This window comes from Mauremys mutica, chromosome 20, assembly GCF_020497125.1.
Source record: "Mauremys mutica isolate MM-2020 ecotype Southern chromosome 20, ASM2049712v1, whole genome shotgun sequence".
NCBI classification, from domain to species: domain Eukaryota; kingdom Metazoa; phylum Chordata; order Testudines; family Geoemydidae; genus Mauremys; species Mauremys mutica.
Window position 1 is genome coordinate 17,014,049 of NC_059091.1, and position 71,239 is coordinate 17,085,287.

At 50.6% G+C, this 71,239-nt stretch overlaps 1 protein-coding gene and 1 long non-coding RNA gene across 2 annotated transcripts in view; both read left to right on the forward strand.

Moving 5' to 3' along the window:
• Window positions 1-13,609: 13,609 nt before the first annotated feature.
• Window positions 13,610-35,548, forward strand: LOC123353386 (C-type lectin domain family 2 member E-like). Its single transcript, XM_044994411.1, has 7 exons — window positions 13,610-13,748; window positions 17,769-17,948; window positions 22,350-22,463; window positions 25,070-25,195; window positions 27,388-27,533; window positions 28,462-28,568; window positions 34,506-35,548. The coding sequence occupies exons 1-7, from the start codon at window positions 13,709-13,711 to the stop codon at window positions 34,642-34,644; spliced, it is 852 nt and encodes a 283-aa protein (XP_044850346.1). The 5' UTR covers window positions 13,610-13,708; the 3' UTR covers window positions 34,645-35,548.
• A 28,438-nt stretch (window positions 35,549-63,986) lies between these two features.
• The window catches only part of LOC123354058, an 8,578-nt gene continuing 1,325 nt past the window's right edge, over window positions 63,987-71,239 (forward strand). The window contains exons 1-2 of the long non-coding RNA XR_006574606.1: window positions 63,987-64,395; window positions 70,166-70,605. This is a non-coding gene — a long non-coding RNA (uncharacterized LOC123354058). The remainder of the gene's footprint in view (window positions 64,396-70,165; window positions 70,606-71,239) is intronic.

Sequence of the window (71,239 nt, forward strand, 5' to 3'; positions counted from 1 at the left end):
CAAATCATTTCCCTGCCCCATGCCTCAGTTTCCCCATCTGTAAAAGGAGGCTACTCACCTACATTATGATGAGAATGACTGAATGGTTGTAAAGCACTTTGGACTATGAGAGAAAGGTTTTATTCTATAAATGTAAAGAATCACCATCTGAATGGGTCTGTTCTTCTAGTCATAGAGGGCTTTGCTGAAATTTGGGACATTACAACTGAAAACCTATGGCTGTGTCTATACTTCCACTTTCAGCGCTAAAACTTTAGTCATTCAGGGGCGTTAAAAACACCCCCCTGAGCAACAAAAGTGTTAGTGCTGAAAAGCGCCAATATAGACAGTGCTTTATCACCGGGGGCTGTGCTGTAACGTGGGCAGTTAGACATACCCTATGATTCAGGCTATGTTTTAATCATGGGTATTTTTAGTAAAAGTCATGGATGGGTCACATGAAGTAAACAAAAATTCATGACCCGTAACCTGTCCATGACTTTTACTATATACCTCTGACTAAAACTTGGGCGGGGGGGCCGCAGGTGTTCTTGGGGGGCAGTTGGGGGTGCTGCAGGTGCTGGGGGGGGGTGGCCTGGGTGCTGCAGGGGGTGCTGCAGGGGGTGCGCAGGGGGTGCGCAGGCAGCAGTGCATGGCCTGGGATCCCTACTGGTGCTGGGGTGGAGAGGGTTGCCGAGGCTGGCAGGGGCTCCCTACCCAGCTTTGTGTGTCCCTGCTGCAGCTCCTAGGTGGCAGAGGGGCAAGGGTGCTCTGTGCACTGCTTCAGCCACAAGCACCGGCTGTGCAGCTCTCAGTGACTGGGAACCACAGCCAATGGGAGCTGTGGGGGCAGGGCCTGAGGGCACGTGGTATGGAGTCCCCTGGCCCCTCCACCACCTAGAAGCTGCAGAGCCATGCCAGTCGGAGCTTGGGAGCCACCCACCCCAAGGTAAGTCCCTCCCCACCCACTCCAACCTCCTGTCCCTAGCCCAGAGCCTCCTCCCATACCCCAAACTGCTGCTGCTGGCCCAGGGTCTGCTTGGCTCAGGCAACCCCTTCGCCAGCACCAGGCACTGCAGAAGTCACAGAGGTCAGGGAAAGTCATTGACAGACTCACAGCCTAATCTCCAGACAGTGTCAGGAAGGAACAATTCCTCATGGAGCCATAAGAGTCAGCTGGCACTGGTGCTGGGTGATTCATGGGCTCTGGGACGTTCTGCTGACAGCAAGAATCATCTCACCCTTTTGATATCTTAGAAAGAGGAAGGTGATTCCAAGTATCTCACCCTTATTTAGTTCCATCCCACAGTTACTCCCCCACCCCCACCCTACTACAGCACCATGGTTGACCTAGGCCAGCTGATACTTTCAGAACAGCCCCCTCCCATTCCATCCCCTCCACTGGTGCCCATAGGGCCTTTCTCAGCAAAAGCCAAACATAAGGGATGTGATTAGGATGTGTCCCAGTAATGGGGTCCTCTCCCCTCACTGACTGACCCATGAGGGGGCAAAGAGACGGGGAAAAGGAGCAAAGAAAAACCACAGATGTGAAAGAGGGAAGAAGAAGAAGAAGAAGAAGATTAAAACAAAGCCTTAACCATCCCATCCCAATCACGGGGATACCTCCACTGATAGATAGAAGGGCATGTCGGGGAAGAGATAGGGGGACCATTTTGGAAGAAGGGAGACTCCTCACTATGACTTTGCTGAGCACACCAGCAGCTTGACCCTTCTCCCGCTCAGAGTCTGAAAGAGACAGAACCCTGCTTGCTCCTGGATACCAGAGAATTTTCTCACACTGCCTCCAGCTGCTGCCTTGCTGGGGATGGCGTATAAGGTGCACAGAGCTCTGAAATGCCTCTGGGGGTGCTAGCAGCATCAGCAACTGACCTTGCTCTGCCTTTCCCTTTCTAGAGCCAGCGGTGGTCACTCAATTAAGGTGAAATGCAAAGAATGGGGCAGACAATCCCCAAAAAGCTGGTGGATATTCCAATATTTAGATTCACCAAACCAGCTTCTTTATTACCTTACTGGTTACTCAGGAGTCCAAACAACACAGTTCCCTTAAAGTGATCCAGCCTCAGGGCCTCATCTACGTCCCCATGTCAAATATGAAAGCTTATGCTCAAATAAATTTGTTAGTCTCCAAGGTGCCACAAGTACTCCTGTTCTTTTTTGGGGATACAGACGAACACGACTGCTACTCTGAAACCTGTAAATCTTATTTCATCATATAAAAGAAAAAGTTCTACCAATCCCAAAGGATCGGACACATCACCTCCCAGGTTATTGAATATTCCATATCTTACCCAAATACACGCTTACAGCCAATTCTTATTAACTAAACTAAAATTTATTGCAAAACAAAAGAGAGAGTATGGTTAAAAGATCAGTATACGTACATACATGAGTTCAATCCATTGAGGTGCAGATTCATAGCAGAGATGGGGAGCTTTGTAGTTGAAAAGAGTTCTTTCAGAAATAGTTCATAGGTCATAGTCCAATGTCCAATTCTCATATTCAGGACGTACCAGCATAACTGGGACCTCAGTCTTGCAACTCAAACTTCCCCTGATGAAGCCTAAGCAGATCTGAGATGACAGAATCAAGACCCAAGAATCTTTCATACAATTTCATGTCTTTTGACAAGTTGGAGTTCCTCAGGGAACAAATGGTAATTAGGATGACTTTGAAGGAAGTCCATCACCCATACTTAGCTATACAAATTAACATAAGGCCATTTGCTTGTTCCTCCACCATTGACAGTACATTTCAAAGAGAGATGAATACCGAGATAACCCATGTTTACAATTCATTTAAATGCTAGGATCTTCTTTTGATCTCTGAACTATCAGAATACAACATAGAGGGACTGATGATTACATCCTTGACCCTTCTCACAGGTATGTAAATACACAAAAACACAAACATTATCTCCCCACATGTCTTTTGAGGATTATTTATTTTGCAGGATGTTTAACCCTTTCTAGCCACGTGTCACACCCCCAAAGTGAGACTGGTGTGGAAGGGCGAAATTAGAGCTCCTGGATACACCTTAAAGACCTTCCAACATTGATATGAGCTGTGCTTACATTAAATTATTTGTAAGGCCAAATTATTGATGCCTGCTTTGGCCCCAGCCAAAATCTTAGTCCATACTTTGTGTGATATAGCATGGCCAGAGGGCAGCAGGAGAGTGATAGATGGGAGATATGTAAGCCCCAGGATGAGAGCCTTATTCCCTGTAGAGGGAAGAGAGGCTGCTACAGCTTAATTAGAGCACCTGAAACCAATTAAGCCAATTAGAGCACCTGAAGCCAGTCACCTGATAACCCGCCCGCCCTTCAATCAGACAGTTGGAGGAGTTGAAGCAGAGGGGTTTGGTGTTGGAGCAGAGAGCAGTTTGGAGGAGTTGAAGCAGAGGGGTTTGGTGTTGGAGCAGAGAGCAGTTTGGAGGAGTTGAAGCAGAGGGGTTTGGTGTTGAAGAGAGATCAGTTTGGAAGAAAGCAGTTTGGAGAAGTGCTGTGGCAGGCCAGAAGACCAAGACCCTAGGTAAAGGGAAACCCGGCTTATGCAGAGCAGAGGGACTCTACAGACACAAGGGGTTGGGAGAATCTTGGCCCAAGCGGAGAGAAGGCAGGAAGCCCCACAAGCTGAAGGGCTGGAGCAGGGGCGGCTCCAGGCCCCAGCACGCCAAGCGTGTGCTTGGGGCGGCATGCTGCGGGGGGCGCTCTGCCGGTCGCTGGGAGGGTGGCAGGCAGCTCCGGTTGTCCACCAAAGCCGCGGGACCAGCGGACCCTCCGCAGGCACGCCTGCGGGAGGTCCACCAGAGCCACCTGCCATCCTCCCGGCGACCGGCAGAGTGTCCTCTGCGGCGTGCCGCCCTGCTTGGGGCGGCAAAATGTCTAGAGCCGCCCCTGGGCTGGAGAGGAAGTAGCCCAGGGGAAGGAATCACTAGTTCAAGTGAAAAAACAGGAGTACTTACAGACTAACACGGCTGCTACTCTGAAATAGTTCAAGTGGTTTACCACTATCCCTAGGGCCCTTGGGCTGGGACCCTGAGTCCCTCACTCTCCCCTCCCCTTTTCTGGGACACTAGTGGGACAGTTGATACCCCAGTTCAGAGGTGAGAAATGGCACCTTGAACCCCCACAAGAGGAGAAAGCGCGGGACCCATCATAATAGTGCCAGCAATTTGCCACATTTTGAAACACATTAGTGATTCCAGGGTTTGGTCTATGTGTTGACTTAACATAGCCATTAATGTTCTTCAGAGAGCACTAACTCTGGCATGCAGCCAGGAAGGCTGTGAGGTTTTGCACGTCATTTTGCCCTTTTGCACAGCAGTTCAAGCTTGTAGTATTCTTACTGCTGTGTACAGTTTCAAGATTAGATACAGGTGCTAACTGTGAAATATTAGCATCACGAGGCCTTTTAACATAGTGTGTGTTGTCATGTAATGAAACAGTATAACCATCTAGGCTTTTGCAACATAATGAGTTCTTATGTATCACCCCCAACATGTTCAAAAAAACATGCACACTGTATATTTTTACAGTTCTTGGTATCAGGACCACAATCACAAAAGTTAACATTAGCATTAATATTAACATAAAATTCATTGCAGGTGTACATTCACAATCATTTTTGTTATGCCACGCCTTTGGCTCAATACCATTGTGGTTTTGGCATTTTAGGGTTAACCTGTGGCTTTCATTAGCATGATAATTTTCCCCTCTTTCTCCCTGTTCCGAAGGGTCAAAATCTGAGCTCCTAGGACTATAACAATGTTTAAAAGGGACTGGATAAATTCATGGTGGCTAAGTCCATAAATGGCTATTAGCTAGGATGGGTAAGGAATGGTGTCCCTAGCCTCTGTTCGTCAGAGGATGGGGATGGATGGCAGGAGAGAGATCACTTGATCATTGCCTGTTAGGTTCACTCCCTCTGGGGCACCTGGCATTGGCCACTGTCAGTAGACAGATACTGGGCTAGATGGACCTTTGGTCTGACCCGGTACGGCCATTGTTATGTTCTTATGTTATGTTCTTATGCTTAACAGAATCCATTGGCCGGCTGGGAGTGTCCTTTTTGCTAACCGCCAGTCAGTCAGGTAATTTGCATCTACACAGACACTCGACTGTTTACCAGTTTATCAATTCCAAGGCTGGACTCTGTCTTAAAGAGATTTCATCCATTTTCATGTTAGACTCAAGGTTCTTTTGTCCTTCCATTACCAACCTCTGCGTCCACATGGAATCAGATGTCAAGTCCACTAAGGCTATGGCTATACTTGCACTTCAAAGCGCTACCGCGGCAGCGCTGCTGCGGCAGCGCTTTGAAGCGCTAAGTGTAGTCAAAGTGCCAGCACTGGGAGAGAGCTCTCCCAGCGCTGTCCGTACTCCACCTCCCTGTGGGGAATAACGTACAGCACTGGGAGCCGCGCTCCCAGCACTGGGGCTTTGACCACATTGGCGCTTTGCAGCGCCGCAATTTGCAGTGCTGGAGAGGGTGTGTTTTCACACCCTGCTGCAGTGCTGCAAATTTGCAAGTGTAGCCATGGCCTAAGAGACTACAAGTCCTATCCAAAATATCTAGAGATGAGAGTTTGCCTGCTGTCCCCTGCATCCTTGTGGGTTCAGTTATAAGTCTGTTCTGCTCTGAAAAAACAGTAACCTGATTTTTCCTCAGTACCCGAGTCACAGACTGCTTACTTAAAAAATCAGCATGGAGACTTTCATGTTCCAACAGCATTGTCTCCCCAACAAGCTGGTTAAGTTTATAGGGCCCTTTAAACTCTCTAACAATTTTTATTCCACCTAAAATCTTCTCAAAGCTATCCACACTGGGTGTTTTCAAAGCAAATTCAGTGGATTCATTTTCATTTGAAAGACTTCGGCCATTAGGCACCAGCACACTTTCATCAGAAGAGGGATGTTGTTGTTTACTATCAACACTGGCCCATTAAGAATCAATGGGAATAATTCCTTTTCACAGACTTTAAAGACTTCACCAAGAAATTCCTTTCCTTCTGCAATATCATGCATTGCAACAGATTCTTTCTGAGCTTTATTTATCTCCAGAACTGACTTTGGCACAACAGACAAATCACCAAACTCCTTCTATGCGTCACATACATCCAGAATCACCTCTGGCCCATCAGGAGGATTTTCACACAACCCTCTTTCAGGTAAACTATACTAGACTTCATAATCAAAAGATTAGAAGCATTCTCTTCCTTGTTATAACGTTCCACACTGTCAGTGGGTAACATAGTCAAATCATCTTCATGCTTTCCTTGTGCCCTGGCTATGATATCACCCTGATCAGACAAGGTTGTCATATCTTTACCCAGCAACACACTGGCAACAGGCAAAATAGAAGCACTAGAATCGCTTGGTCGCTGGGAGCTATTTATGACTGGATGCAACATAGTTGCAATGTCATCATCCCTAGCAGACACAAATGTATGACCACTTCCTTCCTGGGCTTTAGTTGTATCCAGAATCAACTTTGGGTCAACTGATACATTTTCAACCATCATAGGCTGACAGGCTCCTTCTGTCTGCTTTACAAACAAAAGAGCTGGAGAAACATTACCCTTTAACAGAAAAACAGCTTGGGATATCCTTTCCTTTGTCCCAGCACACATGGTTATTCACAGACAACTGCCGGAGACAGGGGTAGCTCCCTTCATGGGCAAGTCATTACCCCTAACAGACACGAGAATATTTCCTTCACTGTCACAATTCTCCACATTGGTAACAGGTAAGGCACATGGATACTCATGTTCCATTAACCTGGCCTTCCCAAACTGCTGATTAGACAAAGCCATCCACTCAGAAGGCTGCCTATGCTCATCTCAACGTACTTTGACTTCCCCTCCCTTAACAGATAAACTGCTGTTTTCCACAAATAGTGTCTTGTTACACTGAGCTGCTTTAAGCACATCACTTTTATCTGGGTCAGACTTACTTTCCCAAGCTTTACTAGCTAACAATTTATCATTCACCAAGAATGTCCCCCTTCCTCCCTCCCTCAGTTAGGGCTTTAACCTGATCACCAACTTTAATCTGTTTTAGAGAAACATTTCCCTGAGCCCTATCTAATGTCAGATTCACTTTCGAGATACCAGACAGACACACAGAAATTTCCTCCACATATGCACTGCTTCTTTGCACAGATAAACAGCCATCTTCCTCAGACAAACATTTGGAGAAACCCTCCATAGGCAAATCCTTGCCCCTAGTAGACACAGGTTCAGGACTATTTCTTTCCTGTGACTGATTTATGTCATCAACTTGATTTAACAAAGTTTTAATATCATCCTTAATCAAAAGATCCTTAGGCAATAACTTTCTTACACCAGCTATAACTTCATGTTTCCATTCAAGATGGATCCTTGCTAAAGGAACACTTACAGTAAACTCATGGAGGATTACAATATTCACACTCTTGTCTGGTAAATAATCTGCCTCTTTGACAAGTAATTTGCCCTAAACAGCTTTTACCATTGACTTTTACATTCTCTGCACAAGTTATGGGGTTACCTTCACCCGAGCTCACAGTAAAAGTATTTACATAAAAGGTGGCAGTAGTGTGGTAAATTTGGTTACACACAGACAACTGCTTAGAGTCAAACAACATAGCAACATTGTTACAAACTGGATAGATTCTATCCCCATCTCTGTTGTTGAGAGGCGCTGGCTTTCCAGGATGATACAGTTCCTGTTGTTCCTTTATTCTTTTGAGCTGAAGCTTAAGTCTGTCCACTTTTGCCTTAGCTTCCAGTTCCTGCAGTCAAATATTTGCCATTCTTTGTTCATGTTCAAAACACAAGCTTTCTCTTTCAGCAGCTTCTCCTTCCATAGCAGCTACTTTTTGTTCATGTTCAAACTGCTGCTGGTTTCTCACCCCAGGATTTTTGCTTTCTTATCACTGGCAATTAATGGATTTTTCAGTTCCTGCTCTGGGGCTTTTTTCTTAAAAGACAACTCCCTCTGTGAGCACAATTCTTCCAGGCTTTTTCTGTCAGGATCTTGATCATGGGTCACTCACTGTAACTGATTTTTAGTCCTTAAACTCTCCAATATCAACATTTAATTTTGACAAGCACGTGGTTCTGATCCAAAAACCCAATTAACCTGTGGTAATGTGTATCCAAGCAGGCCTACATCACTGTGACCGGGGCCTAGTGGGGAGCCAGCTGTGGTCACTCAACTAGGGTGAACTGCAAAGAATGGGGCAGACAATCCCCTCAAATATGGTGGATATTCAAATACTTAGATTCACCAAACCAGCACAAAACAGCTTCTTTATTATCTTACTGGTTACTCAGGAGTCCAAACAACACAGTTCCCTTAAAGTGATCCAGCCTCAGGCCCCATCCACATACCCACATCAAATATGATGAAAAATTCTGCAGATCTTATTTAATCATATAAAAGAAAAGATTCTACCAATCCCAAAGGATCGGACACATCACCTCCCAGGTTATTCAATATTCCAGATCTTACCCAAATACACACTTACAGCAAATTCTTATTAACTAAACTAAAATGGAGTGGGTGTGGTTTACATGTACAAGGTGGGGTTCAGTCCCTGCACCCTCCTTAGCTCTTCCCCTGCATCCCCCTTACTCCCAAGGAGCTGGGTTTATGGGTAAGTGGCCCCATGGAATACCTGTTTGTCCCAGGGCTGGTTTCTTTCCAGAAGCACCCAGAGGGAGAATGCTGCATGCTGGGGAATCACTCTCTTCTGTGTGCTGGGATCGATTCATCCCCCTCTGAGCACTCAGCCTTCTGCACATGAACATAGTTATCCATGTGATGGGAGATTCAGGTTGGCCAGACCCGAGAGGCCAGATAAATCCAAGATGAGTTTGTAGGAATGTGACAGACTCAAGGGCCAGGTCCTGTATTTGGTTGGACTTTGACTGAGTAAAGAGTTGCCATGCTATGGGAGATCAGAGGCCTTAATCATGAGGTGTTTATGATAACCACAAACCAACAGGCTCTAATCTAAAAATTACAGAAATTGTAAGTAATAGCAAGGAAATGCGTTAGATTATCTTTTGTTTTAGCTTGTGAATTTTTCCTATGCTAAGAGGGAGGTTTATTCCTGTTTTTGTAACTTTAAAGTTGAGCCTAGAGGGGAATTCTCCGTGTTCTAAATCTTTTTATTTACTCTGTAAAGTTATCTTCCATCCTGATTTTGCAGGTGTGATTCTTTTACTTTTTTTAAATAAAATTCTTCTTTTAAGAACCTGATTGATTTTCAGTGTCTTAAAAAACAGGGATTTGGTCTGTGCTCACTTTGTTAACGTATCGGTTGGTATATTATTCTCAAGCCCCGCCCCAGGAAAGAGAGTGAAGGGGTTTGGGGGGATATTTTTCGGGAGATAGGGCTCCAAGTGGCTCCTCCCTGAATGTTTGTTTAAATCACTTGGTGGTGGCAGCAATACCGTCCAAGGACAAGGAAAGGAATTTGTGCCTTGGGGAAGTTTTTAATCTAAGCTGGTGGAATATAAGCTTAGAGGGTCTTCCATGTGGGTCCCCACATCGGTACCCCAGAATTCAGAGTGGGGAGGGAACCCTGACTTCTCCCCTCCCCCTGCTCCAACCATTGCCCTGTAACTGAAAGCAGAGGAAATGTGCTCACTACACATATGCTTCCCCTTCTGACAAGTGTTCCACTCTGGTTTGAAGCCTGCTAGGTGCAGAGAGGAACTTGTGGCACTGGAGCAGGGCCACCCTGGAAATGGGATGAGTCAACTCAGGCTGGAATGACAGAATGGAAAACCACCTCAGCCCCTGGGATAGCAGCCAGCTGCACACAGAGGGGTGGCTTCAGCACAGACCTCAGATGTCTTCTGGCCAGTAAGATGCTGCCTGGAATGTGGCCAGAATCTGGCACCCACTCCTAGCCCTTGAGTGAGACTCTGAGTAATGTTCTTCCTGAGAAGGGGATATGAAGGGCTTGTTTATCTCACTACATCAATGATGGGTCTGGAGACGAGATACAGAAGCAACTAAACTTGACAGTTTGTCTGAAAAATACAGTATGGGGCAGTAGGGACCAGAGGTTAGAGCAGGGACTTGTAGCCAGAATTCTTGGGTTCTATTTTTAGTTGGTCGGGGGAGTCTAGAAGTTGGGGAGAATGTAGACACTGGACTCATCCCCTCTTTTTCTTCTTTGCTATGTACACAGGAGGCCAGGAGTATTTTGGGGGGATTGTTTTCCACACAGGGAGGACGAGGTGAAAATTACTGCAACATTCAACACGTCCCAAGAAGAAAAGAAGTCCAAGTTTGCCCTCTGCAGCTCGCCTTTAAACACACTTTCCCCCCCAAACACTTCCACCAGGATCTCCGCTAGACGCTTCTGAGGCCTGGACAGGGCTGGTGCAAGGATATTTTGTGCCCTAGGCGAAACTTCCACCTTGCGCCCCCACTCCAAGCATCGCTTATTAAAAACTTTACAAATGAATGCTGCATAATGTGTTCATTAGAATTAATACATGTTCCGCTTGAAAATGTATTAATTTAATTATTTAGTCTACATATTTAATGAAAATAAATGAATAACCTGACAGTGTTGACAGTGTTATTGTGTTCACTTTGCACAACATAGCATGGATCTTAAAATAAATCACATACCCTATACACAATGCACTGTCACAAAGTAACATGTTATAATTTATTTTTCCGCGCTTTCAGTTTAGCAAATTTAGAAACAAGTTCCTTCAAGTCAATGCTGAGAGCAACATCATGTTCTATTGACAAGGTAGATAGCCCAACAAGTCTTTGTTGCAACATTGATGTTCGCATGTATATTTTTATCAACTTGAGCTTCGAGAAGCTTTGCTCACCACTGGCCACAGAAACTGGGAGAGTCAAGAGGATGCGAAGAGCAATAACTGTGTTGGGGACACTATCTGTCAGTTTATTTGTGCATATGAAGTTCAATACAGCTTGCGGCCGGCTTGCATGGGATGCTCCTCAGAGAGCAGGCTGCAGGTTTTCCAGGGCAGAGGCTCTGCTCCCTGGGGAGAGAAGGGAGTGAGGGAGGCCACGGCTGGCAGCTCTGTGGGTTCTCTTGTGTGGAGGGGCGGCTAAGCCGCTTTAACCCACCTCCCTGTGCCCCAGCTTTCTACCCTCCCGACCCTGCTTTGGTGTGAGGGCCGCACACTCTCTGCCTTACAGTCCTGCCTGCCCCACGCTCCCCTGCCGGAGTGAGAGCCCAGCATTCAACTCCCCAGCCCAGGCGCAGGACGGACTGGCGACACGCTCCCATTGCCCTGTTGCAATTGCACTGTGACTTGGGGCTTGGAGAAACCAAGACGTTTCTTGTAGGCCACAGAAGTGATGCAGACTTTGAGAAAACATTGGTAGATGCAGGTGAACTTGCGGAGGAGTTGGATGTACCGGCACTTTTGGAACCAGATCCAATCCGTATTAGAAAAAAGAGGAAGCAGTTCACATATGAAGCAGATGATGAACCTATTTATAATCTGAAAGAAAAATTCAAAGTGAACTTTTACTTTGCAGTCATCAACACAGCAATACCTTCAGCTGAAGAAAGATTCACACTGATGCAGCAACTTAGTTCAGTATTTGGCTTCCTATATGATGTTTACAGTTTTCAAAATACAACACCAAAGCAAATTATGAAACATTGCTTGAATCTGGAGCAAGCTTTGCAACATGGTGAATCCAAAGATATCGATGCCTTTGACTTGTGCAATGAATTGCAAGCTATTGCCCGACGAGTCCAAAAGAGTGCATCGCCGCAAGATGTACTGAACTTCATATGCACAAATAAACTGACAGATAGTGTCCCCAACACAGTTATTGCTCTTCGCATCCTCTTGACTCTCCCAGTTTGTGGCCAGTGGTGAGCAAAGCTTCTCGAAGCTCAAGCTGATAAAAATATACATGCAAACATCAATGTTGCAACAAAGACTTGTTGGGCTATCTACCTTCTACCTATCTACATGGTGTTGCTCGCAACATTGACTTGAAGGAACTTGTTTCTAAATTTGCTAAACTGAAAGCGCGGAAAAATAAATTATAACGTGTTACTTTGTGACAGTGCATTGTGTATAAGGTATGTGATTTATTTTAAGATCCATGCTATGTTGTGCAAAGTGAACACAATAACACTGTCAACACTGTCAGGTTATTCATTTATTTTCATTAAATATGTAGACTAAATAATTAAATTAATACATTTTCAAGTGGAACATGTATTAATTCTAATGAACAATGCCACATTATGCAGCATTCATTTTTAAAGTTTTTAATAAGCGATGCTTGGGGGGGCGGGGTGCAAGGTGGAAGTTTCGCCTAGGGCGCAAAATATCCTTGCACCAGCCCTGCAGGAGAGCAATTCATTGGGAGTGTAGTTCTTACCTACGTCCTCCCTACAGTCTGCGATCTGCAGCCTGAACCTGCGTCTATTTTTAGGCACCGGCTTTTTAGTGCCCCCCAGATCTCAGCACCCTAGGCAGCTGCCTAACTTGCCTAGTGCTTCCACCGGCCCTGGGCCTGGAGGTCCCATCATTGCAGTGTGTTTGGTGGGTCTCAGCTGGATTGACTGTGACCTGCTCTGTACCCAGAATTGATGATGGCACAGCTGTGTCACTGAGGGGGCTACTCTGTTTGCTGAAATAGTTATACTGCTAATACACCATGTTCCAGCTGTGTCCATTCCAGGCGGGACAAGAAGTAAGCTGCTGCATCTGCACAGGGAGATTAGACAAACGTTTTTAACACTAAGGCTAGTTAAGCACTGGAAAGGTTTCCAAGGGAGGCTGTGGAATCCCCCTTACTGGAGGTGGTTAGACAAACACCTGCCAAGGATGGTCTAGCAGGAGGCTGGACCAGATGACCTCTCACAGTCCCATCCAGCCCTGCATTTCTATGATTCTGTAACAAGATCCAATGGCTGGAAGCTGAGGCTATGTACATTCAAACTGAAATTAAGGCAGCAGGAATGTTTGACAGTGAGGGGAACTAACCACTGGAACAAAATCTCTGGCCATTGTAAAATCAAGGTTGGCTGTTTTGCTGTCATTCAAACAGGAAATAATTCAGGGAAGTCCTATGCCCGAGGCTGTTCAGACTGGCCGATCACAGTGGTCCCTTGTGCCCTTAGAGTCTCTGGTCATAGGACTTCCCTGAAATAATTTTTCTTCCTCCTTGTAACAACTTTTTATGTACTTGAAAACTATTTTCATGTCCCCTCTCAGTTTGCTCTTCTCCAGACTAAACAAACCCAGTTTTTTCAATCTTCCCTCATAGGTTATGTTTTCTAGACCTTTAATCATTTTTGTTGCTCTTCTCTGGACTTTCTCAATTTGTCCAGATCTTTCCTGAAATGTAGTGCCCAGAACTGGACCCAACACTCCAGCTGAGGCCTTTATCAGTGCAGAACAGAGTGAAAGAATTACTTCTATTGCAGTCTCATTATTAATAATCGTGTTTATTACCATAGTGCCTGGGGTCCAACCAAGATCAGGGCCCCATTGTGCTAGGTACAAACAGAGGAGTAGCCAGTTCCTGCCCCGAGGAGCTGACGCTCTCAATCAAGTTGGTGCTGTTGGAAATAAACATTGTGTGTGTTTCAGAAATGCTGGTGGAGCTGAGCAATGGCAGTAATTGTCTGCTGGAGGATCCGTGAGCCCTGACAGTCATGGAGAGAGCTGGCCTGGCTCAAAGGGCACAAAATGAGCCCAAAGCAGCATTGGCACATCTGCATTAGGACAGGTACCGCTTCCTTTGATACACTCCTCACACCCTCCCCTCCTTCTGTCTCCACTTCTCTGTCTGCACAGGATGCTGCTGATTTCTTCCATGAGAAAATGGACAAAATATGTGGCCTTCTCCCTCCTTTCCCCACTACCCCCTGTAACTCTCTCCTCTTTCTCTCCAGTCACAGAGGCAGAAGTTTCTCACTGTTCTCCTCCTCTCACCCCTCCACCTGCCACAGTGACCCCATCTAAAACCTGATCTCCCTTGCACCCATTCTCATCCCCTCCCCCATGGCTATGGTTCTTCCTGTGGCTCTGCAAATGACAGAGGATCGTGTGTCCCACAACTTCAGCATTCATGAGATCAGCACAGTGCTGGGTGGGCTCCATGCTTCCATCAGAGATGGCGGACACTGGAAAGTGCTGCATGGGTTTGTGGGATTTTTTTTAAAACTGCAAGAATTAGGGGATACGGATGGCATTATGAGATAGAAAAAGTTGCATGCTGGGAACTTGACCCCTGACTCCCAGAGATCCCTGGGTGACATATTTCTACCCCACAACACATTGCAAACATTTCTCAAAAGGCATTACATTGGGTGGTGGCCTACTGGGATACTTATTCATGGTGCACCTCCCTTTGCATCAGCACAACCACTGCTAGTGAGTATGTGAAGCACCAGTGCAAGCAGCCAAGCATGCACCCACCCGAGCGATAACTTTGGTGGCTCTACACCAAGTTAACTTGGGTTGACCAAAGTCCATAGTGTAGACATGGCCTTATACTTAGATTGGATGCTCTTTGGGTCAGGCACTGTCTTTGATCTGTGTTCGTACAGCATCTAACACAATGGGGTCTTGGTCCATGTCTGGAGCTGCCAGGCACGACCACAGTACACAAAATAAACAAGGCTACGATTCTGGCATGGAAATTTGTAGTAAATTTCACAGCAGAGATGAGAGGGGAAAATGAAAAGTCATGGAAAGGTCCCTGACATTCCTTCCTGGCCACAGGTTAGCCATGTGTTTTTTCTCTTCAAGGCATTGCATAGGAAAAGGCATTTCCTGTGCTTTTTTCAGTGACCCAAATAAAGTCTGTGAAATCTTGAAAGGAGCTGCCGGGCGGGGGGGAGGAGGGGGGGAGGGGGTGTTTGGGTTGGAGAGCGAGCCCAGTTCCTGTCCTGTGGAGCTGGGCCTGGTTCTGAGGGTTGCAACCTGGCCCCTCAGGTATGGTGCACCTGCCAATCTTAGATGGAGACGGTGGGGGCACAGCTGGGGCAAACCTCAGTGGTGCTGTGACCTTCTGCACCAGGTTGTAACATCTGCAGCGGGGAGCTGGGCCCAACCCAGTGGGACAGGAACTGCAGCTGAGGTGGGCTCACTTGCCAGCACACACACACACCCTGCCCCCAGCCATTTCCAAGAATTCACAGTCTTTATTTAAATTCACAGTTTCTGTGACCACTGTGACGCTGGCAGGCTGGATGCCAGCTCTTGCCCGGGCTGCAGGCATTAGCTAAGAACTGACAAATTCATAGTAGGAGATCAGATCAGGTCACCTGCATGTTAGTTTTGCTTAAAATAGGGATTAGTCTAATACAGGGGTTGGCAACCTTTCAGAAGTGGGGTGCCGAGTCTTCATTTATTCACTTTAATTTAAGGTTTTGCGTGCCAATAATACATGTTAACCTTTTTAGAAGGTCTCTTTCTATAAGTCTATAATATATAACTAAACTATTGTTGTATGTAGGTTTCAGAATGTTTAAGAGGCTTCATTTAAAATTAAATTAAAATGCAGAGCCCCCTGGACCGGTGGCCAGGACCCGGGCAGTGTGAGTGCCACTGAAATTCAGCTCGTGTGCCGCCTTCAGCACCCGTGCCATAGGTTGCCTACCCCGGTCTAATAAGAATGTGTTCAGTGTTTAGACTCTGTGAAATGCTTGTAAGTTGCGCCATGCATCAATCTCACTGGTAATGTCTATGTGCCATGTTATAAGGTAAGATTTCAGTGTTTGTGCTGTAACTGGAAACCCCCGCAGTGAGGAGAGAAGCAATACCAAATAAGTGTGAAATACTAGTTTGCTACACAAGGTGTCATTTCCTGGCCAGCACAAGAAGGCTCAAAGACACCAGACAAACCATTGTGGAGCATCAGAGGACAAAAGATTTTACTGATTGCTTCTCCCTTCCCCCCCAGTTCATATGAACTTGTCCCATCACCATGAACTGTGGGGGAAGGGAATAAAAATTCCCGACAAGAAGAAACGGCACCTTTGTGGCTATTTGAACTCTGAAGGGCCAGAGACTTGAAACTGAAGCCAGAGATCCCCAGGGGCTGCCTCCTGGGGTGCCCTGAAAGATGCTTTGAATTGATGGATCAGGACAATTCTGTCACTCTCAGGGGGGAGGTCTAGCTCAGTGATTTGAGCATTAGCTTGCTAAACCCAGCATTGTGAATTCAATCCTTGAGGGGGCCATTTAGGGAACTGGGGTAAAAATCAGGGGATTGGCCCTGCTTTGAGCAGGGGCTTGGACTAGATGACTTCCTGAGGTTCTTTCCAACCCTGATATTCTGTGATTCTCTCAGGAGTTAGAGGGTAACTCATTGGCTGTACGTGTTCACTTGCTTTGACCTGTAAATGACACATTTATTGCTTTTCCCTAGTTAATAAACCTTTAGATAGTTTATTTCAGGGTTGGCTACAGGCACCATCTTTGGTATAAGATTTAGGATACGAATTGATCTGGGGTAAGTGACAGGTCTCTTGGAACTGGAAGCAACCTGAATGTGGCATCATTTTTGGTGTAAGTGACCATTTATCCCTATGTCCAGTGTGTCTGGGTGGCAGGATAGACTGGAGAGTCTAAGGGGACTGCCTGACTCCATGGCACGACTGGTACAGTCATCCAGGAGTTCACAGTTGTTACTGACTGAGTGAAAGCTAATTAGAGATCGCACCAGCACTTTGGGGGATCTGCCCTATTTGTGACAGTCTGAAGTGGGCGCTCCTGGTAGTGAGCTGCTCCAGACAGTCTAACAACCACCATCACCTCTGTGCCAAAATCGTAGCCTTACTAATAAAGACTAGCAAGGAGTGTTCAAAGGTGAGGAAGAGGAAACCCTGCATTTCATTTTATCTCAGCCCCTCTCCTCAGCCCCAGGCACTTCCCCAATGTCTGAAAGTCACAGCAACTCACCACAAACAATGGAAACAAAAGAGGTGCCCTGTCCACCCCGGCTCATGCCATCTACACAACCCACTCACAACTGTATCGACCCCACCTCACTAGCCCCCGCCTGCCCAAATACTTGGGGAAATGCTGCGGTGGAGGACATGCCATGCTCTGCTCTGCTCCTGGGATCAGGCTGGCCTGGGGTGCATGGCAGGGGCGGAAAGAGTAAGCAACATGAGTTCAATTCCCAGCTCTGCTGCATTGTGACTAGGGACCAGTCACTTTGTCTGCTCTCCAGCTCCCACATGGAGGAGGGATAATAATCTATCCTGTCTGCAGTTCTAGCACAAGGGGGCCCTGATCTGGGGGGTGCTGTGTGACGTGGCTGGTACCATGTGGGCTCTGGGCAGCACTGGCACAATTCTGATCCCAGTATGGGCCCTAGATGCTGTTGTAACAATACAATGTAGGGAAAAACATAGGGAGGCAAACTTGGAGAGCTGCCTCTAGGACTCCCCCCATAAAAGGTATGTGACATTATATTGTATCCCCCTAGTTTGAGACGCACTGTTGTCTTTCTCTGCCCTGCCCTCAATGGTGGGGTCCCTTTGGGGGAATGTTGGATTCTCCAGACCAGCCCCCTCCAGGCACTGGTGAGCTCGGAGCCTCGCCTGCTCACCTGGCTCAGAACAATTCCCCCGGCCTCCTACAGGAAGGGCGTGTCTCCTCTACAGGACCCTAGTGTTAGTCAGTGGCTCCCCCCCATCAACCAGCTGACATTTTAAAGGGCTAGAGCTGTGCCCATGGCAGGGAAGGGGTTAACGGTGGGTGTCTTCAGCACTCGTGGTTTGTGAAAGGGAAGAAGAGGCTGTGGTGTGTTGCAAGCCCAGGCGCTGCAATCAGTCTGTGGTGGAGACGCTGCCGCCCGGGAGGAAGCTGCTTCACAGTGTGATACAAACAGCGCCCAGTTACTGCAGGTACCAGAACGACTCCATGCAGCTGTCGCAGACCAAAAGAGCCAAGATGCCACATGGGAGGCCAGGTAAACACGGGGGGACTGACCTTCTAGCTCATCCCTCTAAGGCAGCGGTTCTCAAACTGTGGGTCAGGACCCCGTTTTAATGGGGTCGCCAGGACCAGCATTAGACTCGCTGGGACCGAAGCCGAAACTTGAGTGCTTTAGCTCGGGGCAGCGGGGCTCAGGCTCTGCCCCCGCCCAGGGTCATGTAGGAATTTCTGTTATCAGAAGAGGGTCGCAGTGCGCGGAAGTTTGAGAACTGGTACTCTAAGGCGGTGCAGAGAATCCTCTGCTTAGATGCCTGGCTGGTGGGTCTGGCTCACAGTCACACTGATTGCCAGCTTCGGGGTTGGGGGGGAATGTTCCCCCAGGTCAGATTGCAGGGACCTTGGAGTTTCTGGGAATTTCTCCCCTTCCTCTGTAGCATGGGCATGGATCGCCAGCCGGGATCGTCTGGGCATGTCTCCCTACTCCCAGAATCATAGAAATGTGAGGCTGGACGGGACCTCAAGACATCAGCCCCCTGCACTGAGGCAGGACCAAGTAAACCCCTAGACCATTCCTGACAGGTGTTTGTCCAACCTGTTCTTAGAACCCTCCAGACGGGGATTGCACAGCCTCCCTCAGCAACCTGCGCCAGCACTGAGCTACCCATATAGCTAGAAAGATTGTTCAAATATCTAATCTAAATCTCCCTGGCCTCAGATTAAGCTGGTTGTTTCTTGTCCTACCTCAAGTGGATGTGGAGAACAATGGATCATTGTCCTCCTTATAATAGGCCTTAGCAGGTCCCCCCCCTCCCAGCCTTCTTTTTTCAAGACTAAGCCTACCCCGTTTTTCTACCTTTCCACACAGGTCAGGTTTTCTAACCCTTTGATCATTTGTTTTGCTCTTCACTTGACGCTCTCAAATTTGTCCACATCTTTCTTAAGGCGTGGAGGCCTCATCAGTGCTGATTATAGCAGGACAATTACCACCAGTGTCTTACATATGCATAGAGGGGGAACATGGGGATAGATAGATAGATAGATTAGATGATGTGTAACCCTTCTGCCAGGTGGAGTCAGCAGCAAGTAGGGCCAGGTTCAATATCTAGGGGGTTCCTCTTAACAATACAGAACAGAACCAGCCCCCACTCAGGAATCTGGGAAAACCAAACACAAACATTGAGCACTATTAAGAGGCAACACTTCTCCACTCACAAGCACTGAGTCTGTGTGTAACAAAACAGAACTTGTATTAAAAGAGAAAGGGAACCAAGCATTAGTTTGGGGAAATACCACAACCCCACTCAAAAGCATGTAATGATAAGCAAACACGACCCCACTGCACAATGGGCTGTGTCCTTTGCCTCAGTTTTCCACCTTGGGGTGGGAAAGTCCAATGAATTAATGTCCCTTTACCACATTATTCCCCTTTCCCTCCACTGCACCCCACTCACAGGTGGCCTGTCCTTGGTTAGCAAAGATCGAGAGTTCAGTGGTGGGTCATAGGGGGTCACTTCCCACCCCAGAAAGGGTGCGGGGGGGGATCAAGCAATGTCTCTGTGGTTGCTATGAGCCTCTGCAACTAGATGTCGGCTGCTGCTTCCGCTGTTTGTCTCTGCTGCTGCTGGTCGGCACCGCCACTTCTGTCATTCCATGGGCTGAGGTCACCCGGCTTAACCCAGGTGTTAGTGATTTCAGCTCTTACTGGTCTCTCTGGCTATACAGCCTCTGCCTTGTCTTTCATGTCACCACAGTCCTTACCCCACATCGAATGGCTTGTGTGTAAAATGCCCCCCCCCGAGTGATGTAAGTTACACCCACAGATGTGCCGGTATGAACAGTGCTATGTCAGCGGGAGATGCTCTCCCACCATCCTGGCTCCCGCCACTCGTGGAAGGGGTTTTATGATGCCGACGGAAGAGCTCTCTCCCACCGGCATAGAGCAGCTACACAAGCGAGCTTGCAGCGGCACAGCTGCATCGGCACAGCTGCAAGCTCACTAGTGCAGATATGGCCTAAGGCATAGCCCCTAGAGCTACTAACATTCAGTTCCTGGTACCCCGGAACAGAGAAACAAGGTCTCTCACTTGAAGCTAATTAGTTCAGTCTCTAAACACAGAGTGCAGAAGCAGCTAGCATCTAGGACCCTCCTTTAGCCACACCTCCCACCTCAAATGCCACTCCCACCCTTGCTCTCCTTCACAGGCCTTTGGCAGCCCTACCCCACGCGTAGCAAATGAGGTTCAGATTAGGGTGGCACCTCACAGGCCAGATTAAGTACGGTTCTGCTGCCCTTTCATAAGAACATAAGAACATAAGAAAGGCCGTACCGGGTCAGACCAAAGGCCCATCAAGCCCAGTATCTGTCTACCGACAGTGGCCAATGCCAGATGCCCCAGGGGGAGTGAACCTAACAGGCAATGATCAAGTGATCTCTCTCCTGCCATCCATCTCCATCCTCTGACGAACAGAGGCTAGGGACACCATTCTTACCCATCCTAGCTAATAGCCATTTATGGACTTAGCCACCATGAATTTATCCAGTCCCCTTTTAAACACTGTTATAGTCCTAGCCTTCACAACCTCCTCAGGTAAGGAGTTCCACAAGTTGACTGTGCGCTGCGTGAAGAAGAACTTCCTTTTATTTGTTTTAAACCTGCTGCCTATTAATTTCATTTGGTGACCCCTAGTTCTTGTATTATGGGAATAAGTAAATAACTTTTCCTTATCCACTTTCTCAACATCACTCATGATTTTATATACCTCTATCATATCCCCCCTTAGTCTTCTCTTTTCCAAGCTGAAGAGTCCTAGCCTCTTTAATCTTTCCTCGTATGGGACCCTCTCTAAACCCCTAATCATTTTAGTTGCCCTTTTCTGAACCTTTTCTAGTGCTAGAATATCTTTTTTGAGGTGAGGAGACCACATCTGTACACAGTATTCGAGATGTGGGCGTACCATGGATTTATATAAGGGCAATAATATATTCTCAGTCTTATTTTCTATCCCCTTTTTAATGATTCCTAACATCCTGTTTGCTTTTTTGACCGCCTCTACAATACAATAAGGAGAAAAATATTTCATTACCCCTGCACTCGATAGTAAAGTGAATTGTAACCCAATGCCAGCCAAAAGTGATCATTTTGGTCAAGCTCTCCATCATGCTGCACACCTGGGCAGAGGAGAAGCAAACACAGGCTGTTCCTGAAGTCTTTTCCCCAGCTCATCACTAGATGGCAGTGGAGGGCTCGTTCAGACCCAGCTTACAGATAGAGAGATGGATAGATAGAGAGATACGGTGTATGGGGGTGGATAGATATAGGGAGGTGTATGGAGATGGATAGCTAGATAGCTAGATAGAGTGTATGAGGAGAGGTGGATACAGGGAGGTGTATGGGGATAGATAGATAGATACGGTGTATGGGGATAGATAGATATAGGAAGGAGTATGGGGATAGATAAATAGATAGATAAATAGATTAGATATGGTGTATGGGGATGGATAGATACAGGGAGATGTATGGGGATAGATAGACAGAAGGGGTGTATGGGGATAGATAGATAGATACGGTGTATGAGGAGGGATAGATATAGGGAGGTGTATGGGGATAGATAGATAGACAGAAGGGGTGTATGGGGATAGATAGATAGATACGGTGTATGAGGAGGGATAGATATAGGGAGGTGTATGGGGATAGATAGATAGATACGGTGTATGAGGAGGGATAGATATAGGGAGGTGTATGGGGATAGATAGACAGAAGGGGTGTATGGGGATAGATAGATAGATATGGTGTATGGGGATGGATAGATACAGGGAGATGTATGGGGATAGATAGATGAATACCTGGTTTAGCCAACTAAAATTACACTCTCCAGACAGGTTTCAGAGTAGCAGCCGTGTTAGTCTGTATCCGCAAAAAAAACCAGGAGTACTTGTGGCACCTTAAAGACTAACAAATTTATTGTAGCATGAGTACTCTCCAGACAGCACAGGTGAAGGGTTTGGGCAGAGGGAGGGGAAGTGAATCATTAGAGGGCAAATTTTCAGCCCTGAGAACAAGGATTTTGCCCAGGGATTCCCATGAACATTCCTGCAGCTGTAGACATTCTCGCAGCCCAGGCCAGCAATCAGCGGCTGACTCTGTGGGTTGTGAACCACTTTGATTGACTTAGACTGGAAGCTCTTTGGGGCAGGGACCTGGGTCTATACAGCGCCTGGTGCAGTGGGGGCCTGGGCCACGGCTGGGGCTCCGGTGCATCTGCAATACAGATAAATAATACTAACAATGACAGCGAAAGCCACAGCTGGGCTGGGAAGTGACTGGACCCAACAGCCAGGCCTGGGGAAGAGTCTGGGTTTTAAATGCTTTGTGATCCAGAATAGACAATAAAACAGGTCCACAGCTGTTCTAGAAAACCCTCTTTCTGTCTCTAGATTCGATGGGCAGTTTTGAGGACGACTGCGAGAGGGATTATGAGAACATCGATCCCAATCAGCCACCACCCCAGCCTCAGATGCAGCCCCAGTGGCAAGCAAAGGCAGAGCCAGGTGGGTGACTCGCTTGAGGTGCATCTCACAGAACACGGGAGGTGTGTGGGCCACAGAATTGATTTGTCAGCACAACCGGGCTTGATGTCTGGGTCTGGCAAAGGGAAAATCATTAATGTGAGGCTACAGATGGAAATGAAGAGCAATTGGCTCAGGCTCTCTGCAGACTCAGGCAGCCTCTCTGCATCAGTCACACCTGGGTCATGTTTCCAGTGTTATCTCCGCTGCCAAAGGGGATTTGTTCAAAGGCAGTACAAGCCGTTGGATGCCCAACTCCCACTGCCCCCCCACCAATGGGAATTAGGTGCCCAGTTCCCACTTGTGCCTTTGAAAATCTCCCCGATGGTTTTATTTTTAAACGAACGTTGAGGTTTTTGGAGCATGACGCAGCTGGGCCAAATCCTGCAGCCACTTCCATGGGTGCTGAATACCAAGGGCTGTGGCCTAGACACGGCATCTGAGCACAGTGGAGAGGCTCAGGCTTGCAAAGGTGAGTTTATCGGGGCCCCTGACTGAACTGGACACAGATAATCCTTGTTCCAGGGAAACGATCCCATTAGAAAAACTCCTCTTCAGAAGAAGGCTGAAACCCAGCCCCCTAGAGCCGTGCTGCCCTGCGTGGTGCTGGCGTGCGTTCTCCCCAGCCCTGGCTCGGCGTCTCACGCTTGGGTGAGCAAATGGGGCATTTGCAGGAATTAACCCCTCAAGCCCCTACTTGGGCAAACAACCCAATGCACACTCCGTGCTGTGGTGGTGGGTTCAATGTATGGATTGCAGAGGCAGTGAGCGAGATCTCCCCAGAGGCTCTCAGCACTTTGCCGGGTTAACTCCCAGCTCGACTCTAGTGTTTTTCATCAGTGGATCTCCAAGAGCTTTATAAATGAGAACAGTAACATTATTGGCTTTAGTTGTGGCTTTTCTGGTGACATCTGCCTCTGTCCCTGCTGTTGCGGGGGGTGGGGGACCGCTACCGGTGTGCCAGCCCCCTGGTTGGGGGAGGGGGGATGGTGGGCATCCAGAGCACCTGGTGTGGGGGAGGGGTGGGCAGTTGCTGGGGGATGGGAGGATGGCACACAGGGAGCCCTGGCGGGTGCCATGTGCTCCATACAGAAGCTACCACGCCCAGGCCCCCTGGTTCCAGGAAACCCACCCAGCTTGGTGCCCCCTGGCTCCTGTGGTTGTTACTTCGACCCACTGATCCATGGAAATGCTCCAGGCTGCCTTCTCTCGGCTGGGGGCTTGTCTACGCTTCAGAGCCTGCGGCGGTATAGCTGTGTCTGCCGAGTGCCCTGGGTCAGCCAGCTGGAGGTGTTCCTGGGCTGGTGGACACAACAACATTAGCCACGCCCACAGGAGCATTCTTCTTTTCACGGGGTTGTGTCTACACTGGGAGTTTTGCTGGCATTGCTGTGTTGGCATGAGAGCGTGTGTGGTTTTTGCACACTCCTAGCCGACATAGCTAAGCCGGTGAAGCTTTGTAGGGTAGATCAGGCCTCGGGCATTACCCCATTCTTCCTGTCACAAGGTAAGAACACTCCCTTTTTTTTCCTAGCAAAGACAAAGGTGGATGCTCTGATTTTTTATTTATTTGGGTTTTTCAACCCTGCTCCTAATCAATTGAAACTAACTAAAGAAAGGGGCTGTTAAGTGTGTCTACACTGGTTTGATTAAAGCAGTTTAAATTCACATCTCTGCCAAAACCGGTGTGCCTTTTTCGTGCAGATGAGCCCTTTGTAATCTGCTTAAGATACAGCTCTGTAAGAGCCTCTTGAATTGACTCAAGCATGTCTACACTAGGGACTTCTCTGCATCTAAGTTGCACCAGTTTTGTTTTAATCGGTTTACAAACCGATTTAGTGCAAATCAGTGATTTAGTGAACACTGTGAAATCGGTGCCGATAGCTGGTGTTAAGCTGATTTAAGAGTGTTCACATACAAAGCAGCCCCAGTTTAAATAAAGGGGAGTGAAATTGCATCTTCAGTTAAACCAGGGAAAGTTATTGCATAGACCAGGCCTGGGTGAGTCACACCAGTTTAACACACTCACTTATGTGGACAAGGCCTCGAAGAGCTGGATTCTCAAAGCTGCTGAGTCTCCGCAGTGCCCATGGACCCTGGCAGGAGTGGAGAGTCATCAGTGCTTTCAAGGATTGGGACCGTAGCGAGGCAAACAAGCCCAAACACCATGGTGATGGGCTCGGGGTCCTATGGGGACAAGAAAGCTCTGGTCTCTCCTCTTTACAGTTCACACCCCAGAGTGCACTCTCTGGTGCTGTGGGGGGCACCCAGTAGACCCTGCTCCTCTCCTAGAGGGGGGAATAGAACCCAGGAGCCCTGGCTCCCAGCCCCGTCTGCCACTCCCCTCCCCGAGCTGGGGATAGAACACAGGGGTCCTAACCCTGCACTAGACCCCTCTCCCGTCTGCCACTCCCCTCCCCGAGCTGGGGATAGAACACAGGGGTCCTAACCCTGCACTAGACCCCTCTCCCACCATCTTGCACATGTAGGTCATTCTCCTGCCCATGGCTGGTGGCATGGGGAGAGATTACACCAGCTGTTCTTCTGCTGACTCGTGCTCTAGCCGCTGATGTTGCTGTTCTTTGCAGCTGTCTCCACCCCGAAGGCAGCAGAGCAGAGAGGCTGTGGGAGAAAATCCTTGGGCATCCTCTACGCCCTGGTGGGGGTGTCTCTGCTGGTGTCAACAGCTGCCTTCTTGCTCATACTCCTGAAATGTAAGTGCTGGTCCCAGGCCTGCTGCCTGATGTGTCTGGATGGAGGCTCCAGGCAGCCAGCCCTGCACCAAGGAGGGGCAGGGAGGTGACAGACAAACCTCCCGCATGCCAGTGCTGCATCCACGCACCCTGCAGGGGGAGGATCAGTGGCCTTGAGATGGACCCAAAGTGGGATCTAGACCCAGATCCGGATCAGAACTTTCACATAGTCTGGTCATGTTCAGACCTGAAGAGGGTTTAGACAGGGGCTGATTTGCTTTGTCCTTGAATGTGTCACTGTCCCAGCACCTATGCTGCATAGAGGATAACAGCCTATTACTGCCACCAGCTGAGGGAGCCACTCCTTGACCTCACATGGCTGGAGCTGGGTGCTCATGGTACCAGGTTCAATCTCAACTGTAGAAGTGACTTTGTCACAAACCTGGGATGTTTCTTTCCCCCTCAAATCCTTCTTGTGACTGAGCTGAGCTGTAGGTGCTAGATCCTGGGTGTAAGTCAGGGTGACTAAGGCTTCCTGTAGCGGTGGTTTTGCTCTGGCCGAGCTGGTTTCTCACAGTGACAATTTCTTGTTTATTTCTTTACTTGGGATCCTGATTACTCAAGATCCGACGGATGCAAAACAGGAACAAACGCATCCAGACAACAATCTGAGGTGTGGGGGAAGGGAGACTGTGTGTCTCAGACCAGAACTCTGCAATCACAGCCCATGGCACACACGCTCCTCCCCTAAGCAGGACGACAGGCTCCTTAGGGGCCGAACAGGTGCTGTGGGAGGTGTGAATGTGGGGGCTGGTGGAGAGGAGTCAGGGCTCGGCTCTCACCTGGAGGGGAGTCCAGCGGGTTGGGAAATTTTGGACAAAATCTTTTTTCCCAGGAAAATGGTGATTCATCAAAACCGAAGCTTTTCACAGAAATGGGTCAGTTTTGACTAAATGTTCCGCAGGAAGGTCTGTCAGGGCCAGGGTGGAAGCTCTGGTCAGAAGCAGCGATAGGAAGCTCCACCCCATTCTGGGCATGGCCTGGGGCACGCAGCTGGGATGTGGGAGACCACACCAGGCACAGCAGGGATGCAGACCTGGGTCTGGCGAGTGCCCAAGCCAGGGGGCTCCAGGGTCAGTCACTCCTGTGCATGTGCACACTCGCTCGCTCCCCCTCCCCGAGAATGACTCTATAGTTGGGTGTTCAGGGCACGTGCCAGGGTGGTGGGGGACTGAGGTTCAAGTCCCTGCATTACTTGAGTCAGAGGCTTGGCCCTGGCTTTCCCATCCCCCTGGTCGGTGCCCTCGCCAGGGCCGCCCAGAGGATTCCGGGGGCCCGGGGTCTTCGGCGGCGGGGGGCCCCCGCTTCAGCAGTAATTCGGCGGCGGGGGGCCCTTCCGTTCCGGGACCCGCCACCGAAGTGCCCCGAAGACCCGCGGCGGGGGCCCCCCACCACCGAATTACCTCCAAAGGGGGACCCGCCGCCGAAGTGCAGCTGCCTCTTCGGCGGTAATTCGGCGGCGGGGGGGGGCCCCCGCCGCAGGTCTTCGGGGCACTTCGGCAGTGGGTCCCGGAATGGAAGGGCCCCCCGCCGCCGAATTACCGCCGAAGACCCAGCTGCACTTCGGCGGCAGGTCCCGCTTCGGCGATAATTCACCGGCGGGGAGTCCTTCCGCCCCGGAGCGGAACGACCCCCCCGCCGGCGAAGACCGGGAGTGGAAAAGTTTTCTGGGCCCCCTGGAGTGAGTGAAGGACCCCACTCCAGGGGCTCCGAAAAACACTCGTGGGGGCCCCTGCGGGACCCCGGGCCTGGGGCAAATTGCCCCTCTTGCCCTCCCCTCTGGGCGGCCCTGGCCCTCGCCACTGGGCCACTGGTTATTCTGGGCCAGTCTTGGCTTCTTTTTGCATTGGAATGAAAACAAATGTCAAAACCTTCCGTTCAGTTCAGCCCGTTTCCTGCCAGCCCCGGCACGGAGGCAGCGCAATCGGTTGTGTCCAGCCAGGAGTTCGGGAGGCCCCAGCTGGCGAGAGTGTGTAGCGCGGGCTGGGAGCTGCAGAACCACAGAGTCTGTTCCTGTTCCGCAGCCTCCTTGGCTGGGAGCGAGCAGCCGGCTGGGATGCTCGTCGGGGTTGGCCTGGGCTGGGATGCCGGATTAGCAGGATGTTACCAGCATGGATTCTGTGTCCTGGGGTGAGCTGCAGCCTGTGTTGCAGGGATCCCGTGCTGCCCGCATGGCTGGGAGGAGTTCCAGAAGAAATGCTACTTTTTCTCCCTTGAAAAGGAGCCCTGGGAAATGGCCAGGAACTCGTGCAGCACCCACAGTGCAGAGCTAGTTGTCATCAGCAACCCGTGGGAGCAGGTAGGTCCCGATCCTCCTGCCCCCGGGGAGAGGCAGAACTGGGTGCAGTGTGGGCCACCTGCCTGGGATCTCTCCTCCCAGGCCGAAACTGTTGCTGTGATCCCAGTGCTTGCACTCAGCTCCCCCAGCCTCCTAGGCCCATGCTTTGCAGCCTCTGGATCCAGCCCTCCATCCCCAGGGGGAGGAGGGCAGCTGCATGGCTTGACCCTTGGCCCTGTGCTGTGAGGACATTGCAGGGACCTACTTCCCTGCCCCAAGTCCCCTGGCACAGCAGATGCTGCAGACAAGCACCAGAGAAATCAGCAGAGGCTCGCTCTAGGGATTTCTGCCACAAAGCCCCAGCAGTGCCCTCCCACCCCTGCAAGCCCCACCAGCCCCTGCCTCCTGCAAGTCCCTCATCCCTCCCACAGCCACTGCAATCCCCTCTCAGCCTCCCAGCTCCTGCAATCCCAGAAGAGACATGACCCCACTTGCAGGCCCCTCACCCAACCACCCGCTCCGATGCAGCCCCCAGTGGGGGTTGCCCTCCAGCCCCCAGCCTTTGTGATCAGCTCTGCAGGGTGCGTGTGGCCAGAACCGATCGGCATAGGTGCACATTGTTACCCAGAGACACTGCCGGGATCCAGACAAAGCCCCATGACCAGATCCTGTCTCGTTTACACCAGTGTAAAGCCATAACCCCATTTCACCTCACAGCCTCTTCCCAGTAGCAACGGCTGCTTGCTTTCACCCCTGCTCCCGCCTGGCCATCCGGTCTGTGTGCCTGCAGGTGGGGTGGGCGGTTTCAGCACAACACCCGGGCAAGGCAGGTGACGGAGGGCTGGGCAGGCCTGGTGGTACGCGGGCCCCTGGTGGCTTGCAGAACCCCAGGTAGGAAACAAATAGCTGCTGCTTTGTGCTTCTCTCCCCCCCCCGTCCCCCCCCTTAGGCCTTCCTGACAGTGGGGATCAATTCTGTTCACCACTGGATCGGCCTGAGCCACAAAGGCGCAGAAGGAAACTGGACGTGGGTGGATGGCTCACAGGTATCATACAGGTGAGTAAGGCCATGTCTACACTACAAAGTTAAGTCGACTTATGTTAGTCTATGTACTGCCACCAGCAATTACCGTATTGTTCCGAGTATAGGCCGCTCCTGATTATAAGCCGCACCCTTAAAGTTTGGTGCTATTTAAAAAAAATTAAATTTGTAAGTTTTTTTAACTTAAAGAAAATATACACATTAGTAGAACAGTAAAACAGTATTTTATTTAATGAATAGGAAGACATGTACCAGTATTTTTAACACTTTTAACACTTTTGGTAGTCCTGCTTTTGACGGCATATGTTATATACTCAGAAATATTGAAAACTACCCGGTATTTTGTAGTTATACTGTAAATAAAGAAGGGAAAAGGAATGGACAACAAGGAGACTGATGGGAACAGTTCTCACCCTCTCCCCTGCACAACAATCAACAACATTAGCAAATGTTCTTAGGGTTAGGAATCATGGCCCCCGCCCCCCCCGAACTCCTGCCCCATCCAACCCCCTGCGTTCCTTGACACCTTCCCCCACCCCAGGGACCCCTGCCCCATCCAACCACCCCTTCTCTCTGTCCCCTGACAGCCCCTGGAACCCTTGCCCCTGACTGCCTCCCACCGCCCCATCCATCCCCTGATCCTTTCTAACTGCCTCACCAGGACCCTTGCCCCTATTCAATCCCCCTGTTCCCTGCCCTCTGACCCCCCCAACCCCTATCCACCCCCCACCCCGAACCCCCCTGCCCTCTCTCCAACACCCCCTCCCTGCCCCCTTACTGCGCTGCCTGGATGTGGCTGGCGGCACTACAGTCCGGCCGCGGCTGGAGCCAGGAGCCCTGGGATGCTGGGCCGGGGCAGGAGTCACGCGGCCGGAGCCCGGAGCTGGAGGATGTGGCGGGAGCTGGATGGCCAGAGCCAGGTAGCTGGCCGGCCAGAGTAGGGCGGCCGGGAAGGGATGCGGGGCCGGGGCCGGGGCCGGAGCCGGGCGGCGGGGGACGCGGGGATGGGGACGGGCGATGCGGCGCCGGGCGGCGGGGGACGCGCGGCCGGGGACGGGGACGGGCGGCGCAAGGCCAGGCAGGGCCGCCCAGAGAATTCCGGGGGCCCGGGGTCTTCGGCGGGGGGGGGCCCTTCCATTCTGGGACCTGCCGCCAAAGTGTCCCAAAGACCCGCCGTGGGGCGCCCCTGCTGCCGAATTACCGCCGAAGCGGAACCCGCCGCTGAAGTGCAGCCCGGTCTTCGGCGGTAATTCGGCGGCGGGAGGCCCTGCCGCAGGTCTTCGGGGCACTTCGGCGGCGGGTCCTGGAACGGAAGGGCCCCCCGCCGCCGAATTACCGCCGAAGACCGGGCTGCACTTCGGCAGCGGGTCCCGCTTGGGCGGTAACTCGCCAGTGGGGAGTCCTTCCGCCCCAGAGCGGAAGGACCCCCCGCAGGCGAAGACCAGGAACAGAAGAAGCTCCTGCGCCCGGCCCCGCAAGAGTTTTCCGGGCCTCCCGGAGCGAGTGAAGGACACCGCTCCGGGGGCCCCGAAAAACTCTCGTGGGGGCCCCTGCTGGGCCCGGGGGCAAATTGCCCCCTTTGCCCCCCCCCGGGCAGCCCTGAGGCCAGGGCCGGCGGAGGCGGGTACACGGGGCTGGAGCCGGGCGGCAGGGGAGGCGGGGACGCGGCCGGCGGAGGCAGGTACGCGGGCCTGGGGCCGGGGCGGGGCGGGGACGTGGCCGGGGCCGGGGCCGGAGCCGGGCGGCGCGAGGCCAGGTTCCGGCGGAGGCGGGGACGCGGGGCTGGGGCCGGGCGAGGCGGGGATGCGTCCGGGGTTGGAGCCGGGCGGTGGGGGAGGTGGGGACACAGCTGGGGCAGCCCAGAGCCCTCTGAGTCCTGGCCGCGGCTGGGATTTAAAGGGCTCTGATTCCCCGCCGCGGCTGGGATTTAAAGGGCTCTGATTCCCCGCCGCGGCTGGGATTTAAAGGGCTCTGGGCTCCCCGCCGCGGCGGGCAGCCCAGAGCCCTCTGATTCCCCGCCGCGGCTGAGATTTAAAGCGCTCTGGGCTCCCCGCCGTGGCGGGCAGCCCAGAGCCCTCTGATTCCCCGCCGCGGCTAGGATTTAAAGTATTTTTATTGTTTTTTTTTCAAGATCCCGATTATAGGCCGCACCCCTAATTTAAAGACTTAAATTAGGGGAAAAAAGTGCGGCCTATACTCGGGACAATATGGTCATGTCCACACTGCCCTCCTGTCAGTCGTGTGTGGTCTCACCAGGAGTGCTTGCGCCGACTTAAGACGGTTAGTGTGGGGGAGGCTGAGAGCCTGGGAGGCACCCGGGCTCCAGCTGTGGGGACTCCACTTGGGACCTCTGCAGGGAGCTCACAGCCTGGGCACTCAGCACTGGGCAGTGAGGTTCCAGCTGGGGTCACAGTGGAACACCCCTGCCTCCGCTCAGTTTCAAAACAGGGACCCTACCTGACACGCTGACAGCCAACAGGCAATGCAAGTAAAGCAGTGTCCATACAGACACTGCGGCGCCTGGACTATGTTGACCTAAGCCTTATGCCTCTTGTTGAGGTGGATTTACTAGGTCGGAATAGCGGGTGAGTTACAGCGGTGAGAGGAACTCTGTAGTGTGACACTTACATGGTTAGGTCAACCTAAGCTGCTTTACGTTGACTGAACTTTTACTCCTGGGGGAGCTCTGCACCGAACAAATTCTGTGCCAAAAATGTACAATTCTACAGATAGTATATTACAATTCTGCATATTTTATTTGTCAAAACAACAGTATAATCACACCAGTTACAATTATTTTGGCAATTTATTTCAAAATACCTGTGAGCAAGTATGTCTGTAACAAGACATGCAAAAAAAAAAGAAAAAAAGATTCAGGAAATGGGCGGGTATTTTTTGACAACTAGATTCCTTACTAGGCATTTTAATATAGAACTTTGAGTAATTCATTTAAACTACAATACAGAACCGTATTTCCACACCCCTCAGACACAGTGCAAAGGCTTGGGGAAGTCGGGGTAATGGAAGAGCTGAGGGAGAGGGAAGGAGCCCAGGAGTGAACCTGGAGGGTTGTTGGGTATGGGTGGGAGAAGTATGGGACAGTTTTTTTGGGGGGAGGGATAGTTCAGTGGTTTGAGCATTGGCTTGCTAAACCCAGGGTTGTGAGTTCAATCCTTGAGGGCCCCATTTAGGGGACTGGGGTAAAAATCTGTCTGGGGATTGGTCCTGCTTTGAGCAGGGGCCTGGACTGGATGACCTCCTGAGGTCCCTTCTAACCCTGATATTCTATGATTCTTTTGGGAGTGGGGGAATTGTTAGGGAGTTGGGGAGCCTCCCCCATGCAGAGGAGCCTCTCCCATTGTCAGGTACATCTGGCCCTGTCCCCATGTGGCTCTAGAGCCCTCCTACCCGCAGTCCCCATGAGGCCTGGGGCCTCCCTCTCATTCAGCCCCTGGATCAATGTTGTCACTCCACTAGCTCCTGAGCCCGCACCCCAGTCTGTCCCCTCATTAGTCCTTCTGAACCCCAGGCTATGACCCCCTGGCAGCACCATGTGCCCCACTGTGCCTCCTAACTTGGCTCCACCGGCAGGCTGCTGTAACGAATGCAGCCGTTACTGCCGGCCAGACAGTGGTTCTGGTGGGCAAAAGGCAGAACTGCAGCACTTCTTGGGCAGAACGTATTTTCTGTGGGGAAAAAAAATTCTGCACCAGACATGAATTCTGTGCATGTGCAGTGACGCAGAATTCCCCCAGGAGTAAACTTGGTAGTGTAGACATGCCGGAGCATTCATTGTCCTCTGCCTGCTTTCATCTGTCTCCTCGCCCTGCTCCCACACCCAGCAGGGCCCTGTGCTCTGCACCTCACTCACCCCCTCCCCTGGAGTAGGGGAGGTGGCCAGCCTCCCCCCCCAAAGCACAGTCTGGTCCCTTGGGCTGGTGAGTCCCGGGGTCAGGACTATGGGGAGGAGGGAATAGCCAACTGACTGCAGGCTGGCATGGCTGGGAACAAGCATTGTTACATGGCCCAGAACCAGCAGGGAGTCAATGGAGCAGGTTGAAAATTTTCCACTGAACGGTTCTTTTATGGGAAATTGGGATTTTGACTCAACATTTTTTGCATCATCTTGCAAAACATCTCAATTTTTTGTTGAAAAACATGCCCCAAAAGCAAAATATTTTGGGTGCAAGCGCAAATATTTTCCTTCAGAAATAATGCCCTGGTGACTCATGGGAGTTGTAGTTCAGTTACTGCATGTTCTCCTTTTCCATTATGGTCCAGCCTCCCCAGCGTGACTACAGCTTCCATGATGCTCTGCCTCTCTTCTCCAGAGGGAAGACCATAGTTCAATTGTTGTATGTCATCATTCTCCCCATGAGCTCCCAGCAGGATTACATCTCCCATGCTGCATCATGGCCAGGGAGTCCCAGGATGCTCCACCTCTCCCCTCCAGAGGGAATACCATAGTGCACTGTGGGAGATGTAGTCCAGCCAGGGAGCCTGCCTTATAGAGGAGAATAGGACATGAGGCACCCAAACACAAGCTGATCTCAGCTTTCTCAGTGGAAGCACCAGGTGCTCAGCACCAGGAAGTCTGGCTCTAACACACTGTGGTCCTGCAATAAACATTGGGTAGGATTACAGTGGGGAGGACGGGATTAGCACGGGGAGCGGGAACAAACGTGAGCTTTATTCACAGACACTGCAGTGCAGTGCAGCTCTGCTCTGAGCTGGGACTCTGAGGTAGCTGCACTCTGGGGTGGACCATCCCGCCGAGACCCCAGACCAAGTAGGCTCAGGGGGCAGCACTGCAGGTTTCCTCCGGATCAGAGTCAAAAGGGAGCTCATCACTTCGCCTTGATCTTCCCCACTGACCCTAGTGCTTCCACCCCCTTCACCCTGTCCCCACCCCCACAAAAAATAATTGGCCAAATCTAGTCAACAAATTTGTGTCAGATTCTCAAATGGAAAAAAAAAATCCCCCAGCTCTAATGGGAATGGTTGTATGGGAGTGTCTAGGGAGAGACAGGTATAAGTTTATGGAGATAGAGAGCCAGCAGGTATCAAAGGCCAGGGGTAGCTAAACCTCTCCTAACCCAGGCCATGGCCCTACCCTCTCTCCCCTGAAGCCAACAGGGGCTCATAGACTTGGAAGGGACCTCAGCAGGTCATCTAGTCCAACCCCCTGCTCAAAGCAGGATCAAACCCCAAACAGATTTTTACCCCAGTCCCCTAAATGGCCCCCTCAAGGATTGAACTCATAATCATGGGTTTAGCAGGCCAATGCTCAAACCACTGAGCTATCCTTTCTCTCAGCTCCTGCCAGTGCCCTAGAACTCGGGCTGACAGCCAGGGACTGGGGTGGCCAGGGCAGCTCGGGCTGGTCTGAGAGTTGGGCCAGCCAGCGCAGCTGGGGCAGGTCAGCCAGGGCTCCTTCAGCCATGGGGGATGTGTGTGTGTGGGCCCTCGGGGCTCTGGTGGGCGGGGCCTTGGGTGGAAGGGGCGGGGCCGTGAGGCTAGCCTCCCTGAAGTGGGGGTTCATCTGCCACCCATGGATAGATAGAGAGTGTGGGTATAGATGAGTGTGTATGGGGATAGATAGGTAGATTGCTAGATGTATGGGATTGGTAGGAGGGCATGGGGATGGCTAGGTAGGGGAGTGGATGTGCACAGATAAGTAGGTGTGAATGGGACAGATAGGCAGATGGCGCGAGTACATGGGGATGTATCATTCAGGAGGTGTGTGCTGGGATCGCTAGGCAGAGTGCCTGGGATGGATGGCTAGATGTGTGATATGGGGATAGATAGAGCGATATGGCAGTCTTCCCTTGCAGCGGTTGTGGTAAGTTGCTCTGTCGGATCATGTGGGTCCGTGACGGAAATGTTCCTGACTAGGGTGGATTCCCCAGGAGCTGCTCTAGCCACTGGAAATATTCCCCTCCTCTCTTTCAGATCTTCAGGGATCCCCAGTGTTAACACTCAGAAATGCTGCGTCCATCTCACAGGGGATGACAGAGGCAACTGGAGCAGCGCAGATTGTGGGATTCACTATAACTTCATTTGTGAAAGAGCCGGGCCCTTTTGTGTGTAATTTTCACCTTTGAAAACATTTTGCCGTTTTGATGTTTATTTTCTTTAAGCAGCCAATAAAAACCAACAGAGCCCTGGCCGCCTTCATGGCTAGCTCACCTCGCTGAACGTGACCAGGCTGGGTCGGAGCCACTGAATACGGTGAGATCTAGAGGACTTTCAACTGTCAACCTCCCTCCTAGCTGAGCAAAACCCAATGTCTAGCTGAGAGACTGCCAGACCTGGGTCCTGCTCAGAGCTCTGCACTTGCTGTGTGACCTGGCACAGGTCATGTAAGATCCAGGCCCGGTGCTGAGTACCACTGACTGCCACTAAAGTCAGAAGTGGTCAGCTCCTGGCACGATGAGACCCACAATCCCTCTGTTTCTCCCATCGCTCTCCAGAGTCCCTCGTTCGCACTAGGTTTAGTTCCCAGGGTACTTCACTAATTGGCTGTGCTGGCATTTAAATCTGAAGCCCAAAGGAGTCTGCTTATGAGGTTACAGGGAGTTCTGTGCACTGAGGGCAGGGATCCCCCAGCAGTTCCAGTTTCCTGCAGGAGTATCAGGTGCATGCGTCTCCCTAGCCAGTGGAGAGAACATCTGTGTGAATCTGGGTTCAGCTCACTGGGTGCTCAGAACTGTGCAGAAATCCCTCTTCTACTGCAGTGAACAGTGCTCTAATCCTGTCTGATCCTGGACACCCCCTGCTCGCCCCTGCCAGTCCCCAAGTACCTCCTGCCAGGGGCTGCTCACAGCCAGCGGCACTAGACAGGATGAGGCTTTTATCCATCAGTAAGTCACCCACCTGAAGTCACATAGCAAGTCAGTGGAAGGATTGGGGCAAGAACCCAAGAATCCAGACACCCAGCTCCCCTCTCCTCCTCCCCTACCCACTCTAAGTACTAGGCCTTGTATACACTACAAAGTTTTGTCAGCAAAAGTTATGCTGCTTTAATTAAAATTGCTGTTGCATGTCCACACTAGCTCCTTGTGTCAGCAGAGTGCGTCCACACTATCAGCTCTTGCATCGACAAAGAGAGCAGAGCACCATGGGTAGCTATCCCACTGTGCAACTGGCCGCACAGTGCTTTGGGAAGGATTTGCAATGCCTCATGGAGCAGGTACAGCATCACATGTTGCAGGTTTCTCAATCTCATCCTTCCGGGAGCATCCTGGTAGATTGTCAGCCGCTTTTTCAACTGAAGTGGGGGGTGGGGAGGGGAGGAGTGATGTGTCTGGGGCGGAGGAGACAGCAGGCCTATCCTGCAGCAGGGAGAGAGGGACACCTCCCCACACATCAGCCCCCGGCTCTGCTCGGCACAGCAGTCACTCCCAAAGCAGCCCGCTCTGCCTGCCTATGGTTCTGTGATTCCCTCTGAGAGTGGCATCCTGAGCAGCTGTGTGAGCTCTCCGTGCTGAGGAGTGTCAAAGTAGCGCAGCAATTCCCCCTCCCGGCAGCAGCAGTCTGCCTATGTTCCTAGTGCAGAGCAGAACAGGAGCATTCCACATGAATTTGCTCTTTGTTCCCCAAATGGGGCAGCGTGCTCAGCTGTCAGCAGGGAGACCAGACAGCAAGTGTGAAAAATCGGGAGGGGGTGGGGGGTAATAGGAGCCTATATAAGAAAAAGCCCCAAATATTGGGACTGTCCCTATAAAATCAGGACATCTGGTCACCCTAGCAGTCAGGGGCTTTGAAAGGGCAGCTTTTGCCGACAAAACTTTGAAGTGTAGACAAGGCCTTAGACCCCACTCCCCTCCCAGCATTGGGGAGAGAACCGAGGAGGCCTGACTCCACTGAAGCACACTGCCTCACCCATGGGCACCAACTTATATGGGCTCTTGGAGCTAAAGCCCCAGGAATATTCATAATCAGGGGCTCTGCTCCACCAATATTTGGAGCTAGATTTTTCCCCCTCCCCGGAGCTTCCCTGCCTGAATGTAAAGAGAGCGCACAGCGCGTCTCTCTCTCCTTTGCTGCTACTGCCGTAGCCTAAGGGCTGCAGCATTAGCATAAGAGGAATGCTAACTGCTGCTGAAGCACTCAGGAGGGGGAGGGGAGTGGAGTGGAGGGGGCCTCCCCTCCCCTCCCCTCCCCTGCCCCTACTTGGAGGAGACACAAACGGGCCAGGAGACAGACATCACTCACCTTAGCAGCTGCTGGGGCTTCCATGAGTGTTTGACCCTATGATTTTTTATTATGTTTGAGTGTTTGACCCTATGATTCCCCCCCTGCCCCAGCCCCAGCCCCAGCCCCAGCCCCAGTCCCAGCCCCTACTCCTACCCCCAGTGAGACACAGTAGGCTGCACAGGGGAGGCAGGAAGCCACATGTGAAGGCAATTCCCCCTCCCCCAGCACCCACCAACCCACCCGCCACAGGAGGGATGGGAGAGGGAGGCTTCCTAGACCTGAGCAGCTGGGGCTTGGGTGAATTTTATGACACCCTGCTCCCCCGTCCCATAGCCAGCCACCACCCTGCCTACCCCACTTCTGCCCCATGCTGGGCAAGGGGCAGCCCCATCCCCCATCCACAGTGAAGTTATGGTGAGGGGCAGCAACATGGAAGGCCACCTGTGCCCCCCCACAGTACCCATCATAGGGGAGGGGAGTGAGCTTTCTGGACCTGAGAGGGGCCCTAGGAGCATGTGCAGAGTGTGTGTGCCGTGGGGGGCAGGAGGGGCCTTGCTGCTGCCAGTGGTGGTGATGGGGAGTCCTCTCTGGCCCTAGCCCTGGGGCAGCCTGTCTGCACCCCAAGTTCCTCATCCTCAGCCCTGCCTCACCCCAAAGCCTGCACCCCCAGCACCGAGCATGCTCCTGCACTGTGAACCCCTCATCCCCAGCCCCACCCCAGAACCCTCACCTGAGGGGAAAAACATGCAACTTAAATTTGGTGGTCAGTTTGGAGTATCATTGCATTTAGCACAATATTTGATTATTTTACACCCTTCAAAGTATGTAACTGGTCATATACAGGTGTTTTCTCTGAATACTGTCTGTGTGCCTCAGTTTCCCCAATGCATTTCTTAAGGCTCTAGATGGTGGGATAAGGGGGTGTGATTGTTGTAAAGCCCTAGAGGGCCAGTGTGATGCCGTCTGCACAGAGAATGGCTGCAACCCTGCCTCCAGGCAACTGATGGCCTGGGCCACTCTCCTGCAAGGTGCCAACTGAAGGTGTTGGAGAACAAAGAGACCAGGTGGCCTCCTAATGCCTGGAAAAGAGACAAAGGCCAGAGGAGGGAGTGTCAGTGCCTGTGCAGACTTCCGGGAAGCGCATGGTGTGGAAGGGGATGCTGGGATGCTTTGGAACAACGCCATACAAAGCCAGTCAGGACTCTGGGGGAGCCTCCTCTCTGAGCATACTGTCTCCAGGGCAAGAAGCTTACACCTTCCTGGGTCTGACCTCGGAGCATTCAGCAAGCCCTTCCACACCATGCACTTTCCGCAGCGAGTCTGCCCAGGCAGGTCCTGGGGCAACCAGAGGTCCCTGCACCCCAACTCCGCAGTCAGATGTGACTCTCAGCCAGACAGTAAAACAGAAGGTTTATTAGATGACAGGGATACAGTCTAAAACAGAGCTTGTAGGTACAGAAAACAGGACCCCTCAGTCAGGTCCATCTTGGGGGGTGGGGAGCCCAGACCCAAGTTCTGGGCCTCTCCCGATTTCCCCAGCCAGCTCCAAACTGACACTCCCTCATCTGGCCTTTGTGTCTCTTCCGGACAAGGAGGCCACCTGATCTCTTTGTCCCCAACACCGTCAGTTGGCACTTTGCAGGGGAAACTGAGGCACCCACACAGTATTCAGAAAAAACATTAAGAACATTCCCACTTTGTCACAACAGGTGCAACAAAATTTAATACCGTATATTGAAGCAGGCAAGTGCTGCTTCTGACTTGCCACTTTTAATTGACCCTTGTAATCTTGTGGTGCTGACGCATTGTAGCTTCATTTTATATCAGCTTACAGGGTGAGAGCAGGGGGGGGGGGGGACGACCACCATTTTGGGCCCCACCAAAAATTATACGAACCTGCCGCCTATGGCCTCACCTCTACATCATGCTGAGCATGCCCCTGCCACAGCCTGTCTGTCTCTGGCCCTTTGCCTGCACGTGGAGGCCACCCCACCCCGGCATCACAGAAGGACAGTGTGTGAGACTCGAGCCAATATCTGGGGGAAGAATCCAACAGCGGCGCTGTTAGAGGGAATGGCCACACGGTGGCGCTGTTACGCTAGGAGTGGGGCAGAGGCAGCTGCAGAATATATTCCCAGCTCCCCTCCGCAGGGCTACACCTGACATGGTCTGAACATCCAGGGGCTCCCTGATCCCCAGCGTCTTCAGAATGACCATTCTCCCAGCCCGTTGCTTTGCCCCCTCTTCACATCCCTCCACTGCATCCCCCTTCCTCATGCCAAACACCAGCTGCTCCTCTTTGCCCTCAGCTAGAGTAAGGGGAAATTCTCCAGCCGAATCTTTTTTCCTGGAAAAAACCAAAGATCCGGGGACTGGGCGAATTTGAGTCCTTACACTGAATTGTTGGGTTTGGGAGTCGGGGGGGATAGGCAAAAGTTGAAACATTGGTCGTTGCAGTTGGAAATGACTTTTTGGTCGCCCAGTTCCTTGGACTGTATTTTTAATAATTCAAAACCAATAAAAAACCATTGAAATCAAAACGAAATGGTCTGCTGGATGGAGGCGGGGGGAGAGGGGGCTATGAAGGTTGTATTGAGGAATTCTGGGTGCTTCACATTCATCACCCAGCTGCGAGGGGTGGAGACCACGTGACGGTGTGAAAATCACCATGCAGCAGTTTGTGACCTCCAGTCTCATGCACTGGACCATTTGCACTTTCACAGAGTCACTGATAAAAAGGGAGCTGGGGTGGAGAACCCTGCACAGAATGGCAACAGATTGCACATTGCCACAGAGAGCTGTAGATGGTAAAACTAGGAGGGACCATTAGGCCATCCTGCATAGGGCAGGCCAGAGATGGCAGCCAGGGGTCCTGGCACCCAGCCCAGAACTTCTGATTAGCGCGGGGGTAGGCAACCTATGGCACATGTGCCAAAGGCGGCACTCAAGCTGATTTTCAGTGGCACTCACACTGCTCGGATCCTAACCACCGGTCCGGGGGGCTCTGCATTTGAATTTAATTTTAAATGAAGCTTCTTAAACTTTTAAAAAACCTTATTTACTTTACATACAACAATAGTTTAGTTATATATTATAGAAAGAGACCTTCTAAAAACGTTAAAATGTGTACTGGCATGCAAAACCTTAAATCAGAGTGAATAAATGAAGACTCAGCACACCACTTCTGAAAGGCTGCCGACCTCTGGGTTAGCGGAACCATATCTTTTAGAAAGAGACACCCGTGCCTTATTCAAAGACTCCAACTCAGAACATAAGAATGGCCATACTGGACACCCGACAGTGGCTGGATTCTTCAGAGGGAATGAACAGAATGGGGCAATCATTGAGGGTATGTCTACACTACCAGAGTAGTTCGATTCAACTTAAGTCGAATTTGTGGAACCGATATTACAAAGTTGAACGTGTGTATCCACACTAAGGACAGTAATTCGACTTTGTGAGTCCACACTAACGGGGCAAGCGTCAACACTGGAAGCGGTGCACTGTGGGCAGCTATCCCACAGTCCCCGCTGCCCATTGGAATTCTGGGTCGAGCCCCCAATGCCTGCTGGGGGAAAAAATGTGTCGAGGGTGGTTTTGGGTAACTGTCGTCATTCAACCGTCACTCCCGCCCTCCCTCCCTGAAAACGCTGGTGGGCAATCTGTTCTCGCACTTTTCTGGTGAGTGACAGTGCGGACGCCACAGCACTGCGAGCATGGAGCCCGCTGCGATCATTGCTGCAATTATGGCCGTTGTCAACTCCTCGCACCTTATTGTCCACCTTTTTCACAGTCAGATGCTGAGAAATCGGGCGAGGAGGCTATGGCAGCGTGGTGAGGACATGAAGTCTGAGAGTGGCACAGACCTCTCAGAAAGCACGGGATCCCGCGCCGTGGAGATCATGGTGGCAATGGGTCATGTTCATGCTGTGGAACGGCGATTCTGGGCCCGGGAAACAAGCACGGACTGGTGGGACCACATAGTGCTGCAGGTCTGGGATGAATCACAGTGGCTGCGAAACTTTAGGATGCGTAAGGGAACTTTCCTTGAACTGTGTGAGTTGCTGTCCCCTGCCATGAAGCGCAAGGACACCCGGATGCGAGCAGCCCTGACTGTGCAGAAGTGAGTGGCCATAGCCCTCTGGAAACTTGCAACGCCAGACAGCTACCGGTCAGTAGTGAACCACTTTGGCGTGGGCAAATCTATCGTGGGGGTTGCTGTGATGCAAGTAGCCAACGCAATCGTTGAGCTACTGCTCTCAAAGGTAGTGATCCTGGGAAACGTTCAGGTCATCATAGATGGCTTCGCCGCGATGGGATTTCCAAACTGCGGTGGGGCTATAGATGGAACTCACATCCCTATCCTGGGACCGGACCACCAGGCCAGCCAGTATATTAACCGAAAGGGCTACTTTTCAATGGTGCTGCAAGCACTGGTGGACCATAGGGGACATTTTACCAACATCAACGTCGGATGGCCAGGCAAGGTTCATGACGCACGTGTTTTCAGGAACTCTGGTCTGTTTAGACGCCTGGAGGAAGGTATTTTCTTCCGGGACCACAAAATAACTGTTGGGGATGTGGAGATGCCTATAGTGATCCTCCGGGACCCAGCCTACCCGCTAATGCCCTGGCTCATGAAGCCCTATACAGGCGCCATGGACAGTGACAAAGAACTCTTCAACTACCGGCTGAGCAAGTGCAGAATGGTGGTGGAGTGTGCGTTTGGACGTCTCAAGGGGAGATGGAGAACCTTACTGACTCGCTCAGATCTCAACGAAACCAATATCCCCATTGTTACTGCAGCTTGCTGTGTGCTCCACAATCTCTGTGAGAGCAAGGGGGAGACCTTTATGGCGGGATGGGAGGTTGAGGCAAATAGCCTGGCTGCTGATTACGCCCAGCCAGACAGCCGTGCGATTAGAAGAGCCCAGTGGGAAGCGCTGTGCATCTGGGAGGCTTTGAAAGCTAGGTTCCTCAGGGAGCAGGGTAACCTGTGACTATTAAGTTTGTTTACAGAGAAGCTGAACCTGCCGCCGTTTCTTTACCCAGCTAATGTTGACTATCCTCTGCAGTTACGTACCCCGTTCCCCCCTTCCAATGCACGCTTAAAAATAAAATACATGGAACTTTGTTAATTAACACTGTTTTCTTTATTACTGATTTCACGGTAAAGGGATGAAACTGGGACGCAGACTGTGGTGGGTAGGGTGTGTAGTGATGTAAAGACCACTTCTAAACTCAAGGAATGACAGGCTCCTGCTCCTAGAGCGGTCCGCAGTGGCGGACTGGTTGTTTCAACGGAGTCTGCCATCCCTCCTTTTCGGGACTCTGTGTGTGAGGGCTATGTGACTTTGTGGCAGGGGAGGACGGTTACAGATCCCCTGCTGCGTGGCTCTGTGATCCAGGATAAGGACCGCTGCATAAGATCTCTAACCGCCCTCCCCCGCCACAAAGTCACATAGCCCCCCCCTCTCCCCCGAACATGAAAACCACCTCCCAGACTGACCAGGGTGCCTAGTGACTGCACTGTGTGTGTGACCTGCTGCTGAACCTGCCCCCGTGTCTGTACCCTGGTAAAGGTGACTGTCCTGTCCAATTACCAACCTCCTTCCCTCTCTTCAAACACAGTCTCCTCTAAAAGAACATGACGGAAACAGTACTTAACAGAAAAGTATTTTTTATTATCAACTAGACAGTTAGGGGATAAAACTGGGACGGGGGCTTGGGTGAGGCGGGAAGGAAAGGACTTATCAAAATTTTGGGAATGAGAGCCTTCCTGTAATTGAGCACTCTGCAGGGGTGGAGTGACAGTTTTCACAGCCCCTGCCGCCCCTCCTTCTTGGTACTTTGGGTGAGGGGGGTATGGGACTTTGTGGCGGGGGAGGGCAGTTAGACATAGACTGCAGTGGGGCTCTGTCCTCCTGCCTTCGGTCCTGCAGAACATCCACAAGGCGCCAGGGCGTGTCCGTTTGCTCCCTCATTAGTCCAAGCAGTGTTTGAGTCGCCTGCTGGTCTTCCTGCCGCCACCTGTCCTCCCGTTCGCTGTGTGAGCGCTGGTACTGCAACATGTTCTCCCTCCACTGGGTCTGCTGGGCCGCCTTGGCTCGGGAGCAGCCCATAAGTTCTGAGAACATCTCGTCCCGTGTCCTTTTCTTTCGCCGCCTAATCTGCGCCAGCCTCTGTGAGGGGGATGCCGGGGTAGGTCGGGAGACAGTCGCAGCTGTGTGATGGGAAAAAGGGAGTGAATTCCTTACAAAGATACATTTTTGCGAACAATGAACATAGTCTAGTCTGTCTCTGTGAACAAGACCATGCACAGCACCTATCTCATATGCACTCAGGACAAGTTCGAATTTTCAGCCTTCGCATTCAGTGCCTGGGGTCTTGCAGTGGAGATCAGACAAGCGGGGCAGGACAGCAGAATTCGAGTAGCAGGCAGACATGGTAAGCCATAGACTTTTGGCTGCTTAAAACTTAATTTATAGCAGTGCCCTCCTTTCACGGTCAAAGCAATGCTCCTAGCGTTGGCCAGTTCCTGCTGCCAGCAATCCGGAAAGCATGAACTCTGCCCCTGTCCCACCCCCTCGCGGCTGTCCCCGGGAAAGATCCCTGTATGCTGTCCCTGTCCCGCCTCCACCACGTGGCTGTAAACCGCCGGTTATAATTATGTAAAGGAACAGGCAAGCAGTCCCAATACTAACATTCCCCTAATTCAAAGCAGGCCACCATGAGCGAGATCACCCTGATGAGGATCAGTGACACAGATAAAGTCCGCATGCTGCGTGAAAGCCAGCAAAAACCAGGGTCCTATGCCGCCATGCTCGTCGAGGCAATGATACCACAGTACCTGAGGATAGCCTGGCACGGAAAAGTGTGCTACCACGGAGGACGCAATAAGGCCGCTCTCCCCATGCAGAGGCTTTTCAATTACCTCCAGGAGAGCTTCGAGGATATCACCCATGAGGATTTCTGTTCTATCCCCGTATATATTGACCTTCTTTTCGCATAGTTAATATTCCTGTTCTGTTAAAAATAAATGTTTACATGTTTAAAGCACTTACCGACTGATCCTTCCCCTGATTCAGGGTCCGGGATAACGGCTGGGGAGGGTTGGTAGGGGATCTCCGTGAGGGTGATGAAGAGATCCTGGCTGTCGGGGAAATCAGCATTGTAAGCGCTGTCGACTGCCTCGTCCTCCTCATCTCCTTCCTCATCTTCCCCGTTCGCGAACATCTCCGAGGAACCGGCCGTTGACACTATCCCACAGTCAGTGGTGGGGTAGTGGTGGCGGCCGCACCTAGAATGGAATGCAGTGCCTCGTAGAAACGGCATGTCTGGGGCTGGGATCCGGAGCATCTGTTTGCCGCTTTGGTCTTCTGGTAGCCTTGTCTCAGCTCCTTGATTTTCACGCGGCACTGCGTTGCATCCCGGCTGTATCCTCTCTCTGTCATGGCTTTGGAGATCTTCTCGCAGATATTCGCATTCCATTTTCTGGAGCGCAGTCCGAAAGCACAGACTCATCGCCCCACACAGCGATCATAGAATCATAGAATCTCAGGGTTGGAAGGGACCTCAGGAGGTCATCAAGTCCAACCCCCTGCTCAAAGCAGGACCAAACCCAACTAAATCATCCCAGCCAAGGCTTTGTCAAGCCTGACCTTAAAAACCTCTAAGGAAGGAGATTCCACTACCTCCCTAGGTAACCCATTCCAGTTCTTCACCACCCTACTAGTGAAAAAGTTTTTCCAAATATCCAGCCTAAACCTCCCCTTCTGCAACTTGAGACCATTACTCCTTGTTCTGTCATCTTCCACCACTGAGAACAGTCTAGATCCATCCTCTTTGGAACCCCCTTTCAGGTAGTTGAAAGCAGCTATCTATTCCCCCCTCATTCTTCTCTTCTGCAGACTAAACAATCCCAGTTCCCTCAGCCTCTCCTCATAAGTCATGTGCTCCAGCCCCCTAATCATTTTTGTTGCCCTCCGCTGGACTCTCTCCAATTTATCCACATCCTTCTTGTAGTGTGGGGCCCAAAACTGGACACAGTACTCCAAATGAGGCCTCACCAGTGCTGAGTAGAGGGGAATGATCACATCCCTCGATCTGCTGGAAATGCCCCTACTTATACAACCCAAAATGCCATTAGCCTTCTTGGCAACAAGGGCACACTGTTGACTCATATTCAGCTTTTCGTCCACCGTAACCCCTAGGTCCTTTTCTGCAGAACTGCTGCCCAGCCATTCGGTCCCTAGTCTGTAGCAGTGCATGGGATTCTTCCGTCCTAAGTGCAGGACTCTGCACTTGTCCTTGTTGAACCTCATCATATTTCTTTTGGCCCAATCCTCTAATTTGTCTAGGTCCCTCTGTATCCTAGCCCTACCCTCCAGCGTATCAACCACTCCTCCCAGTTTAGTGTCATCTGCAAACTTGCTAAGGGTGCAGTCCACACCATCCTCCAGATCGTTAATGAAGATAAAACCGGCCCCAGCACCGACCCTTGGGGCACTCCACTTGATACCAGCTGCCAACTAGACATGGAACCATTGATCACTTCCTGATCAGTCCATGCTGGGACCCTCTTTCTATTCTGAGATTGCATGGACACCTCTGCTGGAGAGCTCTGCATCATTGCCAGCGCTGCTGAGCTCGCCACGATGTCCAAACAGGAAATGAGATTCAAACTGGCCAGACAGGAAAAGGAATTCAGATTTTCCCGGGGCTTTTCCTGTGTGGCTGGTCAGAGCATCCGAGCTCGGACTGCTGTCCAGAGCGTCAACAAAGTGGTGCACTGTGGGATAGCTCCCGGAGCTATTAGTGTCGAATTCCATCCACACCTACCCTAATTCGACATGGCCATGTCGAATTTAGCGCTACTCCCCTCGTGGGGGAGGAGTACAGAAATCGAACTAAAGAGACCTGTATGTCGAACTAAATAGCTTCGTTGTGTGGACGGGTGCAGGGTTAATTCGATTTAACGCTGCTAAATTCGACATAACCTCCTAGTGTAGACCAGGCCTGAGTGATACATCCCCTGTCGTCCAGTCCCAGCTTCTAGCAGACAGAGGCTTAGGGACACCCAGAGCACAGGTTTCCTCCCTGATCATCTTGGCTAATAGTCATTCATGGACTTATCCTCCAGGAACGTATCTATTTCTTTTTTGAACCCAGGTTTCAGAGTAGCAGCCGTGTTAGTCTGTGTCCGCAAAAAGAACAGGAGTACTTGTGGCACCTTAGAGACTAACAAATTTATTTCAGCATGAGCTTTCGTGAGGTACAGCTCACTTCTTTGGATGCATAGAATCTATGCATCCGAAGAAGTGAGCTGTAGCTCACGAAAGCTCATGCTGAAATAAATGTGTTAGTCTCTAAGGTGCCACAAGTATCCTGTTCTTTTTTTGAACCCAGTTATTCTTTTGTCCTTCACAATAGCCCCTGGCAAAGAGTTCCACAGACTGACTGTACGTTGTGTGAAGAAATACTTCCTTAGGTTTGTTTTAAACCGGCTGACTATTAATTTCCTTGAGTGACCCTGGTTCTTGTGTTATGTGACGGGATCAATAACACTCCCCTAGTCACTTTCTCCACACCAGTCATGATTTTATAAACCTCTGTCACCTTAGTCATATCTTTTCTAAGCCAAAGAGTCCCAGTCTTTTTAATGTTCCCTCATATGGAAGCTGTTCCAGCCCCCTGATAGTTTTTACTGCCCTTCTTTGTACCTTTTCCATTTCTAAAATATTTTTTTTTGAGATGGGGCAAGCAGATCTGCACACTGTATTCAAGGTGTTGGCGTACTATGGATTTATACAGGGGCATTATGATATTTTCTGTCTTATTTATCTATCCCTTTCCTGATGGCTCCCAACATTCTGTTCGCTTTTTCGACTGCCGCTGCACACTGAGCAGATGATTTCTGAGAACTATCCATGATGGCTCCAAAATCTCTTTCTTGAGTGATAACAGATAATTTAGGCCCTGTCGTTTTGTATATATAGTTGGGATTTTGTTTTCCAGTGTGAGCTACTTTGCATTATCAACACTGAATGTCATCTGCCATTCTGTTGCTCAGTCACCCAGTTTTGTGAGATCCTTTTGTAGCTCTTCGCAGACTGCTTAGGACTTAGCTATCTTGAGTAGTTTTGTGTCATCTGAAAATCTTCACACCTCACTGTTAACCTTGTTCTCCAGATCATTTATGGATATTTTGAACAGGACTAGTCCCAGTACAGATCCTTGGAAGACCCCGCTATTTACCTGTTTCCATTCTGAAAAGTGACCATTTATTCCTTTTGTTTCCTATCTTTTAACCAGTACATGAGATGACCTTCCTTCTTATCCCATGACAGCTTACATTGCTTAAGAGCCTTTGGTGAGGGACCTTGTCAAAGGCTTTCTAAAAGTCTAAGTACATTATATCGGTTGCATTATTCTTGTCCATATTATTGTTGATCCTCTCAAAGAATTCTAATAGATTGGTGAGGCATGATTTCCCTTTACAAGAGCCGTGTTGACTCTTTTCCAGCACATCATTTTCATCTATGTGTCTGATAATTCTTTTCTTTATTATAGTTTCAACCAATTTGCCGTACTGAAGTCAGGCCTACTGGCCTGTGATTGCCGGGATGACATCTGGAGCCTTTTTAAAAATTGGCGTCATATTAGCTATCCTCCAGTCATCTGGTACAGAGCCTGCTTTAAGCGCTAGGGTATACGCCACAGTTAGTAATTCTACAATTTCCCTTTTGAGTTCCTTCAGAGCTCTTGGGTGAATGGCAGCTGGGCCTGGGGACTTATTACTGCTAAATTTATCATTTTTTTCCCCAAAACCTGCTCTATGAACACCTCAGTCTGGGACAGCTCATCAGATCTGTCACCTGAAAAGAATGGCTCACGTGTGGGTGTGATGGAGTAGGGACTGTCTGTGTGGGGGATGGGGGAGCCGGGGAGGACTTTGGGTGATGGACAATACCTGAGCCTGTAACCTGAGCTAGGCAGAGGGGAGGGAAGGTCAACACCTTTGCCCGGGAAGCTAGACAAAGGGAGAGAGCTGGCTGGAGAGGGTTGAGTCCGTTTCGGTTTGGGGCTGGGGGGTGCAGTGCAGGGAATCTCAAGCTGGGAACTAAGCTCCCTGCACCCCCAGAAGGACCAGTTTGAGGGGTCCTGGCCGTATTTCCAAGCTCTGCTGTATCCTGCATTCCTGTTATCCAATAAACCTTCTGTTTTACTGGCTGGCTGAGAGTCACTGTGAGTCCCAGGAAGAAGGGTGCAGGGCTGGACTCCCCCACACTCTGTGACAGTGGGGCTCTCCCTCACAGCCTCTGCAGTGAAGACCCATGCACCCGGGTTCTGCTGGAGGATTGCCCAGGGGCTAGGGCATTAAACAATCAGTGGTGTTAGGTGCCGAAGGACTTCTGAAAACCCCACTAGACACGACAAACTTTTAGAAACCTGGCCCTTAGCCTGCCTGTGTCTCAGTTGCCCAGGTGTAAAAAATAGGGTTATAACCTTGTCCTGCCTCAGGAGGGCGTGTGAGGATAAAGCCAGTAAAGATTGTGACGCATTTTGAGATCTACCAATGAAAAGTGCTACGTGCGAGCAGGGAGATCATTACGATCCCGGGGGCAGTTGTTCCAATGACTAAGTCCTTTCGCTGTTAAAACCCTGCACCTTTATTTCTAGCCTGAATTTATCTAGTTTCAGCCCGTGGCCCTGGCATCTTAAGAACATAAGAATATAATAATGGTCCTGCTGGGTCAGAGCAAAGGTCCATCTAGCTCAGTATCCCTGTCTTCCGGCAGTGGCCAGAGGGAATGAACAGAACAGGTAATTATCAAGTGAGCCATCCCCTGTCACTTATTCCCAGTTTCTGGCAAACAGAGGCTAGGGACACCATTCCTGCCCATCCTGACTAATAGCCATTGAGGGACCTATCCTCCATGAATTTATCAAGTTCTTTTTTGAACCCTGTTATGGTTTTGGCCTTCACAACATCCTCTGGCAAGGAATTCCACAGGTTGACTGTGCACGGTGTGAAAAAAATACTTCCTTTAGTTTGTTTTAAACCTGCTGCCTATTAATTTCATTTGGTGACCCCTAGTTCTTGTGTTCTGAGAAGGATTAAGTAACGCTTCCTTATCTACTTTCTCTACACCAGTCATCTTGTTCTGCCTTTGTCTGCCCTCTGTTCTCAGGACTCTCCTCCCCGAGGAGGTGGGTACAGCCAGGGATTCGGGCACCTCTGAACCTTCTCTTGGAGAAACAGGACAGACTGAGCTCCTAGGCTCTTGCTTGAAGGCATGTTTCCCGGCACTAGAATCTCTTTTCTGAGCCCATGTCAATTTATCATCCTCCTTTTTGCAGTGTGGCCCCCGGAACTGGACCCAGTATCCAGTGATGGGCTCACCAGTGCCGTATACAGAGATAAAACCTCTCCTGTGGCTAGTGAGATTTCCCCCACTTATACAAAGCAGGGCGGCATTAGCTGTTTTAGTCACAGCTCCTGTTCAGCCGGTTCTCATCATGGCCCCACGTCCCTTTTAGGGCTTTCCAGGGTACGAACTCCCATCCTATACTTGTGACCTATGTTCTTTGTTCCTAGATGCCCGAGCTTGTATCTGGCTTTATTGGAACGCGAATTGTTCCAATGAGCCCTGCTTACCACGCGATCGGACAACAGATCTGACCTCCCTGCAGGTGCTCCCACTTCCAGGCACAAATAAGACCCATTTCAAATTCACAATGCAATTATTATTATTGTCATATTGCCTGGTATGGGCCACAGCTAAGAACGCCAATCTCAGGCCAGACTGCCAGGAAACAGGACATGTTCCCCAAACTGGTGGTGTATTCGCTCATAAGATTTCACCAAACCAGTAACAGACGTGCGCTTCCAAACTACTCTACTAGTTATTGTGGACCCACAGACAGGCCCCTCTAGCCCCTCCTGCTCCACCCAGACATACCAGACTTCTGTGATAAATTATTATTAAAACCAGAAATCACATGTATTAGGGTCTACTAGTTCCAAAGAACCAGACCAACACCCTGGGTAAAATATACTTCAGCTCTTACCCCAAACAGCATGCTGGTAGCCAATCCTTTAGTAACTAAAAGCTAAAGGTTTATTCATATTAAGAAAGGAAGAGAGTTATTAAAAGTTTAAAATTAATCAGGTACATTACAGTTGATTTCAGAGTTAGTAGATCAGGATAATAGCAGTGATGTTAAATCTGACAGTTTGTAATAAGTCTCTCTGGTTCATCCCAAATACACCTCTACCTCGATATAATGCTGTCCTCGGGAGCCAAAAAATCTTACTGTGTTATAGGTGAAACTGCGTTATATTGAACTTGCTTTGATCCACTGGAACGCACAGCCCCACCTGCCTGGAACGCTGCTTTGCCGCGTTATATTTGAATGTGTGTTATATCGGGTCGTGTTATATCGGGGTATTGGGGTCCTCAGTCCATTGTTCAAAGCTCTTTTTTGTTAGACATCATAGTCCAGAGAAAGAGGAAAGGGGAGGATGTCACATTCTTCAAATTATACCCACTGCCATGTGCTTGGCAAGCTACTGTCTCAAACAGGGAGTGCTACGTGCCCTGCTGAGTCATGGGGCCTCCACTGTCCATATGCTGCTGAGGCGTCCTTGGGAGGGGCCCACTGGAAGAGTTGATTCTCTGCTGTTCCTGATGGAAATGTGTCATGTGGGTGTTACCCAGGAACACAACATGTCTGAGACACGAACACATAACAAAGATTCATAACATCAATAGACAGTGATAATATGCGCATATAAACAAGATAACATTGTTCAGCAGACCACAGCTTGATCCAATGACACCTACCTTTGTATAAGATTTATCACAGTTGTGCAACAGTGTTGGTACATCAGTGGCTATAACAGTGCAAGCAGGGTCATCTTGTTATGCTTATAAGAAGCACACAAGATCTTTTTCAGGGGAAAAGGCAATACTCCGCATTTATTGAAGATACAACAATTAGCATATGCATTCAATCACACACATCCCACACTCAAACTCACTGTCCCACCAGTCGATGTTATAGTTACCAGTCCAGAGTCCGGATCAATCTAGTGGCAGCTAGGTTGATCATGGGTAGGGAGGAGCCGGGTTCCGTCGGTCGCAACACAATGCTCCAGGGAAGTCTTGGCAGGACAAACCCAAAGTTTCCTGGCAAGGCACCCTGTTTATATAGTGATTTTCCTTCACTGGGACCAATGAGTTTTGCACCGTCATGCTGTAATCAATTGTTGTTTGACGAGCGCTTGTTTTCTTAAATTGTCTTTCTTATTCTTTATCACAGCTCTCTTGTCCCCATTGATAGGTGCTTGTCTCCTCTTTAGAGGCGTCAATCTGCCCACCTCTGACATTTCAATAGGGGAGTGTTGCAGCCTCCTGGCGCCCTTGCATCTGTCTCCGGTTCCTCCCTCGTACATCTGGCTCAGTGATGGCCTTCACACATATCTCTTAACACACACATTCCTCATTCACACACAAAACAGAATTCATTTACACAGAACATTTGAAACAGGAACATCAAGTTGCAATGCACAAGAAAACAATCATGGCATTATTTTACGTATTTTAAAATGCTAAACCTACAACAAAGTAGTGACCTTAAAATGTCCGTTATTGCCTTGAAATCAGCCCAGACACGGATTCCGGCTAATGCATCTTTACCAAATGGCCCATTAGGCCATTCCTTTCTGCTATTCAAAAAGGGTGGCTGGCAGGGTATGATCAAATCATACACCAATACATTTAATACATGCTACATTATTATCTCATTATTCTTTATCCTTCAGTCTAAATCATACAAAATACAAACAGAAACTCCTACGATTACAATCTTTCTTTCTATGCAGAGTCACAATTATTGCAATTTATTATTTCTTTGCAGCCTTGCCCAGGAGCAACGTAAGGACAGTCCCAGCACCAAAGGGACGGAAAACTGCTAGATTTGGAGCATTTCACAGTTGCAAATCATATAGATTCCTCCAATTATTATCCCAGTAGGGAAGGTGAGACAGAGTCACTAAGTGATCTGTCTCAGGGCACACCCGCTCTAACCCGGAAGTTCTCAACCTGGGGGAGGGGTGCACCCCCCCTTGGGGGGTGAGGAAGGTATTGCAGGGGGCATGAGAAGCTGTAAGATAAACCCCTTCCTTGTGCACACATTTTACCCACAGCAACGAATAACTAGCTAAGCTGATTCCTCCAGGCACATCAGGTGCTTGGCTGGCGCTGTGCCTTTGACTCCGCATGGCGCGGTGCATTTTGATGGATTTCTGTGACGCTAGCAGAGCGTTGTCCTAAGTGGTTGCCGTCTGTACGTTAACCCGTTTGCTACGATGCGCTGTGGGCATTTCATTGTAAGCAGCGACCGCTGCTGCGGTTTTGCTTTTGCTCTTATTACAATGGAGCGTTGGCTCATTTCTGCAATTCACAGAATAGCTCTGCTCCAAAAAACAAGCGTACCCATCATGCTAGTAAAACCAGTGTGGTGTGATGCCAGTAAGCAGCATCTCACTTCAACTTTACTTTACACTTAAATGGCTCTGTTTGAATCAATATTTTACTGTTTTTAATATTTAGTGAGAGTTGCTGTTCTTTTTTTATTGGTATATGTACGTGTGTGGCAGGACGGGACGGGGGACGTAAAGTGCTACAGACACAAAGAAGTGGGGCGCGATCAAATACGTTTGAGAACCACGGCTCTAACCCACTAGACTCCACACCCCTTCCAGAGCTGTGAATCCTGGTTTGCAGGTCCCTGTTCTAGACCCCACCGCCCTAAACGGGGACAGGACCCAGGAATCCTGTATCCCAGCACCTGCTGCTCTAACCTGTTAGACCCTATTCCCATCCCAGAGCTAGGAATAGCACCCAGGAGTCCCAGCTCCCTCCTCAAAACCACTAAACCTCAGTCACTCTCCTCCCACAGCTGGGAATTCAGAATCCTTGACAACTCCCAATCCCTCCTCCTCTAACCACTAGACCATAGTCCCTTCCAACACTAGAACTAGAAGCCAGGAGTCCCAATCCCTTAACCACTGAGCCCATGCTTCGGGGCACACTCTGGTACACATCTGCTTTGCCCTGAATCTTCCTCTGGTTTGGTTCATTGATCCCCGTTCAGGTTCGCATGTTTTGTTTTGGATTCCACCCCCCACGGCAGGGAATTTACCAAGAAAAAGAGAGATTCTGTCAGTATTCAACAATCCCCAGCCTAGGGAAACACACACACTCCAACCAATAGGGCGGCAACAGGGGGCGCTACTGCTGTGAAATCCAGGCTCTGTTGAAGCCAGTGGCAAAACTTGACCAGGCCAGGATTTGTCCTGGAGATGAGCCCTGCAGCACCCTCTTGTGATGACACAGCATCAGAGAGTTTCAGGCCAGAAGAGGCAGGTTGTGGTTAAAGCTGAGGTTTCCACTCCACGGAGAATAATTCCAATATCACAACATTCGTATGTATCCCTGAATCACGACAAAAATATCCAAATTCTTCCCTGAATGAAAAGTTCCAACCATTGCACCGTGGTCACGTGACTCTCAGGATGTACCATGCACTTGGAGGGGATACCCTGGTGCATCATGGGAGATATAGTCTGGCCAAGGAGCCATGCCCCTAGAAGAGCATGAGGGCACCAAGTACCAGAACTACAACTGCCATGAGGCACCTTGGGCAGAGGCAGTTTAATGTCGAACTGACCCAAAATGAAATATTTCATACTTCCTGGTAGAAAATGGAGAAGCTTGATCAACATCAAAGATTTCCTGCAGCAACATTCTGATTCTGTGAAAACTGCATTTTTGGTTGCAAATCGTTTCGGTGGGAAGTTCCCAGACAGCTCGAGTGATGATGAGCATAATGGGGATTCGTTATTGAGGCTGCTGGATACAGAACCTTGGGTTCTCTCTGGCTCCCCAGACTCCCAGACTGTGGGAGCACCTAGGTACCCCTAAATCCTGTCCTGGACTATGCAGTAATGGAAAGGACGCTGGCTCAAAACTCATCCCCCGACAAATCTGTGCCATGTGCATCTTTGCTCTGAGATTCATGCCTTGGACCCATCTCTAGTAGGAACAATTCTTCAGGATGCTCGATGGACATTTCTTGGAGTCTCTCTGCTGCTGGTAACCCATCCAGATCCCCAGTACAACGCCACCCTTCGGAGCCCACCCCACCCCTTACAGTCAGTTTCCAGGGGGTCAGGCCAGACCCATTGGCATTAAATGAGCCATGGGTTTTCCAGCAAAAATGTGGTCCCTTTAACAGCATCATCAGCCCCAAACCTTCAAAAAGATGGCTCCAGCTCCCCAAAATCATGAGATAATAATAATAAGAAGAATGCGCTGCATCCGAGGGTGCTAAAGGAGTTGGCGGATGTGATTGCAGAGCCATTGGCCATTATCTTTGAAAACTCATGGCGAACGGCGGAGGTCCCGGATGACTGGAAACAACAGCAACTCTCACTATCTTTAAAAAAGGGAAGAAGGAGGATCCAGGGAACTACAGGCTAGTCAGCCTCACCTCAGTCTCTGGAAAAATCATGGAGCAGGTCCTCAAGGAATCAATTCTGAAGCACTTAGAGGAGAGGAAGATGATCAGGAACAGTCAGCATGGATTCACCAATGGCAAGTCATGCCTGACTAAGCTAATTGCCTTCTATGAGGACATAACTGGCTCTGTGGATGAGAGGAAAGCAGTGGATGTGTTATTCCTTGACTTTAGCAAAGCTTTTGATACGGTCTCCCACAGTATTCTTGCCAGCAAGTTAAAGAAGTATGGGCTGGATGAATGGACTATAAGATGGATAGAAAGCTGGCTAGATCGTCGGACTCAATGGGTAGTGATCAACGGCTCCATGTCTAGTTGGCAGCCGGTTTCAAGCGGAGTGTCCCAAGGGCTGGTCCTGAGGCCGGTTTTGTTCAATATCTTCATTAATGATCTGGAGGATGGTGTGGACTGCACTCTCAGCAAGTTTGCAGATGACACTAAACTTGGAGGAGTGGTAGATATGCTGGAGGGTAGGGATAGGATACAGAGAGACCTAGACAAATTAGAGGATTGGGCCAAAAGAAACCTGATGAGGTTCAACAAGGACAAGTGCAGAGTCCTGCACTTAGGACGGAAGAATCCCATTCACTGCTACAGACTAGGGACCGAATGGCTAGGAAGCAGTTCTGCAGAAAAGGACCTAGGGGTTACAGTGGATGAGAAGCTGGATATGAGTCAACAGTGTGCCCTTGTTGCCAAGAAGGCTAACGGCATTTTGGGCTGTATAAGTAGGGGCATTGCCAGCAGATTGAGGGATGTGATCATTCCCCTCTATTCGACATTGGTGAAGCCTCATCTGGAGTACTGTGTCCAGTTTTGGGCCCCACACTACAAGAAGGATGTGGAAAACTTGGAAAGAGTCCAGCGGAGGAAAACAAAAATGATTAGGGGGCTGGAGCACATGACTTATGAGGAGATGCTGAGGGAACTGGGATTGTTTAGTCTGCAGAAGAGAAGAATAAGGGGGGATTTGATAGCAGCTTTCAGCTACCTGAAAGGGGGTTCCAAAGAGGATGGATCTGGACTGTTCTCAGTGGTACCTGATGACAGAACAAGGAGTAATGGTCTCAAGTTGCAGCGGGGGAGGTTTAGGTTGGATATTAGGAAACACTATTTCACTAGGAGGATGGTGAAGAACTGGAATAGGTTACCTAGGGAGGTGGTGGAATCTCCTTCCTTAGAGGTTTTTAAGGTCAGGCTTGACAAAGCCCTGGCTGGGATGATTTAGTTGGGGATTGGTCCTGCTTTGAGCAGGGGGTTGGACTAGATGACCTCCTGAGGTCCCTTCCAACCCTGATATTCTATGATTCTATGATTAATAATAATAATAATAATAATAATAATAATAATAATAATACCCACTGGGTTCTGTTTCTTTGCCTTCTGAACTCTGAGCATTGAGGGGTCACTCTCTTCCACCTTTTCTCCACCACCATGAGGGCCCAACTGCAGTGGAAACAAGTTGTGGTGGATTCTCTATCACTGACCATTTTTTAACCAGGATGGGATGCTTTTCTGAAAGCACTGCTCCAGGAATTATTGTAGGGAAGTTCTCTGGCCTGGGTTACCCAGGAGGTCAGACTAGAATCAAAATGAGCCTCTCTGGCCTTGGAAAGCTTGCTCCAGTGCCATTCCTGGAGCCTTCCCCGCTGATGGAAACTCTCCAGCCACTTCCCTAACCTTGTCCCCCCACCCTCTCATTCCCCATAGCATGGGCAAAGCCAGTCCCGCTGGGATTAGTATGATTTTTAGGTGTATTATGCTAGTGCCTTTGAGCAGACCACAGTCATGGGCCAGGATCCCATTGTGCTAGGTGCTGTACATTATTTATTAGGTGTATTATGGTAGCGCCCAGGACCCTCAGTCATTTCTGCATTATGTAACGTGTAGAATAGCATGCTCCAAAACTGCCCGGAGTGAGACTCCCTGACTTCTTTCTCCCCAGCCCAGCCAAGTGTTCACAAGGAGCTGGTGTGGGTCTGTGCAAAGTCCAGAAGAACCCAAGAATAAGGGCCCCAAAAGGAGCAAACTGACATTAACGAATCTGCCTGGCTATGGAGGGAGACTGCCAGTTGAGAACTGTACAATAGGAGACAGGACGGCACAAGCTGGGATCCGTGATGGCAGAAGAGGTGACAGACACTCTGCCAGCAGAAGCATCTCGTGAAAGGCAGAGCCCAGCTCCCTGGACCGCACCAGCGCTGTACGGAGGGAGCGTTGGGGCCAAAGTACCTAGCTAGACAGGAAAGGGGCTGGTAATAAGTACCCGCTCTACACTGCAGTTTATATTTTTCTTTTCTCTGTATCTGTAGTTTCCAATCCTTACACTGGCTTCTATTTGACTCTCTTAAGCTCTGTCAAATAAACTTCCATCTGGTTTTACTCTAGGCACGACCATGTGGTGTGTGCTAAGGAGAGGGTTGGACAGAGGTGAAGCTAGTGAATCAGGGGCGGCTGCTTCCCTGGGGGCAGCGAGTCTGAGTGCATTGCAGGTGGCCAGAAGTCACGGGACTGGGCACTCGAGTGTAAGGAAGTGGGTGTTGGAGGGACCTGTGCCCTGGGGCAGAGGAGAACTCTGGAGGCTAATTATCTCCAGAGATTTAGACCAGGTCTACACTGAAAAGTTAAGTTGAGCCAGCGAAGTTACACAGGAGTGTGAAAAGTCCACATCTCTGAGTGACAGTTTAGCTGAGCTAGGCCCTAGTGTAGACAGTGCTAGGCTGATGGAAGAATTCTTCTGTCACCCCCTCTTGGGGAAGTGGGTTGACTATAGCTACACTGACACGCTGCCGCTGTAGTGTTTTAACCAAAGCCCCAGGTTCTCTCTGCTCTGCCCCAAGGACCCACTCAGGGAGCCGAAGGGCCTGGCTGTGCAGATTGCCAGCCTGCAGAGGGAGAGCACGGAGTGTGGGGCCCGGAGTGGGTGCTTGTGTTGCCAGCAGCCAGTAGTTCAGGGTGAGTTTTGAGTACAGACAAGGCTCCCTCGTGACATGGGTGGACAGTAGCAATCCCCCAGGGCCCCAAAAGGGCCACACAAATGTGCCTTCGTTTATCCCCTTGGAAAGGGGCAGGTAAGGCCTTCTACTCTTTACTGCCCCAGCTGTCTCCAGGTCTTTTAAAAAAAAAAGCAAACATTTAAACAGGCATCATTTTCAATCATTTTCGCTACGACTTTAAAGTTCCCGTCTTCTGATTGCTTTTGTAATGTCAACTCCAGACCTTTCTCATCGAGGGCTGGGGTGAGAGGTGATGGTTGTAAGGTAGGTGTGTCTCGCCCTCAGGAGATGTGCCTGTATATCCAGCCATTGGTCCGTGTACTGGCACACACATTCATTTATGAACCCATTCAGCCATTGGCATACTCCACCTCGGCTTATCTCAACATCATGCTGCAGGCGCTCACCTATTCCAGAACAACCCCCCCCGCTCCCCCGGGCATGCAATTGATAATAGCGACCTGACTTATCACCACAGTTGCAAAAACCAAGCACTTAACTGTAAGGAACTGAATAGATAAGGGCACAACGAATCTAGCATTTCGCACACAAACAGTGTTCAGCTCCAGGGCAGAGAAACACAAATTTCATTTTAACACGAGAGCCTTAACTCTGGATTGTTTGTCTTAATTTTTGGTATCTTGGTTTTGGTATCTAAACATTTTCTTGTGTGGGAGACTGCTAAGTGGGAAATCTGATCATCACCTGGGTGTAACCTTGTTATGGGTTGTGTTAAAACCTCATTGCGACTGATGTGTGAATCAGTCCTCCACTTAAGACAGTTGTAAGAGACAGTTAAGCGATCACATCTAAACCAAAACCTAATCTTGTCTGCCCAGAAACTAGAACCGTGTGTGTGTGTGTGTGTGTGTGTGTGTTTCAACTGGGTTTGGTGACAGGTGGGCGTGGGTTGGGAGAGAACACACAGAAACTGACGACAAGGAGAGACAGACCGAAAAAGGAACAGCTGGAAGGAGAATTTCTGATGCTGGAGGAAACCTGTGGGCTGGGGTGCAAGCAGGAAATATTGTTCTGGGTGCTGTGAGCAAAAGAAGCTCTGTCCTGCTGTTTGGTTCCTTCTGTGATCAGAGACACAGGACTTTGTACATGCTTTGTAAATAAATAAAATGGCACCGAAGAAATACCTGACGACCCCCAAGTGCTACCACCCCCCGGAACACTCACAGGGCCCCAAACTTTGATGAGCCACATGGGTCAAAAAGGGGCAACACCATCTTTAACCATGATCTTGTAAATTCCTTAGAGCTGCTATTTCTTGAGCACTGCGGGCTACGTACGGGTTGCCAGGGAGAGGGGGGCTAAAGCTAACGCTACCTACATACACACTGTGCCCCAGTCACAGGCCCAGGCCCCATTGCCCCAGGTGCTGCACAAACAGAACAAAAACATGGTCCCAGCCCCAAAGAGCTTCCAGCCCAAGTACAGGAAGTTGCGTTTGAAGCTGGCCAGTTTGCGTCATCAGTGTGAGCTGGATCCTGCCTGGTGTGAACCAGAGCACCCTAAAGTCAGCTCGGCTGCACAGGCCACCGAGTCAGGAGCCATAGGTTCCAGTCCTGGCGCTGCTGCCCACCTACTGGGTGACCTTGGGTAAGTCACTTCCTCTCTCTGTGTCTCGGTTTCCACCTGTTGCCTATTAGGATCTAAACTCTGTGGGGACATGGACTTTCCCTTACCGTGTCCGTGCAGTGCCTGTCACAATGGGGGCCTTGGTCTCGGTTGGGGTCTGTGCAGTGCCTGGCACAATGAGGGCCTTGGTCAGGGTCTGTGCAGTACCTGGCACAATGAGGGCCTTGGTCGGGGTCTGTGCAGTGCCTGGCACAATGGGACCGCTGGTCTTGGTTGGGGTCTGTGCAGTGCCTGGCACAATGAGGGCCTTGGTTGGGGTCTGTGCAGTACCTGGCACAGTGGGGGCCTTGGCCTTGGTCGGGGTCTGTGCAGTCCTCTGTCTGGGTCTCTAGCGCCCCATAGTTTCTATGTGTGTTTCTCAGGAGTTCACATTGCACTGAATTGTTGGGGTCATGCGCAGGCAGACTCAGGGCCTGATCCAAAGCCCAGTGATTTCAATTAACAGACTCCCATGGATGAAAGTTTTTATCCCACCCTAAATATCAATGATAAAATCCATCTCTGGGTCTCCAGTATCCCGTCCTCATGGGAGTTCCACCCCTGATGTCCAGTGTCTGATTCACAGACCCGTGGGGTGAAATCCTGCCACTGACATCCATGGGGTCAAGATTCCACTCCTAGACTTCAAGGCCATCAGGCACTATTACAATCCTACAACTCTTTCTCCTTCTCCCCTGTCACAGATCTTCCTTCTCCCTCTCACCCCTAAGCTCATGGAACACATGCAGCCTACACTTGTTGACCAGAATTCTCTCCTCCAGTTCCCTCCCTTTGCCCCGGCACATCACTGTAACTGCCCTTGCCAGAGGCACGAGTGGTGGGAGGGGTCCCCGCAGGGGAAGGTGTATTGCCCAGGACCAACCCCTTCTGAGTACAGGTGATCTCTGAGCCTCAACCTCTCACCTGGCTCAGAACAACTTACCTGCCTCCTACCAGAATGGCATGTCTGCTCTTCAGGACCCCAGTGTTATTCAATGGCTCCCTCCACCCACCAGCAGAGATTTAAAAGGACCAGAGCTGTGCCCAAGGCAGGGAAGGGGTTAAGGGTGGGTGCCTGCAGCACTCCTGGGTTGTGAAACAGAGGAAGAGCTGGCAAAGTTTTCTAAGCGCCAGGCGCTGCACTGAGCCCATGGTGGAGACGCTGCCATGGGGGGAAAGGCTTCACAGCACAGTGCAGACGGTGGTCAGTTACTGCAGGTACCAGAACGGCTCTGTGGAGCTGCCACAGGCCAAGAGCGCCCAGATGCCGCACGGGAGGCCAGGTAAATACAGGGAGGGGGACATGCAGACTGAACATCCTCTCATCCCTCCAAGGAAGGCCAGAGACCCCTCTGTGCAGATGCCTGGCTGATGGGTCTTGGTCAGAGCAGGCAGAGCCATCCCTTGGGTACAGCAAATGGGGATGACTGCCCTGGGCCCGGCGCTTTGCCCTGTGGGTGGACAGGTGAGGCGGGAGGCGAGCAGGGTGAGGAGGCAAAAAGGGAGGTAAGCAGCAGGCAGGCAGGGGGAGGGCAGGGAGAAGCCCCCCTACCAGAACCTCCCCCCAGCGCCTCCTGCCCACCGGCGGGCCCCATGGATCAGCGCCTCCCCCTCCCTCCCAGCGCCTACTGCCTGCAGCGGATCAGATGTTTCGCGGCGTCAGGAGGCGCTGGTGGGGAGGGGGGAGGAGCGAGGGCGTAGCACACTTGGGGGAGGGGGTGGAACTGGGCAGGGAAGAGGCGGGACGCAGTGGGGCTTTGGGGGAAGGGGTGGGGTGGGGTGGGGTGGGGGCGGGGCCTGGGCAGAACTGGGGTAGCACCCCCCGGAAGATAGGCACCTAGTTTCTAATGTCCCAGGCCCTGCACTCCCATAGGGATGGCCCTGAGCAGGTTTGGGGTCGGGAAGGGATCTCCCAACAGCAGACAGATTGGCAGGCACCATGGTGGATTTTCACCTTCCTCTGCAGCGTGGTGTGTGGCTGGCCTGCGGGCATCATCTGGGCATGTCTCACCAGCGATTCCCTGCTGTTGCAATGGCCTTGGGCACTGGTGGCCCCTTGGCCCCTGCTGGTCTCTGCCTGGGGCACACAGCAGCATAGACTCCTGAGGACTGAAACGCTCTCATTTAACCGAGGTCGTTGGGCTCAGTGCAGGGGTGACATGTAAGAGCCTGTGCTGGACAGGAGGTCAGAGCAGATGACCTAATGGTTCCTTCTGGCCTGAAGGCCCCCGAAGTGATGAAAGGGCTGCTCCACGCTCTCATAGGGCTGCCAGCTTCCTAATCCCACAAAACGGAACACCCTAGCCCCTTCCCTCCCCCGAGCCCCCACCCTGCCCCTTCCCCCTGCTTACTAAATTCCCCTCCCTCAGTGGCTCGCTCTCCCTCACCATCACTCTCTTTCACTGGGCTGGAGCAGGGGTTTGGGGTGCAGGAGAGGGTGAGGGCTCTAACTGGGGGTGTGGGCTCTGGGGTGGGGCCAGAAATGAGAGGTTCAGGAGGGGGCTCTGGGATGGGGCAGGGAGTTGGGGTGCAGAAGGGGTTGAGGGCTCTGGGGTGGGGCTGGGAGTGCAGGAGGGGGTTCCAGGTTTGGGGGGGGCTCAGGGCTGGGGCAAGGATTTGGGGCTTGGGGTTGGGGTGCAGGCTTACATCAGGTGGCTCCCAGTCAGCAGTGCAGTGGGGCTAAGGCAGGCTAGTCCCTACCTGTCCTGGCTCTGTGCTGCACCCTGGAAGCGGCCAGCAGGTCCAGCTCCTAGGTGGGGGGGGCCAGGAGGCTCCGTCTGCTGTTCTCTTCCACCTGGCAACCCTATGCTCTCATGTCACAGCCCCAGCAGGGAAGAACAGCCCCCTAGCCTGGATTCTCTGTGCTGCACTCTGCAGGAGACCTGTGTGGGCGATCCCAGCTGGAGAGTCCATGGAGGGCTGGGACCTGCCATCAGGGAGCAGGGGTAGCTTGCTCTGAGTCTGCACCCATCACTATGAGAGGCAGGAGCTGCTGTGAGCGTAACCAACACAGTGATATCTGCCTACTTTACCCCCTTCCAGGGCTGGGTATAGAACCTAAGAGTCCTGGCTCCCAGCCCCTCCCCCCATGTACTAACCCACTAGACCCCTCTCCCACCATGTGTTGCACAAGTAGGTCCCCCTCCTGCCCTGGGCCGGCCAGTGTGAGTAGAGATTGCACCAGCCGTGTTTCTGTTGACGCCTGTTCTAGCTGCTGATGTCGCTGTTCTTTGCAGCTGTATCCACCCTGAAGGTGGAAGAGTGGAGCAGAGAGGCTGTAGGAAAAGGCCCTTTGTCATCCTCTAATATGACCTTGGGGGGAGAGGGCATCTCTGTTAGTGCTGAAAGCTGCCCTTGTGCCTAGATTCCTGAAATGTAAATGCCATCCTGGGGCCTTCTGCCTGGTGTGTCCGGGTGGAGGCCTCAGGCATCCAGTCCTGCACCAAGGAGGGATGGGGGTTGGCAGAGCAGAGCCTCCTGCATGCCAGTGCTGTGTCCATGGAGGACTCACTGCCCTGAGACAGGCCCAAAGCTGAACCCGGATCTGGATCAGGACTCTCATGTAGTCTAGGCACATTCAGATTCATGGTCTATTTAGATTCTGGCCAAACCCCTTTGTCTTTGCCTGCATCACCTCTTCAGTACCTGCTCTGACTAGAGGATAACAGTCTACTACTGCCACCAGCCAACAGAGCTGCTCCTTCAGCTCACCTGGCTGGAGCTGGGTGCTAATTGTCCCAGGTTCAAACTCTGCTGTGGGAGTGTGAGTCACACTGTGATGTTCAGCTCTGCTCATGACCGTTGCTGCCATAGCCTGGGTATTAGTCAGGATGGCTGAAGCTCCATTGTGGCTTCCTGTCCTACACAGTGGTGGTTTTGCTCTGACTGAGCCGGTTTCTCACGGTGCCAATTTCTTGTTTCTCTATTTGGGATCCCAATTTCTGAAGAGCCAAAGATGCAAAACAGGAACAAACGTGTCCAGGCACTGATCGGGGGTGGGGGTGGAGGCTGTGTGTCTCAGACCAGGACTATGCAATCATAGCCCACAGCACACACACTCCTCCCCCAAGCAGGATGACAGGCTCCTTAGGGGCTGAGGGGGGGGTTGCTGTGGGAGGTTGGGGTTTGCGGGCTGGTGGAGAAGACTCAGAGCTCGGCTCTCACCTGGTGGGGAGCCCAGCTGGGTCAGGAACTTTTAGAAAAAAACATTTGTCCCAGGAAAACGGCGATTCATCAAAACCAAAACTTTTCACAGAAATGGGTCAGTTCTGACTAAGTGTTCTGCAGGAAGGTCTGTTAGGGTCGTGGTGGAAGCTCTGGTCAGAAGCAGCGATAGGAAGTCCCACCCCATTCTGGGCATGGCCTGGGGCACGCAGCTGGGATGTGGGAGACCACACCAGGCACAGCAGGGATGCAGGCCTGGATCTTTTACCACCCTGGCAAGTGCCCAAGCCAGGGGGCTCTAGAGTCAGTCACTCCTGGGTGCACGCTGGGCTGATGAATAGTTGATTATCAATACACAGCAGAACAGCTCCAGCAAGAGCCAGTGAAAATCTGAACCAGTGAGTGACTCTATAGTTGGGTTCTGAGGGCATGTGCCGGGGTGCTGTGGGAGTCAGACCCAGGTTCAATCCTGCTTGACCTGAGTCAGACCAGAGGCTTGGCCCTGGCTGTCCCCTAACCCTGGTTGGTGCTCTCTCCACTGCACCAGTCTTGGCTTCATTTTGAATTGGAATAAAAACAAATGTTAAAACCTTCCATTAAACGAAACCCTTGGTTCTTGGCCTATCTTGGCGTGGAGGTAACTCAATTGGCGGTGTCCAGGCCAGGAGTGAGGGAAGCCCTAGCTGGTGACTGGGCAGCACGGGCTGGGAGCTACAGAACCTCAGGGCTGGGATCAAGCCACTGGCCATTATAGTCACTGATCCCAGCCAAGGCTGGGGTGCAGGGTTAGTGAGGTGTTACCAGCACAGGTCTCTGTGCCCTGGGGTGAGCCCGCTTCCTGTGTTGCAGGTTCCCGTGTTGCCCACAATGCTCGCTGCGCTGCCCACACAAGGAGTTGCAGAAGAAGTGCTACTTTTTCTCCTCCCTAAAGGTGACCTGGAAGAAGGCCTGGAGATCATACATTGGCCGCAGTGCAGACCCGGCTGTCCTCAACAATAAGTTGGAACAGGAAGGTCCCCACCCTCCTGCCCCTCCAGCAATCCACACCAACCCCCTGCCCTCCTGCAAAGGCACAAAAGGAGTTACACCTAGCAAGGGATGTACAAGACAATAAGAAGGGGATCTAGACACACAGCAAGAGAAAGATGAAGGAAAGTGGAGGTTGTCTACTTAGTGCAGAAGGAGAGTGAATAACTGGTGACATCAAGAAGGTTGAAGTAATTAATGCCTTTGCTTCAGTCTTTACTAAGAAGGTTGATGATGACCAGGTACTCAACACAATTAATATTAACAACCTGGGGGACAGACCACAAGCCAAAATAGAGAAAGAATGGGTTAAAAAATATTTAGATAGGTTAGATGTATGCAAGTCAGCAGGGCCTGATGAAATTCACCATAGGGTACTTAAGGAACTAGCTGGAACAATTTCAGAACCGTAAGCGATTATCTTCGAGAACTCCAGGAGGACAGGTGATGTCCTAGAGGACTGGAGAAGGGAAACATAGTACCTATCTTTAAAAGAGAGAACAAAAAGGACCTGGGGAGTTATAGACCAGTCAGCTTAACTTCAATACCTGGAAAGATACTGGAATAAATTATTAATAAGGCTGCAAGTCTGTAACAAAGGTCACAGAAGCCACGGATTCCGTGACTTTCCACAGCAGCGAATGCGACTGCTCCCGGGGCCACCCCAGCAGCAGCAGTTGTTCCTGGTGCCCTGGCCCCCCCTCCCCGGAGCAGCAGCGGCAGTCCTGGGCTTCCCTCATCCCCATGCAGCAGCAACGGTCCTGGAGCCCCCCAGAGCATCCAAGATTTAGTCAGGGGTATATAGTACAAGTCCTGGACAGGTTATGGGCTGTGAATTTTTGTTTACTGCACGTGACCTGTCCATGACTTTTACTAAAAATACCCATGACTAAAACTTAGCCTTAATTATTAAACAATCAGTTTGTAGGCACCTAGAGGATAATAGGGTTATAAGAAATAGGCACTTTTGTCAAGAATGAATCATACCAAGCCTGCCCAATTTCCTTCTTTGACAGTGTTACTGGCCAAGAGGGTAGGGAGGGAAGCAGTAGATGTGGTAGATCTTTTGGCACAGTCCCGCATGACATTCTCATAAGCAAACTAGGGGAATATGGTCTAGACTAAGTTATGACAAGGTGGGTGCACACGTGGTTGAAAGACTGTACTCAAAAAGTAGTTATCAATGGTTCACTTTCGGACTGAGAGGATGTACCTAGTGGGTCTGTCTGTAATCATAGAATCATAGAATCTCAGGGTTGGAAGGGACCTCAGGAGGTCATCTAGTCCAACCCCCTGCTCAAAGCAGGACCAAACCCAACTAAATCATCCCAGCCAGGGCTTTGTCAAGCCTGACCTTAAAAACCTCTAAGGAAGGAGATTCCACCACCTCCCTAGGTAACCCATTCCAGTTCTTCACCACCCTACTAGTGAAAAAGTTTTTCCTAATATCCAACCTAAACCTCCCCCTCTGCAACTTGAGACCATTACTCCTTGTTCTGTCATCAGGTATCACTGAGAACAGTCTAGATCCATCCTCTTTGGAACCCCCTTTCAGGTAGTTGAAAGCAGCTATCAAATCCCTCCTCATTCTTCTCTTCTGCAGACTAAACAATCCCAGTTCCCTCAGCCTCTCCTCATAAGTCATGTGCTTTAGCCCCCTAATCATTTTTGTTGCCCTCCGCTGGACTCTTTCCAATTGATCCACATCCTTCTTGTAGTGTGGGGCCCAAAACTGGACACAGTACTCCAAATGAGGCCTCACCAGTGCTGAATAGAGGGGAATGATCACATCCCTCGATCTGCTGGAAATGCCCCTACTTATACAACCCAAAATGCCATTAGCCTTCTTGGCAACAAGGGCACACTGTTGACTCATATTCAGCTTTTCGTCCACCGTAACCCCTAGGTCCTTTTCTGCAGAACTGCTGCCCAGCCATTCGGTCCCTAGTCTGTAGCAGTGAATGGGATTCTTCCGTCCTAAGTGCAGGACTCTGCACTTGTCCTTGTTGAACCTCATCATATTTCTTTTGGCCCAATCCTCTAATTTGTCTAGGTCCCTCTGTATCCTATCCCTACCCTCCAGCGTATCAACCACTCCTCCCAGTTTAGTGTCATCTGCAAACTTGCTAGGGGTGCAGTCCACACCATCCTCCAGATCGTTAATGAAGATATTGAATAAAACCGGCCCCAGCACCGACCCTTGGGGCACTCCACTTGATACCGGCTACCAACTAGACACGGAACCATTGATCACTACCCGTTGAGCCCGACCGTTTAGCCAGTTTTCTATCCACCTTACCGTCCATTCATCCAGCCCATACTTCTTTAACTTGCTGGCAAGAATACTGTGGGAAACTGTATCAAAAGCTTTGCTAAAGTCCAGAAATAGCACATCCACTGCTTTCCCCTCATCCACAGAGCTGGTTATCTCATCATAGAAGGCAATTAGATTAGTCAGGCATGACTTGCCCTTGGTGAATCCATGCTGACTGTTCCTGATCACTTTCCCCTCCTTTAAGTGGTTCAGAATTGATTCCTTGAGGACCTGTTCCATGATTTTTCCAGGGACTGAGGTGAGACTGACTGGCCTGTAGTTCCCTGGATCTTCCTTCTTCCCTTTTTTAAAGATGGGCACTACATTAGCCTTTTTCCAGTCATCCGGGACCTCCCCCGATTGCCATGATTTTTCGAAGATAATGGCCAATGGCTCTGCAATCTCATCGGCCAACTCCTTTAGCACCCTCGGATGCAGCACATCCGGCCCCATGGACTTGTGCTCGTCCAGCTTTTCTAAATAGTCCCAAACTAATTCTTTCCCCACAGAGAGCTGGTCACCTCCTCCCCATATCGTGCTGCAGAGTGCAGCTGTCTGGGAGCTGATCTTGTCTGTGAAGACAGAAGCAAAAAAAGCATTGAGTACACTAGCTTTCTCCACATCCTCCGTCACTAGGTTCCCTCCCTCATTCAGCAAGGGGCCCACACTTTCCTTGACTTTCTTCTTGTTGCTAACATACCTGAAGAAACCCTTCTTGTTACTCCTAACATCTCCGGCTAGCTGCAACTCCAAGTGTGATTTGGCCTTCCTAATTTCACTCCTGCATGCTTGAGCAATACTTTTATACTCCTCCCTGGTTATTTGTCCAATCTTCCACTTCTTATAAGCTGTTTTTTTGTGTTTAAGACGAGCAAGGATTTCACTGTTGAGCCAAGCTGGTCGCCTGCCATATATACTTTTCTTCCTACACATCGGGATGGTTTGTTCCTGCAACCTCAATAAGGTTTCTTTAAAATACAGCCAGTTTTCCTCGACTCCTTTCCCCGTCATGTTATTCTCCCAGGGGACCTTGCCCATCAGTTCCCTGAGGGAGTCGAAGTCTGCTTTTCTGAAGTCCAGGGTCTCTGTTCTACTGCTCTCCTTTCTTCCTTGAATCAGGATCCTGAACTCGACCATCTCATGGTCACTGCCTCCCAGGTTCCCATCCACTATTGCTTCCTCTACTATTTCTTCCCTGTTTGTGAGCAGCAGGTCAAGAAGAGCTTTTCCCCTAGTTGGTTCCTCCAGCACTTGCACCAGGAAATTGTCCCCTACACTTTCCAGAAACTTCCTGGATTGTCTGTGCACCGCTGTATTGCTCTCCCAGCAGATATCAGGGTGATTAAAGTCACCCATGAGAACCAGGGCCTGCGATCTAGCAACTTCTGTTAGTTGCTGGAAGAAAGCCTCGTCCACCTCATCCCCCTGGTCCGGTGGTCTGTAGCAGACTCCCACCACGACATCACCCTTGTTGTTCATACTTCTAAATTTAATCCAGAGACTCTCAGGTTTTTCTGCAGTTATATACTGGAGCTCTGAGCAGTCATACTGCTCTCTTACATACAACGCAACTCCCCCACCTTTTCTGCCCTGCCTATCCTTCCTGAACAGTTTATATCCATCCATGACAGTACTCCAATCATGTGAGTTATCCCACCAAGTCTCTGTTATTCCAATTACATCATAATTCCTTGACTGTGCCAGGATTTCTAATTCTCCCTGCTTGTTCCCCAGGCTTCTTGCATTTGTGTATAGGCACTTGAGATAAGTCGCTGATTGTCCCGCTTTCTCGGTCTGAGACAGGAGTCCTCCCCTCTTGCAGTCTCCTGCTTGTGCTTCCTCCCGGAATCCCACTTCCCCACTTACCTCGGGGCTTTGGTCTCCTTCCCCCGGTGAACCTAGTTTAAAGCCCTCCTCACTAGGTTAGCCAGCCTGCTTGCAAAGATGCTCTTCCCTCTCTTCATGAGGTGGAGCCCATCTCTGCCTAGCAATCCTTCTTCTTGGAAGACCATCCCATGGTCAAAGAATCCAAACCCTTCTCTCCGACACCATCTGCGTAGCCATTCGTTGATTTCCACGATTCGACGGTCTCTACCCTGGCCTTTTCCTGCCACAGGGAGGATAGACGAGAACACCACTTGCGCCTCAAACTCCTTTATCCTTCTTCCCAGAGCCACGTAGTCTGCAGTATCATTGGTGCCCATGGAGTGGAGAGTGTGCTTATAAAGTTTGTGGATGAAACCAAACTGGGAGGGGTTGCAAGAACTTTGGAGGACAGAATTAGAATTCAAAACAACCGTGACAAATTGGAGAATTGGTCTGAAATCAAGAGGATGAACTTCAGTAAAGACAAGGGCAAAGTGCTACACTTAGGAAGAAAAAAACCAAATGCGTGGCTCCATTGTGAGGAACTGGTGAGGCCTCAGCTGGAGTACGGTGTCCAACTCTGTGTGCCGTCCTTTAGGGAAAGTGGGGACAAATTGGAGAGAGTCCAAAGGAGAGCAACAAAACTGATAAAAGGTTTAGAAAACCTGACCTGTGAGGAAAACTTAAAAAACGGGGCAAGTTTACTCTTGAGAAAAGAACTCTGAAGAGGAGCCTGATAGTCATCTTCAACTACAGAGGACTGTATGGGCGGCTGGTCACATAGGCTGGGGGAGCCTGTGCCTCCCCAAACAGCCAGGCATGCTCCCCCGCCGTGTGTGGCGGCTCCAGTCCTGCTCCAGCCCCCAAGTGCTCCAGCTGGGGCTGGGGAGGCTGGGGCCTGTGCACCACCTGCCTTCCTGGCACTCCAGGGCTGGGGGGCTAGTTTGGGATGTGACTGGCTGTGGAGGGGGGAAGCTGGGCTCCGGTGGGAGTGGAAGGAGCATGGCCTTGGTCAGAAGGGGCAGGGCAGGGGGCTAGCCTCCCCCCACCGGCAGTTCATGTGCTGCCCATGGACGACAGTGCTCGATTATGGAGGAAGGGCAAGAAGTAATGGGCTTCATCTGCAGGAAGGGAGGTTTAGGTTCGATATTAGGACAAACATTCTAATGGACCAACGGAGCTGTGGAATCCCCATCATCGGAGGTTTAAGAACATGTTGGACAAACACCTGTCATAGATGATCTATGTCTGCTTGGTCCAGCCTCAGCATGGGGGACTGAACTAGATGACTCTCGAGGTTCCTTCCAGCCCTACGTTCTATGATTCTATGGGAGTGTGTAGCGATGAATAGGAAGGAGTGAATGGGGATGGATACAGAGATGCTGGAACAATTTGTATAGTGGGGGTGCTGAGAGCCATTGAACCAAACTGTAAACCCTGTATATGATGGGAACCACTCCAAGCCAGGGAGTGCTGCACCCCCAGCACCCCTAGTTCCAGCACCTGTGGATGGATAGATAGATGGGAGTGTATGGAGATTAATAGGTAGATGGAAGATTATAGGGGTAGGTATGCATGGGGATGGTTAAATAGATGGGAGTGTATGGAGATAGATGGGAGTATATGGGGAGAGATAGGTAGGACTGTGTGGGGATAGATGGGAGTGTCCAGAGACAGACAGGTGGGTACGTTATGAATATTGTAGACTTCTTTTTGTTGTTGTTGTAAATTACACTCTTGGATCAGCTCAATCCTGAGGAGAGGTTTCTCACTGGATTGGATTTCCCAGTTGCTGCGCTATCCACTGGAAATGTTTCCTTCTTCTCTTTCAGATCTTGGTCTGCAGAGTTCCCCAGTGTTAATAACACTGAAACACTGTGTCCATCCCACAGGGCGTGCCAGAGGTGAGCGGAACGACGCACAGTGTGAGACTCACTACAACTTCATTTATGAAAGAGCTCGGCCCTTTTGCATCTCATTGACCTGCTTGAAAACATTGTTTCTTTCTGAGGGTTTTTTCTTTGAGCATCCAAGGAAAGGTAATAGAAACCAGGCAGCCTTCCAGGGAGAACGCTCCCCACTGGACGCGAGGGGGTTGACTCTGATTTACGCTTTGTCAGTGTAACTACGTCGCTCAGAGGTGTGGAAAAGCCAGAGGAGAAACTCTTCACTAAGCACTGCAGTGGCTCAGCTGCGCCGAAAGAGGAGGCAAGCCCTGAACTACTGAATCCACTGAGATGTAGAGGACTTTAAATTTTCCTATGCTACAGAGGTAGTTTTATTCTTGTTTTTGTAACTGTGAAGCTGAGCCCAAAGGGGAATCCTCTCTATTTTAAGTCTTTTTATTACCCTGTAAAGTTACCTTCCATCCTGATTTTGCAGGTGTGATTCTTTTAATTTTTTCTTTATAAATAAAGTTCTTCTTTTAAGAATCTGATTGATTTCAGTGTCCTTAAGACAAAGGTCTGGTCTGTGCCCACATTGCTCAAGGCAATTGATTGATATATTACTCTCAAGCCTCCCCAGGAAAGGGGGTGAAGGGGCTTGGGGGGATATTTTGGGGGGATAGAAATTCCCTGAATTTTGGTGTAAATCACTTGGTGGTGGCAGCAATACCGTCCAAGGACAAGGAAAGGAATTTGTGCCTTGGGGAAGTTTTAACCTAAGCTGGTAGAATATAAGCTTAGGGAGTCTTTCACGTGGGTCCCCATATCTGTACCCCAGAGTTCAGAGTGGTGGGGGGAACCCTGACAGTAATATACCTAAGGGCTTGTCTACACTACCCGCGATCAATCCAGCGGGGCTCAATTTATTGTGTCTAGCTGAGCGCTGAGTGCTCTCCCGTTGACTCCGGCACGCCACCAGAATGAGGAGCACAAGCGAAGCCGATGGGAGAGCATCAGCTG

Coding starts and splice junctions, on each gene's coding strand:
- LOC123353386 (XM_044994411.1), top strand. CDS start 13,709: ATGAGCCCAAAGCAGCATTGGCACATCTGCATTAGGACAG. Junction 17,949..22,349: donor GATGCCACATGGGAGGCCAG/GTAAACACGGGG, acceptor TTCTGTCTCTAG/ATTCGATGGGCAGTTTTGAG. Junction 22,464..25,069: donor GCAAGCAAAGGCAGAGCCAG/GTGGGTGACTCG, acceptor TGTTCTTTGCAG/CTGTCTCCACCCCGAAGGCA.